The 72,089-nt window shown below is 38.3% G+C and overlaps 3 protein-coding genes across 3 annotated transcripts; all 3 read right to left on the bottom strand.

Annotated features, from left to right (window-relative positions):
* Positions 1 to 37,035: 37,035 nt before the first annotated feature.
* On the bottom strand, positions 37,036 to 39,299 carry LOC104235806 (uncharacterized). Its single transcript, XM_009789630.2, has 4 exons — positions 38,838 to 39,299; positions 38,514 to 38,576; positions 38,309 to 38,383; positions 37,036 to 37,619 (listed from the first exon to the last, which is right to left on the bottom strand). The coding sequence occupies exons 1-4, from the start codon at positions 39,162 to 39,164 to the stop codon at positions 37,218 to 37,220; spliced, it is 867 nt and encodes a 288-aa protein (XP_009787932.1). The 5' UTR covers positions 39,165 to 39,299; the 3' UTR covers positions 37,036 to 37,217.
* A 3,796-nt stretch (positions 39,300 to 43,095) lies between these two features.
* Positions 43,096 to 45,449, bottom strand: LOC104235807 (uncharacterized). Its single transcript, XM_009789631.2, has 3 exons — positions 44,421 to 45,449; positions 43,522 to 43,578; positions 43,096 to 43,377 (listed from the first exon to the last, which is right to left on the bottom strand). Exons 1-3 carry the CDS (start codon positions 44,754 to 44,756, stop codon positions 43,279 to 43,281), a joined length of 492 nt encoding a protein of 163 aa, XP_009787933.1. The 5' UTR covers positions 44,757 to 45,449; the 3' UTR covers positions 43,096 to 43,278.
* A 2,024-nt stretch (positions 45,450 to 47,473) lies between these two features.
* On the bottom strand, positions 47,474 to 51,019 carry LOC104210560 (uncharacterized). Its single transcript, XM_009759487.2, has 4 exons — positions 50,641 to 51,019; positions 49,976 to 50,101; positions 49,810 to 49,880; positions 47,474 to 48,036 (listed from the first exon to the last, which is right to left on the bottom strand). The coding sequence occupies exons 1-4, from the start codon at positions 50,902 to 50,904 to the stop codon at positions 47,718 to 47,720; spliced, it is 780 nt and encodes a 259-aa protein (XP_009757789.1). The 5' UTR covers positions 50,905 to 51,019; the 3' UTR covers positions 47,474 to 47,717.
* Positions 51,020 to 72,089: the final 21,070 nt, after the last annotated feature.

Here is a 72,089-nt window from a genome sequence, read left to right as displayed (position 1 = left end):
CTCAGTAGAGTCTGAGGGATCGGTACAGAGACTTCTATGTTTATCCCCCAGAGGATACAGAGTTAGTAAAAACTTCACATTTATTCTTTCATATTATGCGGTTTTGTTTGTCAATGCTAATTGAACTTCTACTCTATTATTTCGCAGATGGCGAGAACATGCGCTTCCTCATCTACCGCTCAGTAGCCCGAGCCCCCAACAGTAGCTCCCACGAGGGGCAGAGGGCAAAGCCGTGCCAGAGGCCGAGGTAGGGGTAGAGCTCAGTCCCGAGCAGCAGCCCCAGTAGCGGAGCCTCAGGTTGACTTTGATGATGAGGTTCCGGCCCCAGCAACTCCAGTGGGCTCAACTCAGGTCTCAGAGGGGTTTATTGCTACCCCAGTTCTTCAGGATACTCTGGTCCGATTAGTGGGCCTCATGGAGAGTGTCACCCGAGCAGGCTTGCTTTCTATAGCACCAACCGTCTCTTAGGCTGGAGGAGGAGCCCAGACTCCTGCTACTCGCACTCGGGAGCAGGTAGCTCCTCAGATTAGAACTCCAGCGGTTCAGCCAGTTGGAGTAGTACAGCCGGGTGTAGTAGCTTAGACCGGTGATGGAGCGGCTATGTCTGTCGATGCTTTGTGGAGACTGGATAGGTTCACCAAGCTCTTCACTTCTACTTTCAGCGGTGTATCTACTGAGTATCCCTAGGATTATCTAGACAGTTACCACAAGGTTCTCAGGAACATGGGCTTTGTTGAGACCAATGGGGTCGATTTTGCTACATTTCGCTTGTCTGGATCCGCCAAGACTTGGTGGAGGGATTATTGCTTAGCGAGACCAGCCGGATCGCCAGCCTTGACTTGGGAGCAGTTCATACAGCTATTTTTGGAGAAGTTTCTCCCCATTACTCAGTGGGAGGCTTATCGGAGGCAGTGCCTCCAGCAGGGTTCCATGACTGTTACCTAGTATGAGACCACGTTCATCGACTTAGCTCGACATGCTCTTGTCATACTTCCTACCAAGAGAGAGGGGGTGAGGAGGTTTATTGATGGTCTTATTCAGCCGATTCGCCTTTAGATGGCTTGGGAGGCTGGGAGTGAGATCACTTTTCAGGAGGTTCCAATGTGGCCCGTAGAGTGGAGATGGTCCTGTCGTAGGGAGGTGGTCATGGGTCGGATAAGAGGCCCTGTCATTCAGGTAGATTTAGTGGTGCCTTGTCTGGGGCAGAGATTCACATGGTAGAGGCCATCCTCCTAGGCCCTTTCAGTTAGCTCTTCAGGTCTCTCACGGCGCTTCAGGTAGCCATGGTTCGCAGATGTAGTATTCCGATAAGCAGTCCTACAGTGCACTACCAGCTCCTATTAGTGCACCGCCGCTCTAGAGTTTTCGGGGTGGTCATTTGGGTCGCCAGGGTCAGTCTCAATTTCCTCAGCCACAACACTCAGGTGGATGTTTTGAGTGTGGTGAGTATGGTCATATCAGGAGGACTTGTTCGAGATTGGTGGGTACTCAGTCGCAGCAACAAGGTTCCCGTGCTATGGTCCAGGCATCAGGTGTTCCACAAACCGCCCAGACAGCTAGAGGTGGGGGTAGAGGTGCTAGAGGTAGAGCTCAGGCCGCTAGAGGTGGAGGCCAGCCAACTGCAGTCCGTCCCAAAGATAGAGCCCAGGGTGGTAGGGCCCAGCCCCGATGTTATGCTCTTCCAGCCAGGCCCGAGGTTGAGGCTTCAGATGCGGTTATCACAGGTACTATTCTGGTTTGTGATAGAGATGCTTCAGTGTTATTTGGTCCAGGGTCTACCTACTCATATGTGTCATCTTATTTTGCACCATATCTGGTCATGCTTAGTGATTCATTGAGTGTTCCCGTTTATGTGTCTACACCAGTGGGTGATTCTATTGTAGTTGATCGAGTCTATTGTTCTTGTATTGTGGTGATTGGGGGTCTTGAGACTCGTGTGGATTTATTACGTTTAGACATGGTCGATTTCGATGTTATATTGGGGATGGACTGGTTATCACCTTACCACGCTATCTTGGACTGTCATGCCAAGACTGTGACCTTAGCTTTACCGAGTATGCCTCATTTAGAGTGGAGAGGGACTCTTGATCATTCTACCTGTAGTGTTATCTCTTATGCGAAGGCTCGGCGTATGGTCGAGAAGGGGTGTATGGCCTATTTGGCATATGTTCGTGATTCTAGTGCCGAGGTTCCCTCTATTGATTCTGTGCCCATTGTTCGAGAGTTTTCTAATGTTTTCCCTTCAGACTTTCCCGGTATGCCACCCAATAGGGATATTGATTTTTGCATTGATTTGGCTCTAGGCACTCATCCCATTTCTATCCCGCCATATCATATGGCCCCGCTTGAGTTGAAAGAGTTGAAGGAGCAGTTGCAAGACTTGCTTGAGAAGGGTTTCATTAGGCCGAGTGGTTCGCCTTGGGTGCGCTGGTGTTGTTTGTTAATAAGAAGGACAGATCGATGAGAATGTGTATTGATTACCGGCAATTGAACAAGGTTACAATCAAGAATAAGTATCCATTGCCGAGGATCGATGATTTGTTTGATCAGCTTCAGGGTGCCAAGGTATTTTCAAAGATTGATTTGAGATCTAGCTACCATCAGTTGAGGATTAGGGAATCCAATGTCCCTAAGACAGCTTTCCGCACTCGGTACAGGCATTATAAGTTCCTGGTCATGTCATTTGGGTTGACCAATGCCCTACCAGCTTTTATGGACTTGATGAACCGAGTGTTCAGGCCTTATTTGGACTCGTTCGTGATAGTCTTCATTGATGATATTTTGATATATTTCCGCAGTCGAGAGGAGCACGAGCAACATCTTAGAATGGTTCTTCAGACCTTGAGGGATAGTCAGTTATATGCTAAGTTCTTGAAGTGTGAGTTCTGGTTGAGTTCAGTTGCATTTCTGGGTCATGTTGTATTAGCAGAGGGTATTCAAGTTGATCCGAAGAGATTGAGGCATTCAAAAACTTGCCTAGACCAGCATCAGATACAGAGATTCGGAGTTTCTTGGGATTGGTAGGCTACAACCGTTGGTTCGTGGAGGGGTTTTCATCTATCGCAACCCTGATGACCAGGTTGACCTAGAAGGGTGCCTAGTTCAGATGGTCAGACGAGTGTGAGGCGAGCTTTCAGAAGCTCAAGACAGCTCTGACTATGGCACCGGTGTTGGTTTTGCCCACAAGTTCAGGGCCTTATACAGTTTATTGTGATGCATCTTGTATTGGGCTTGGTGTAGTGTTGATGAAGGATGGCAAGGTCATTGCATATGCTTCGCGGCAGTTGAAGATTCATGAGAAGAACTATCTGGTTCATGATTTGGAGTTGGCAGCCATTGTTCATGCATTGAAGATTTGGAGGCATTATTTGTATGGCGTGGTATGTGAGGTGTTCACGGATCACAAGAGTCTTCAGTATTTGTTCAAGCAAAATGAGTTGAATTTGAGACAGAGGAGGTGGTTGGAGTTGTTGAAAGATTATGATATCACTATCTTGTATCATCCGGGAAAGGCCAATGTGGTGGCCGATGCATTGAGTAGTAAGTCAGCCAGTATGGGCAGTCTTGCTTATATTCTGGTCACTGAGAGGCCGCTTGCTTTGGACGTTCAGGCTTTGGCCAATCAATTCGCGAGGTTGGATATTTCTGAGTCTAATTGTGTATTGGCCTGCACGGTCGCTCGTTCTTCTTTATTGGAGTGTATCCATGATCGGAAGTATGATGATCCCCATTTATGTGTCCTTAGAGACACCGTGCAGCGCGGAGGTGCAAAGCAGGTTACCCTAGATGATGATGGAGTTTTGAGATTGCAGGGTTGAGTTTGTGTGCCTAATGTGGATGGGCTCCGAGATTTGATTTTAGTGGAGGCCCATAGCTCCCGGTACTCTATTCATTCGGGCGCCGCAAAGATGTATCAGGATTTGCAGCAGCATTACTGGTGGCGGAGAATGAAGAAGGATATCGTTGCATATCTAGCTCGGTGTTTGAATTGTCAGCAAGTTAAGTATGAGCATCAGAGGCCTGGTGGTTTATTTCAGAGGATAGAGCTTCCCGAGTGGAAGTGGGAGCGGATCACTATGAATTTCGTTGTTGGACTCCCGCAGACTCGGAGGAAGTTCGACGCAGTGTGGGTCATTGTTGATAGGCTGACCAAGTTAGCGCATTTCATTCCTGTGGCAGTCTCCTATTCATTCGAGAGGTTAGCTGAGATCTATATTCGGGAGATTGTTCGCCTTCATGGTGTGCCTGCATCTATCATTTCGGATCGAGGTACGTAGTTTACCTCACATTTCTGGAGAGCAGTTCAGCGAGAGTTGGGCACCCAGGTTGAGTTGAGTACAACATTTCATCCTCAGACGCACGGGCAGTCCGAGTGGACTATCCAGATTTTAGAGGATATGCTCTGAGCTTGTGTCATTCACTTTGGAGGTTCGTGGGATCAGTTCTTGCCTTTAGCAGAGTTTGCCTACAACAATAGCTACCAGTCGAGTATCCAGATGGCTCCTTATGAGGCTTTACAGGGTAGGCGGTGTCGATCTCCGGTTGGATGGTTTGAGCTGGGAGAGGCTCGATTGTTGGGTATGGATCTGGTTCAGGAGGCTTTGGACAAGGTCAGGACTATTCAGGATAGGCTTCGTGCAGCTCAGTCCAGGCAATAGAGTTATGTAGACCGCAAGGTTCGAGATGTGGCTTTTATGGTGGGAGAGCGGGTATTGCTCCGAGTGTCGCCTATGAAGGGTGTGATGAGATTTGGGAAGAAGGGCAAGCTTAGCCCTAGGTTCATTGGCCCGTTTGAGATTCTTGATCGAGTGGGAGAGGTGGCTTATAGACTTACATTGCTTCCGAGCTCATCAGCCGCGCATCCAGTATTTTATGTGTCCATGCTTCGGAAGTATCACGACGATCCATCCCACGTGTTAGATTTCATCACTGTCCAGTTGGACAAGGACTTGTCTTATGAGGAGGAGCCGGCAGCTATTCTAGACCAGCAGGTTCGTCAGTTGAGGTCGAAGAGTTTTTCTTCTGTTCGTGTTCAGTGGAGAGGCCAGCCTCTTGAGGCATCAACCTGGGAGTTTGAGTCCGATATGCGGAGACGTTATCCCCATCTTTTCCCCGACTCAGGTACTTCTTTCTTCTGTCCGTTTGAGGACAAACAGTTGCTTTTAATTGAATTCGGTGTCTCTGAGGCCTTAAAAACCTCATTTAAAATCACCTTGATTTGCATGCGCAGTTCGGCCACGTAGCCGGAAAGCTTAAATATGAAATTTTGTGAAAAATAATAAGTTTTGATTATAAAATGAGTTAATTTGACTTCGGTCAACATTTTAGGTAAACGGACCCGGACTCGTGATTTGACGGTCCCGGAGGGTCCGTAGGAAAATATGGGATTTGGCGGTATGCCCGGAATCGAATTGCGAGGTCCCAAGCCCGAGAAATAAATTTTTAAAAGAAATTATTTTCTGAAACTGTTTAAGGAAAATTGAAATGAAATTTGCTTAGAACATGATGGTATCGGGCCTGTATTTTGGTTTCGCCTCCCGGTACAGGTCTTATATAGGGTTTAAGTCATTTCTGTAAAGTTTGGTTGAAAACGGACGTCGTTTGACGTGATTCGGATCTAAATTGCTAAATTTGATACTTGATGAAGTTTGAGAAAAAGTTCTTTGATTTTGAGGTTTGATTCATTGTTATTGAGGTTATTTTGGTGATTTGATCGCACGGATAAGTTCGTATGATGTTGTTGAGTTAGTAACTGTGCTTGGTTTGGAGTTCTGAGGGCTTGGGTGAGTTTCGGGTAGGTTCCAGGATGTTTTAGGCTTAAAACCAGAAGTTGCAGGTCTCTGAACCCCACCAGTGCGGTCCGCGGTCGACCTTGTGCGGTGCGCGGTGAAGGCTATGCGGCCGCGATCGACTTTGTATGGCCCGCACAGGGCGTTACAGTGCGGTCCGTGGTCATTTTCTTGCGGAGCACGGTGGAGACCTGTGCGGCCGCGGTCCATTTTGTGCGGTCCGCACAGGTGGGTTGAGAGGGGTATAAATAGACGGGATTTTCAGTCATTTTTCATTTTTCAAAACCCCTAAAAAGTATGAGGCGATTTTTCAAACAACCTTCCTTCTCCAAATCAATTGTAAGTCATTTTTAACTAGTTTTCTTCAATCATTAACATCTTTTGACATGATTTCAACTTCAAATCAATGATTTTCATGGGGGAAATTGGGTGTTTTGGGTAGAACCTATATTTTTCAAAAATTAGGGATTTGGACCTCAATTTGAGGTCTGATTTCAAAATAAATCATATATTTGGGTTCGTGGGGGAATGGGTAATCGGGTTTTGGTTCGAACCTCAGGTTTTGACCATGTGGGCCCGGGGGCGATTTTTGACTTTTTGGGTAAAACTTTGGAAAACTCATTTTTCATGCATTGGGGTTGATTCATTTAGTGTTTATTGATGTAATTAAGTAATTTGTGACTAGATACGAGCGAATTGGCGGTGGAATCAAGGGGTAAAGCTATAATTGAAGCTTGAGTTGTGTTCAAGGCATCGAGGTAAGTGTTTGGTCTAACCTTAGCTTGAGGGATTAGGAGTTGTGTCCTATTTGCTATTTGTTTCTTGTTGAGTACGATGTATAGGCATGGTGACTAGTATCTATGCGTTGGTGTCAAGCATGACCGTGAGTCTTATCTTGTGATTTTCATGATCTCGCTGTATTATTCATGCCTTGGTAAAGATTTCTATTTGTTGTGTAAAGTTGTGAAAAGAGTTGTAACTTATGAACATTGAGGAGTGTTGGCTCCAGTTGTATAACTAATTGTGAAAGAATAAGTGATAATCAAAACTCTAGAGCATTGGCTCGAGTTGTGAAGTGAATTGTGAAGTAAAAGTGAGAAAGAGAAGAGATCATTGTGTTGCCCCCTTACCGGGCTATTGTTGAGTTGAGATTCCCTTGCATTGTGTTCTTAATTGATACTACAGACGCTTAGGTTGATGATTCTTCGTGTTAGGTGTTGTAACAAGTTTGGTTATAGTTGGGTAGTTAGGTGTTGTAATAAGTTTAGTTATAGCTGAGGTAGTTAGATGTTGAAACTAGTTGAGTTATAGTTGAGATAGTTAGATGTTAGATGTTGAAACTAGTTGAGTTATAGTTGAGATAGTTAGATGTTGGAACAAGTTTGGTTATGGTTGTTTCTCCCTTGCCGGGACATATATACTTGTACTGTTGAGTTCCCTTTCCGGGACAGTTAACTATGATTATTGATGACCGTATATTTGGAATGGGTTGCGCGCCGCAGCAGTTATATATGTGGATCGGGTTGCATGCCGCAACAGTTATATATGTGGATCGGATTGCACGCCGCAATAGATATTATATTGGATCGGGTTGCACGCCGCAACAGATATTATATTGAATCGGGTTACATGCCACAACAGATATTATATTGGATCGGGTTGCACGCCGCAACAGTTACATATGTGAATCGGGTTGCACGCCGCAACAATGTTAAATGATAAGGGATCGGGTTGTTGCGCCGCAACAGTATTGTCATTGTATTGATTGTAAACATCGAGTGTTCTTTCATACTTTATTAAGTTCTGATAGAATTGATATGTTTCCCCGAAGCATGTTTCCCCCTCCCTTTTAAACTGTTATTACCTGTTTATATTTCCGTTGTATATTATATAACTACACAATTTTATCTGGAGTCTGGTCCTAGCCTCGTCACTACCTCGTCGGGGTTAGGCCAGACACTTACCAGCACATGGGGTCGGTTGTGATGAAACTACACTCTACACTCTGTGCAGATATCGGAGCGGCACTTGATCAATAGCAGTAGGGGAGCCAGCCTTTAGTCCACCGAGACACCGAGGTAGCCTTGCAGGTGTCCACAGGACCGACGTCTCCTCTATCTTATTTATATTCTGTAATCTCAAGTATTCGAGACAAACAGTGTTATATTTCTTTCAAACGGTTGTATTTAGTACTCTTAATAGTCCGTGGATATTGTGACACCAGTTTCTGGGTAGAGACATGTATTGACTTTCGAAACATTCTGGTTTTATATTTATTTAAGAATTCCGCTTAAATCTCATATTCCGCTGTCATGTAGGTGTTTATCACTTGTTAAAATGAGTTGTAAAAAGGATTAACATAGAAGAGTTAAAGATTTCCAAGTTCGTGACTTGCCTAGCTTCTACGAGCAGTCGCCATCACGACTCCCGAGGGTGGAAATTCTGGGTCGTGACAAAAATCAATTTGACTAATAAGAGGAGAGGGGCAAGAAAAAACTGACTCTTAACTATTGGCCATAATATGCTGGAGTTCCAGTATACTATACCGGTCCAGCATAATATGCTGGAATTTCAACACAGGTGCTCCAATCTCCAGTATATTATGCTGGAACTTTCCGCGTATTAGAGTTCCAGCATAATATACTGGAAGTTCATACACAAGTGCACCGATCTCCAGTATATTATGCTGGAACTTTTCGTGTTGCAACAAAATAATGGTTATTTTTCAATGACTTTGCAAACGCTAGCTATTATTTATGACCGGCCCGAAAACTAGCTAGCCCGTGCTATTTTACCATATTGAGTATCCAACTACTCTTTTAGTGTATCTTTTATTTTTAGGTTTCTTATCCGATATTCGATAGTTGCATTGAAATTCGATTAGTTTGGATTCATATTGCGAAAAGGCTCATTCAAGGAGAAAGCACCTCTAGCAAGATTTAATATTCTAAGGCTCAAAATTCGAGATCTATGATAAATTATGCAAGAGGTCCTATTTATTCCACCACAACCCTTGATGATAATATTTGTGAGCACGTGATTTTTGCCCTATATGAATTACTCCCATAAATTCAAAACAAAATAATTTTTCCATTTGTTTGCAATTTCGTAGATTTTTGTTTGAATTTGTCTGTGCATGTTTATTTTATTTAATTAATGAAAAATACAAAAATAGGGCATTTGCATTTAGGATTTAATTTTACATTTTAGGATTAATTGACAAATTAGTTGTTTTATAAAAATGGGAAAAATCACAAAACATAGTTTATTTTTCACTTTTAATTTTAATTTTTTAATTTTGGTAGTCTTTCCTTTAATTTGGTTTTTAATTATTTGTAGTAAGTATTATCTAGAGTTAGTTAATTTAATTTGTTAGGATAATTTGATTGAGAATTAGTTTAGGTTTTATTTTAGTTTTAAAATTGAAAAAAAAATCAAAAAGTGTTTGAAAATAAAAAGGAAATTTCAAGAGAAGTTGAATAAATAGAATTTTTGGGCAAACATTAATGGATTTTGCTCCCAGCCCAATTGTTAATACCCAAAATCCGTTCAAGCAACCCGCCCCAGTCCAGCTGACCCGTCCCGGTCTCCCCATCGTTTTCACCCCCTCCCATCTGAGTCGTTGGATCAATTAGATCTAACGGACCGAAACTGATTACCCAACCCATATATAACTGTCCTAATGAGCCTACCCCCCAAACCCGTCTCGCTCCCTCGTATCTTCAAAGACCCTAACCAAACGCCACCTTGAACCATCGTCCCCCACCCGCCGGAAATCGCCCACGGCGGCGGCCGGCGGCCAATCATCCCCATTTTTACACCACTGCTTCTCCTCAACCTCCTCATCCCAAATCCACGCTCCACTCCTCTCAAATCCCACCAGAAAGCCTCAAACTTTAGAAATCCTAGCGCTGCCATGATGTTCTCCGGTGGCGGCGCCACCCGAAACTGCCCCCAAATAACACCCTGAAACCCCCCATGACCCCCTCTTTCCAAATCTCTAACCCATATCCCTCGAATCCCTCTCAATCCCTTCGAATCTCGAATCAAACTTCGAAGCCCTAAAAACCAAATTGCAATGCTTTTGATTTTGTGGTTTGCATGACCACAGACATCCAGGTGTTCAAGATTTTCGAGTCTAGTTTGGCATAAGCAGTGTTAATCATTTGTTCTTAACAAAGAACAAGTGACTAACACTGATTATGTTAAATCAGGGAGTTCAGCGTTGTGGTCGAGTCTAGTCGGTAAGCTTTCTTTGTCTTTTTTTTCTGTCCACTTTTGATTCACGTCCTACTCCTCTTCTTTTATTCTCATCTTTCTTGAAGTAGATTGAAATTCAAGCAAGTTTCTGAGCTTAGGTCTTTCCTTCTCCCTGAATCCCTTTGTTTTGATTTGTTTTGGGTGCATCGTATTCTGTTGGTTGCGTATTGCACTCTTCTAAGAGCTGAGTTTGGCTTGTACTTAACAGGGGATTCAATTTTCTAGTAAATGTCCCATAGCTGAATGTTGATTTTGACAATTTGAGCTCTTATTATCGTCTTTGACCCTGAATTGTCGCAAGAGTTGGATTAACAACTTGCTTAATCAAATCAATAGCTAGGTTGCAATCATGTTAAATAATGTGATGAGGATTGTATTAGAGTTGTCTTCCTCTATATGATTCATATGATGTGTCATGGCATGTTTGTTATATTTAAACAACATTAGGTTTCATTGGCTAACTAATTGAATGGGTTTTAAGTTATGGTCAGTTTTCTTTTTACAAGTTATTTCTGGACATGTGCTTTAGTAGTATTCGAAGATTCCCGGTGTATTAGCTATTGGGTAACGCTGGCCTAGCTGAAGAATAGTCGAACTCAAATTCAATTACACACCCCCACGAGGTGTTTGTTGTTTCACCAATTCGGGCTCATTTGGCCCAAGCCTGAGGGCGTCTATTAATGGATTGTTTACCCTTTTGCTACTTGGGCCTGTTTTGTCTCGTCAGATGCAGTTTTGCAATTCCCTTTTAGATAATGGGTCTCTTAGTATGATGCCTATTAGTTAACAAGTAGGGTCAAACATTTATTTAAAATAATTTGAATGTTTCAAGCCTCCATGACCAATTAATTAGATTCTTGAAAATAGTTCGAGGTGTGCCATTTTAGCAAAACCCATAATTTATGGCCCTCAAAACTAAGTATAGAAACCCTTTTAATAAAAATGGATCGAGGTGCGCCATGAAAAATAAAGTCTCAAAACTTATGGCCCTCATTTGATTAATTTTAACTCTTTAGAAATTTAGGTGTGCCATTTAGTGAATTTTTCATGGCCCTCGCAAACTTGAAAGTGCGTAGTTGCTTTTGGCGTGTAATTTAAATTAACCTCCTTAAACTCGGGTGTGCATTTCATGTGTCCCAAATCCAAATCCTGACAACGTTAAATAAAATATGTCGCAGACCACGGGTGCATTTTATGTGGCGTGATCCAAACACGTGTTTTGGACAACGTTGAAATCTTCCTAAAAACGAATAAAAGCGATTTTAAAGTTAAAAATGCAAATATGTTCAAAGGTGTTTTAAAATAAGATAATTAGGCCAATAATAATAGTTGAGCGACCGTGTTAGAACCACGGAACTCGGGAATGCCTAACACCTTCTCCCGGGTTAATAGTATTCCTTACTCGGATTTTTGTGTTCGCGGACTGTAATACAGAGTCAATCTTTTCCTCGATTCGGGATTTTAATCGGTGACTTGGGAAACCATAAAATTATCCCAAGTGGTGACTCTGATTTTAATTGAAATAAATCCCGTTTCGATTGTAACTTTAAGTTGGAAAAAACTCCCTTATATACCCTCTTTCGAGGATAGAAAAAAGGAGGTGTGACAGCTCTGGCGACTCTACTGGGGATCGAACCCAGAATCTCTGGTTCAGGGTTCAGAATTCGACCTTAGATGAATTGTTATAGTTGGCTTTATTAATCATCTGATTTTACATGTTTGGGCCTAATGTGCTAAGTGTTGCTTTTACCGCTTTGATATTCTGTGAATTGTATATAAACTGCTACGAAACCCTTCTTCTCTCTGAGTTTTTTAAATTATGGAGGAGTGTGCACTTCGTGTGACTTCTCTTCTGTTAAAGTCATATCCTAAATTTTAGAACGAGGTTCGGACAAGTTTCAAAGCCGGTAAAGCTTCTGTATTCCCGGTACGCTGCCCCCCCCCCCTCCCGGCTCGAGCTGTGAGCTCGGGTAAGCTAGGTCTAGAACAATAAACCGAGGTTTTGAAACCTAGTATAGCAAGACCTCATGCCGGATCCCTAGTAGGAACGTTTGTTTGCATCACGTGCATTTGACTTTGGAGACTCAATACAGGGGTTGGGTCTGTCTAGGACAAGTGTACTAAAAATGAAAAAGACCATCCTGATGCATTTTACTTGATACTTGTGCATTTATTTTGGATTTGCATGCTGACCGACTTTTGAATAATAGGGGAAAGTTGGAAAAAGAGAATAGCAATGTGAGGGTTAAGTGAGTTAAATCACCTATTTTGGAAAAACCAATGTCCAAATGGTACTGAAACTCTGTCGAAATTTTTGAGAAAAATGAAAAAAAGAAAAGGTTTTGTTTTGGAAAATAGTTGGTTTTATTTTATTTGCCCGAACTAGGCCAGTTTGATTCTCACAGGGTGTGAGATACGTAGGCAACCCCCCATCGGGTTCAACTGCTTTTTTGCAATAATAGCCCAAAAAGCACAAAATTTTAATTTTATTGCAAATAAGTAAGGTGATGTCATTCTTGTCTAAAATATCCGAATGTCCCCAAAAGGGCGCCGGAAGGCCGTTTTTGCAAGAATAGTCACCTTTGGTCATTTTTCAAGGTTTTTGCCGGTTACCGAACATAGCCTTAAAATCTTCGTTGTCGGAGTGCTGCAAGGCCGTATTGGTAAAGCCGGACATTTTTGTAAAAATTTTGAAAAAATGGTCATTTTTCTTGAGTCAAAATGAGTCATAGTTTTTTTTAAATTAAAATCACCTTAATAAATGTGCAGGATGAGCACAATTCAAAATGAACATTTCTCAGTCCGTGAAGAGATCCCGTTGGAGATACATATGTGGTGGCATGATTTGGGGGACAATAGCAGAAAAGTTGTGACAAAAGCATTGGGTGGTCTTGTCGGGCTCTTGAAGGTTAAGCCTAGAAAGGACATAATTGAGGCCTTGATACCATTTTGGGACCCAGCACATAATGTATTCCACTTTGCTGATTTCGAGTTAACTCCTACACTAGAAGGGATAGCAGGCTACGTCGGTTTCGAGGGGAATCTTAGAAATCAATACCCGGTAGCACCGAGAACAGTAACCCCTCACAAATTTTTGGACTTGTTAAGCATCAGTCGGGACATCCGAGATGGAAATTTGGCCAAAGGATTCTATACCTTCTACTTTTTATACTGACATTACGGGAATCCCTGTGGCTTCGAGACGCCAGATACCGGTCTTACTCGCGCGGGAAACCAAGACAAGTGGGAAGCTCGGAGAGGATTAGCTTTTATAATGGCGTTCCTGGGTACTTTGATTTTCCCCAGAAAAGATGGGAACATAGAGTTAGGACTCATGGGGATAGTCGACTTTATGATGAAAAAGGCGAATGGGACCATAGTGCCAACGATTTTGGCAGAAATTTACCGAGCTCTAACCCTTTGTCGAGAAGGGGAAAAATTCTTTGAAGGGTGCAATATGCTGTTACAGTTATGGATGGAGGAACACCTTTGCCACCATCCCGGATATTTGAATTGTGGTATGACTGGCCTCGAGTGCATTGATAAACATGAAAAAAGGGTAGAGGGTTATGAGTTCCCAGATGGTACGGAAGCATGGCATGCTCATTTGAGATCTTTGACTGCAAATAAGATCAAATGGGCATTCGGGTGGCTCTCGGTCAGTGAGGTAATTTATATGTAGGCTGAGGTATGCTTTCTGTTGTTAATGGGTCTTCAGAGTATCCAACCTTATGCCCCGCACCTAATTCTACGTCAGTTAGGCCGATACCAGACCATCCCACATGATGAGGATTTGAGTCGGCAGGTTATTGAGTTGGAACCAAAAGTCATTTTTCCAGAAAAAAGAGTGCATCACGGGTTTGGCATCAGTGCAGATTCTTAGAGCTTAGAACTCAAGTACGAGATCTATCCAGAGGCGAAGTGGAGCCTAGTTACACTGCTTGGTATGGTAAAAGATCCTGAGTTTATCATGAGTCCGAAAGGCTCGCAAAAAAAACCATGTCCAACAATTTACCGATGGAGCACATGCGCAATGGGACTGGTAGACCAAAGAAAAGGAGTACCGAGCCACCATAAGTAGGCTGGAAAAGCAAGTCATGGACCTTTAGTTTGAGAATGGGTTGCAAGCCGCCGCAGATGAAAACGAGAAGAAGAAGTTAACTCAGGAAAATGAAGACCTCAAAGCTCAAATCCGGAAGATGAAAATAGCTACTAAAAACCCGGAAAGAAGCCGAGCGGATGAAAGGCTTATAAGCAGTCTGAAAAAGAAAGCCCTTGAGTATCAAGATGACCTAGAAAAGTCTGAGGCCAGTCTAGCGAAGGTTCGAGCTCAATTGGCGGAAAATGCAAAAGGTCGGACACAGTTTGTGCAACAAATGAAAAGAAAGTATGAAGGGACAATCACCAGCCTGAAAAGAAAAGTAACTACTCTTGAGAATGAGGCAGCCAAGCAGGCTAAAGATTTCAAAGCTGATAGAGAACACTGTTATGATTTGATGGCTCGGATGGAGGAAGAAATGCAACAGTTGCAAAATCAACATCTCCATGATACTCAGGTGTTAGAAGCCCGGAATCAATAGGTCGGGCGTCTGCTTCAGGAAAAGGGTAGAATCCCAGAGCAGGTCAGAGCCATTGCAGACTACATTGTCGTGAAATGCCAAGCATGTGAGGATATAACTCGCACTACTTTCTTCGCGGCAGTGATGATGTTTGTCTAACAGATAATGAATGATTTGGAGAAGCTTCAAAGGGATCTTGCATATAGGCCCGTGGTGAGACCGAATGATGTCCCGCGGTCCCCAGGAGCATTTGAGGCATTAATGTATTTATGATTTTCATTAGAGTCTGTTATTCTATTTGCGAGTCTGTATTTTCTTTTATTGGAGTCTGTTAGTTGATTTTCGAGTTTGTTGTCTTCACACTGTCAGAGTCTGTTGGTCTTATTTTAAGTCAGAGTTTATTAATTTCCCTTTTCGAGTCTGTTAATTTTATAATTTGGTAGAATAAGTGGTTGTAATCAAAACTGTTTTATTTTATGGAAAAAATTTGAAAATCCCAAAATGCTTTGTTATTTATTTTATGCACTTATCTCTAAGAACTACGCTTGGTCTGATTCATGCGGGGTCATGATACGTAGGCAATCTCCATAGGATTCGACCGTAACCAAATGAAAAGAAACGAAAAGAAGAAGAGAGGAAAAACAAGAGGGAAAAGAAAAGAAAAGAGAGAGAAAATAAGGAACCGTGAGAAGGAGACAATGGAAAAATAAGATAGAGAAATGAGAGAACAAAAACAAAGCGGCAAGATTGAAAAAGAGAGGAAAAGGGAAGTTGCAAATAAAAATAAGGAAAAGTCGGGATGACGCAAGCAGCCGATCAAAGCCATAATAGAAACGGTTAACTGCTTAGGTGCATTCACTCCTCAAATGTGCGGTTGCTTATCTGTTAAAGCCCTAATCGCTAATAAGTTTGTTATTGATGAATTTATAGTTCAGGCAGGTGGTTAGTTTGATTAGCATTCTAGAAACTCACTCCTACAACACCCGGTCCAAAAACAAGCTGAACATGGCCAACCAGGAACTTGAGGCAAGTATTGTCGACCCGTCAAAAAAGGTAGAAGAATCGGAGGTTAATCTGAAAGATGAGTTGTATAAGCTGAAGCAGCATATGACTGAAATGTACCAAGCATTGGCAAAAAGGCACCCACCGCTAGTTTACCCCGCCAACCCTGCTTTTATCCCCCATTGGCTCAGCCCCAGGAACCTCCCACTGTGAACTCATCTCCGGCCTTTCCCCACTACCAACAATGCTACGACACCACTTCCCATACATCACAAGCTCCACCACCCAAACAAGTCTTGTACCCTCCTCCACTAGTCACTCATGTTTTTGTGGCACCCCCACCTGCTGCATTACACTGATCCTCCAGTGATCCTCTATTCCAAACTCACGAGAACTAGTATTACCCCCTAGAGCCCACTTTCAAGGTTCCCGAACCCTATTCCTACACTCCTCATTTTGACCTCCCTGCAGAAACCGAAAAACTATCTAAAAATCCCGAACAAGAGGAGATGTTTAGGAAAGTCAAAAGCTTAGAAAAATCATTCTGAGACATGCGAGGGTTGGGAGGTCAAGTAAGTGTGGCTTACAAAGATCTATGTCTATTTCCAGATGTGCAATTGCCGGCAGGGTTTAAGATGCCCAAGTTTAATTTGTATGATGGGCACGGTGATCCAGTAGCGTATTTGAGAGATTTCTGTAGCAAAATGAGGGGAGCTGGCGGGAAAGATGAGTTGTTAATGGCATATTTCAGTCAAAGTCTAAGTGGTTCGGTGCTGGAGTGGTACACTCGGAAGGATCACAGAAGATGGTACACATGGGATGATCTAGCCCAGGCATTTGTTTGCCACTTCCAGTACAATTTTGAGATTATTCTGGATCGTCTGTCTTTGACAAAACTTGAGAAAAAGCACAATGAGAGTTTCAGGGAGTATGGTTTTAGGTGCAGAGAATAGGCAGCAAGGGTTGACCCTCCAATGAAAGAAAATGAAATGGTGGATTATTTTCTGCAGGCCTTAGAACCTACGTATTACGGTTATCTGGTATCAGCTATAGGTAAGTCCTTCAATGAAGTGGTAAAGATGGGCGATATGGTAGAAGAAGGGCTCAAGACAAACAAAATCATGAGTTATTCGGCTATTAAGGCAACCACCCAGGCCATTCAAAGCGGAACTAGGGGAGTAATTGGAAAGACGAAGAAAGAGGATGTAGCAACGATTGATTCAGGAGCTTGGTTCGGACCCAGGGGCCCATCACATTACTATAACCAACCTCGACCCCACCACCAAACCTACCCTCATACCCTATATAGCCCGCCACAACTCTACTACCCATCACCAGACCCCCATTTTTCTATCCACCATGCCCAAACATACAGCCAACCTCTGGCCCATGCACAATGGCATGCGCTAACTCCACAAAATACATACCCAGCTCTACAAAATGCCTATCCACCCCTAATAGCCTATCGGAACCCTCCTAGATCAGGTTTCCGGCCCAACCAAGCATTTAAGAACGAGAGGTTGCATAAGAAGAAAACCTTCACTCTATTGGGAGAATTATATTCCAGTTTGTTCTACAGGTTGAGACAATTGGGTATGATGAGTCCGATCGAGCCAAAACTGCCAAACCCTCCCCCGAGGAATCTTGATCACTCTGTAAGTTGCGAATATTGTTCTGGTGCTCCATGGCACGACACAGAGAAGTGCTGGCAATTGAAAACAGCTATTCAAGAGATCATTAATACTAATCGGATTGAGGTCCAAGCTCCGGAGGTGCCTAATATCAACTAGAATCCATTATCGGCCCATCTTGAGACAAATATGATTGAGATAGTGCATAGGGGAGGGAATCCTAAGAAGCCTTCACAGACCGTCATGATGATTCGGTCCAGTGAAGTCAGGCCGGTTGAAAAGCGAACAAGTAAGAAATCGATGATCAGGTTGAGCAGGGCAAACAATGAACCATCTGTAGTAGTCGAGAAAGGGACCCCAAGTGATGTGGCAGTAAAACAAGAAAGAGCAAAAGTGATTGTGCTAGGAGTGGCGAACAAACCTGTTGTAATTGTGGAGGGTGCCCGCACAGATCCTGTCATTATCAAGCCGGTAACTCAATTACCGATAGTTAACAGCAAGGCGGTCCCGTGGAATTATGAATGAGTGACAGCGACTTACAAGGGGAAAGAGGTTAAAGAAGAAGTTTGTGAGACCTATGGTTTGACTCGACTGGGAGATGCTTTGCCCCCAAAGGGTTGAGAAAAGCTAAGATCTCCAAAGACAACCCGGTGCTAGTGAAGTAAGCTGTGACTGAGGAAGAAGCAGAGGAATTCTTGAGAAAGATGAAAGTACAGGACTATTCCATTGTGGAGCAGTTGAGTAAGACACCGGCTCAGATTTCACTATTGTCATTATTGATCCATTCAGACGAGCACCAGAGGGCTTTGATGAAGATCCTGAATGAGGCCCACGTTCCTGACAAAATCTCAGTAAACCACTTGGAAAAGATAGGTAACAAGATATTTGAGGTAAACAAAGTCACTTTTTCTGATGATGAGTTGCCCATGGAGGGTACTGAGCACAATATAGCCCTCTATCTTAAAGGTGGATGACGAAAGAATTTACAAAAATAGTATCTGCGTTCGGGGATTCAACGGTGGAGGAAAAGATTCAGTCGGGGACATAGTGCTTGAGCTTACAATAGGGACAGTTGAATTTACCATGGAGTTTAGGTCGGCCCTGGATTCATGCCGCCAAAGCGGTCCCGTCTACTCTGCATCAAGTGGTCAAATTTGAATGAGAGAGACAGGAAATTGTTGTGCACGGCGAAGACAATTTGTGTGTTCTCAGTGATGCCATTGTTCTGTTCATAGAGTTTGAAGACGACAAGGGGCCATGGGTTTATCAGGTTTTTGACACGGTATCGGTAGAGAAAATTCCATAAGGGAAGTGCGTTCTAACTCCGAGGGTAGCTACTGCATCAGTCATGCTAGCCGTTGAAATGTTGAAAAATGGTTTTGTACCGGGCAAAGATTTGGGTGCATATCTGCAAGGTATCGTACAGCCGATGTCCCTCACTAAAAACTTGGATACATTTGGTTGGGGTTCAAGCCCACAATTGTGGACATAAAAAGAGCCAGAAAGTTGAAACAGAGGGCATGGGTCCTCCCAAATCCCATCCCACGTCTCTCCAGATCATTTCTCAGGCCCGACACCAAGAAACGCCGAGCAACAACAGTTCCCAATTCTGTGGTTGGTCCTGATAATGAGTTGCTTGAAAGATTTGAGAAATTATTCGATGAGGTGAACATAGTGGAAGCTGGAGAGGGTTCTAGCAAGGCGGATGTGCAATTTGTTGGACCCAGTGCAAAGATTAACAATTGGGAAGCTACTCTTCTCCCCGCCAGGAAGGAGTTTTGGTAGTTTGCTTTGATTTTCTTTCAGTTTATCTGGGTTATTCCAGGGTTGTAATTTAGATTCTATGTTCCGTCCGTTTGGATGCATAAACCTTATTATCTTTTAATTTCAATGAAATGCAATTTTCCTTTTTCTTCATTCCTGACAGTTTTATTTTTGTTTTCTTTTCTTCCTTGTACAGTTCTTTTTATACTAGTTTCAATAACATGACATGCATGAGGATTCTTCAGCCCAGTCCTAAAAGCCAATCTAATTCTGAAATAGTAATTCAAGAAATAGAGTGTGATGATGAATCAGAATATGATGAGGCCTTTGAAGAGATTAGTAAAGAACTAAGCCATTTTGAAGAAAAACCCAAGCCTAACCTGAGTGATACAGAAGCAATCAATTTAGGGGACCCAGATAATATCAGAGAGACTAAGATAAGTGTCCATCTTGAACCTCAACTCAGGGAGGAGATAATTAAAGCGTTACTTGAGTACAAAGACATCTTTGCATGGTTGTATGATGACATGCCAGGTTTAAGCACCGACCTTGTAGTTCACAAATTGCCCACGGACCTGGCATTTCCTCCTGTCAAGCAGAAGTTGAGGAAATTTAAAAGTGATATGAGTGTGAAGATCAAAGAAGAGGTCACCAAGTAGTTCGATGCAAAGGTCATTCGGGTCACTCAATATCCCACTTGGTTAGCTAATGTATTATCTGTGTCAAAGAAGGATGGCAAGACCAGGGTGTATGTTGATTACCTTGATCTTAACAAGGCAAGCTCCAAGGACAACTTTCCACTGCCAAATATCCACATTCTGATTAACAATTGCGCTAAACATGAGATTGGGTCCTTTGTGGACTGCTATGCGGGCTATCATCAGATCTTAATGGATGAGAAAGATGCAGAAAAGACAATATTCATCATGCCATGGGGAACATACTGCTACAGGGTCATGCCTTTCAATTTGAAAAATGTTGGGGCAACATACATGAGGGCAATGACAACCATATTCCACGACATGATACACAAGGAGATCGAGGTTTATGTGGATGATGTGATCACAAAGTCTAGAAAGCAGTCTGACCATGTCAAGGATTTGAGAAAGTTCTTCCAAAGGCTTTGCAGGTACAATCTTAAGCTCAATCCTGCAAAATGCGCATTTTATGTGCCATCTGGAAAATTGTTGGGATTCATAGTCAGCCGCCGAGGTATTGAATTGGACCCATCAAAGATTAAAGCTATCCAAGAATTGCCACCTCCAAGGAACAAGACTGAAGTGATGAGTCTATTAGGGAGGTTGAATTACATCAGTAGGTTTATTGCTCAGTTTACGACAACTTGTGAGCCTATCTTCAAACTGTTGAACAAAGATGTTGCGGTCAAGTGGACAGATGAGTGTCAAGAAGCATTTGATAAGAAAAAGGGGTATTTGTCAAACCCACCTGTGTTGGTGCCACCAGAACTGGGGAGACCTTTGATTCTATATTTGGCGGTTTTGGATAATTCGTTTGGTTGCGTGTTGGGTCAGCATGATATCACCGGCAGGAAAGAGCAGGCCATCTATTATCTCAGCAAGAAGTTCACATCTTACGAAGTTAAGTACACTCACTTGGAACGGACATGTTGCGCCCTAACTTAGGTGGCACAGAAGCTGAAGCATTATTTGTCATCTTACACTACTTACCTCATCTCTCGTTTGGATCCATTAAAGTATATCTTTCAGAAGCCTATGCCCACAGGGAGGCTCGCAAAGTGGCAAATTTTGCTCACAGAATTTGACATCGTCTCTGTGACCCAGACTGCGATGAAACCCAGGCATTGGCCGACCATTTGGCTGAGAACCTAGTGGATGAAGAATATGAGCCTTTGAAGACTTACTTCCCTGATGAAGAGGTAATACACATTGATGAGTTGGAACAAGTTAGAGAGCCAAGTTAGAAACTTTTCTTTGATGGATCTGCTAACATGAAAGGCGTCGGGATAGGGGCTGTACTTATTTCTGAAATAGGGCATCACTACCCTGTTACGGCTCAGCTTCGTTTCTATTGAACTAACAATATGGCTGAGTACGAGGCATGTATCTTGGGTTTGAGGTTGGCTGCAGACATGGGCATCCAGGAAGTCTTGGTCTTGGGAGACTCGGACCTTCTGGTGCACCAAATCCAAGGGGAATGGGAAACACGGGATTTAAAACTCATACCGTACAGGCAATATTTGCATGATCTTTGTCAACAGTTTCAATCAGTAGAATTCAGGCATATTCCAAGGATCCATAATGAGGTTGTCGATGCTTTGGCTACCTTAGCATCAATGTTACATCATCCAGATAAGGCTTATGTGGACACTTTGCATATTCATGTCCATGATCAGCATGCTTACTATAATGTGGTGGAAGAAGAACTTGATGGTGAGCCTTGGTTTCATGATATCAAGGAATATATCAGGATGGGGGGTGTATCCAGTACAAGCCACAGGTGATCAAAAGAGAACAATTCGTCGGTTGGCAAGCGGATTTTTCTTCAGCGGAGGGGTTTTGTACAAAAGGACTCCGGATCTTGGATTGTTGAGATGCATAGATGCTAGACAGGCCACATCTATCATGACCAGAGTACATTCTAGAGTCTGTGGACCGCATATGAGTGGGTACGTGCTTGCAAAAAATATTCTCCGATCAGGTGATTATTGGCTCACCATGGAGCGAGATTGTATCAGTTTCATGCGCAAGTGTCATCAGTGCCAAGTGCACGGAGATTTGATTCATTCTCCACCATCTAAATTGCATACAATGTCTGCACCATGGCCTTTTGTTGTGTGGGGCATGGATGTCATTGGGCCAATTGAGCCATCAGCATCAAATGGGCACAGGTTCATTCTAGTAGCCATCTACTATTTCACTAAGTGGGTCGAAGCTAAAACTTTCAAGTCTGTAACCAAGAAAGCGGTGGTTGATTTTGTGCACTCAAATATCATTTGTCGGTTTGGGATACCAAAGGTGATCATTAAAGACAATGGGGCTAATCTCAATAGTCATCTGATGAAAGTGGTATGTCAGCAGTTCAAGATTACACATTGCAATTCCAACCCTTACCGCCCCAAGGCAAACGGAGCAGTTGAGGCGGCCAACAAGAATATAAAGAAGATACTTCGGAAAATAGTGGAAGATTCCAGGCAATGGCATGAGAAGCTGCCTTTTGCATTGTTGGGTTATCGCATTATTGTTCGTACTTCAGTAAGGGAAACTCCTTATTTATTAGTATATGGCACTGAAGCAGTAATACCCGCGGAAGTTGAAATCTCGTCCCTTCGGATTGTCGCTGAGGGCGGAATTGATGATGATGAATGGGTCAAAACCCGCCTGGAGCAATTGAGCTTGATTGATGAGAAAAGATTGGCGGCAGTGTGTTATGGCCAGTTGTACCAACAGAGAATGGCTAGAGCATATAACAAGAAGATGCGTCCACGGAAGTTTGAAGTGGGTCAGTTAGTATTGAAGCGTATCCTTCCTCATCAGGCTGAAGCAAAAGGCAAGTTCACCCCAAATTGGCAGGGGCCGTTCATCGTGACGAGAGTGTTGTCCAATGGTGCTTTGTATTTAACAGACATAGTACGCAAATGTGTAGAAATGGTCATCAATTCCGATGCGATCAAGAGATATTATGTATGATTTCTTTGTTTAAATCGTATTTGTTTGTATTTGGCATGTTGTGAAGATTGGAATGACGAAGGGATTTTGTTTTGCTATCTAAACACTTTGTCCTTTGTTATCCCCTTGAGCCTTATTTATTTTCTTTCACACCCCTCTTTTGGAATCAGTAGCAAAGATCAGAAACACAAGCGTGAAAGATAAATAAAGGAAAAGAGAGAAAAGAGAAGAATGAAAAGAGAAAGAAAAAGAAGAAAAGAAAAAAAAAGAAAAAAAAAAAAAGAAAAAAAAAGAAAAACAAGAAGAAAAGAAGATAACAAAACAACAAGAAGAGAAAAAGAAAGCAAAAAGAGAAAGAAAAGAAAGAGAAAATCACAACAGCAAAGCAACGTCTATGTCATGAACTACGTTCGACCTGATTCCTTTTAAGGATACGTAGGCAGCCTCACGGTTCGGTCCCATCAAAATAAAATCTTAAAAGTCCACAAGCAAAGAAACTGGGGCAGAAGTTGTGGTTGTTGCAAGAAATCTGATTCCAAAAGTTGTAATTTTGAACCCATTTAATTTGTTTTGAGCCTTTGATACCCTTTCTTTCTAACCCTATCCAAAAGCCCACGTTACGGTCCAAAGAAAGACCTTCTGATCAGTCTTCGAGAAATGCCAAGTCGAGCAAGTAGAAGTGATTCATATCAGGGGCAACTCTGGTCCAAGCAGGAAAATGAAAAATGAGAGTCTTATTAGTGAAAACCCTCACGGGCACCGTAAGGTGATGAGAGCTGAGAGAAATAAAATATGAGAGAGTCTTATTGGTGAAAACCTTCACGGGTACCTTGAGGCGAAAGTGAGTTGAGAGATGAACAAATGAGAGAGGTATGTCGGTGAAAAACCTTCAGGGCACAGCAGGTCAAACAAGGTCAAGGTTTTGGCAAAGAAATTGGGTTTTGAAGATCTCAGAACAAAGTATGGCAACTGAAAGTTGATTGGTGGGACAGATTGGGCGGATTAATCTGAAATGCATGTCATGATCATTGGTGTCAGCCGCTCCACTCAGATAAGTCTATTTTCTTATTCCTCTTCAAATAGTCTTCCAGTTTTGGATTTTTCTTATCCTTAACTCTGAAAGTCATTGCATTTCATTTCTTTTGGGTTTATTTCGCTAAGATGTTCCCAATCTCAGCTTTGTTTAAGCAAATAAGAAGGAATTTCAAAGCTTGCTCCCAACTTCCAAAGTGGCACAAGGCATAGGGCGGCCAAGGCATTGCTAGAGATAGTATGATGTGAAATGAGGTATAAAAGGTCAGAGGAAGTTCCATCGGTGAAATGGTTTGGTAATTTCGTGGGGAATGCTGAGGTTCAAACAGATGGGGCAGAGATGTAACACAACGGTTTGGGTATAGAACACTCGGGCCATCCAATGTCATGGGGTTTGAAAGTCAGTCGGGAAGTCAAGCGGTTCTTGGCCAGTTCAGGAGAAGTTAGTCAAAACAAAGCACGACAGCGGGGAGATCATTTTCAGCAAGAATGCCACAAACTAACCACCACATTTTAAACTGACAAGATTTTTTTTATTGAAATAGGGGCAGGAAATTTTGATTGTTTCGGAGAAACCTACCGTAAGGAAAGGCAAGCATCATACAGGTTTGACTGCAAATTTTCAGGACCCTCCTAGAAAATAGGACCTAATTTAAAATTCAAAACAATCATGAGTAGAATAATCTAACATAAATGTAACCCTAAGGAATATAAGTTGGTTTCAAAGTTTGCATGTTTAAGATAGGATTTAATTAAGAATTGTCAGGACCCTCCTGAATAATGGGACCTAACTTTAAAATTTTCATTGGATAACAAAATTTAGCGTAAGTTCTTGTGTAGGGTAATATAATTTAGCCGTAAATAGTCATTCTTAAGATAAAACTTGACTTTTGATTTGCAGGACCCTCCTGGATAATGGGATGTAGTTTTAAGACCTTCTTAGATAACAAGATTTAGCAGAAGTCATACCTCTAGAAAACATAATTCAGCTAGGAGCTTTCAGGACCCTCCTGGATAATGGGATGTAGCTTTAATACTTTCTTACCTTCAGAAGATATAACTTAGATTTAAAATTGTCGTTTAATTAAGAGTTGTCAGGATCCTCCTGGATAATAGGGTGTAGTCTAAAGATCGGCTTAAATAACAAGATGTAGCGAAAGTAATACCTTTAGGAGATATAATTTAGATTTAAAACTGTCGTTTAATTAGGAGTTGTCAGGACCCTCTTGGATAACGAGACCTAGTTTTCAAATTCTTAGTAATATTTGGTAATATGAGTCAGTTTAACACTCATATAGGTGCCCAGCTACCAAACTGGGTCAGGAAATTTTCTTTGTTTTGTCTATTTTTGTTGAAATCAGGTACCCACTTGGAGAACAGGGAGAAGCAGTTCAAAGTTCAGCAATCAGGCGCCCACCCAGAGAGCACGGGAATATAGTTCAAGTTTGGTAATCAGGCGCCCACCTGGAGAGCACGGGAATACAGTTCAAGTTCGGCAATTAGGCACCCACCTGGAGAGCACGGGAATACAGTTAAAGTTTTGGCAATCAGGCGCCCACCTGGAGAGCACGGGAATACAGTTCAAGTTCAGCAATCAGGCGCCCACCTGGAGAGCACGGGAATACAGTTAAAGTTTTGGCAATCAGGCGCCCACCTGGAGAGCACTGGAATACAGTTCAAGTTCAGCAATCAGGCGCCCACCTGGAGAGCACGGGAATATAGTTCAAGTTTGGTAATCAGGCGCCCACCTGGAGAGCATGGGAATACAATTCAAGTTCAACAGTCAGGCGCCCACCTGGAGAGCACATGAATACAATTCAAGTTCAGCAGTCAGGCGCCCACCTGGAGAGCACGGGAATACAATTCAAGTTCAGCAGTCAGGCGCCCACCTGGAGAGCGCGTGAATACAATTCAAGTCCAACAGTCAGGAGCCCACCTGGAGAGCACGGGAATACAATTAAAGTTCAGCAGTCAAGAGCCCACCTGGAGAGCACGGGAATACAGTTCAAGTTCAGCAGTCAGGCGTCCACCTGGAGAAAGGGAAAGCATCTCAGAGTACAATTCGAGTTCAGCAATCAGGCGTCCACCTGTAGAAAAGGGAAAACATCTCATATTATAATTCACGTCGGCAACAAAGGGAATTCATTGGGAGAATATAAGTCAACAAGGCAACAAGGATCACAAGATCAAGTTTGAAGATATAGATAGGGCTTTTGTAATTCATAATCATATTTTAGTCTAGCTTCTTTTTATTTTGTCATGGTGTAATAAGGGATTCAGTAAGCAGTAGTAGCAGCAACAGTGAAATCACAGTTTTATGGTAGACCCAGCTACCGAAACTTCCCGAACTATACTGACCTAATTCCTTTATAGCCAAGGATATGTAGGCAACCTCAGAAGCATGATGCGATCAAATCTTTCGAAAATGCTTCCCACGGTGTATTCAAACGGGCAAAAATCGCTCGTATCTGCTCACTTTGTCTTTGCACGAAAACTCCGAGCAAAGAGGGGCAGTTGTGAGCACGTGATATTTGCCCTATATGAATTACTCCCATAAATTCAAAACAAAATAATTTTTCCATTTGTTTGCAATTTCGTACATTTTTGTTTGTTATTGTTTGCATTTGTCTGTGCATGTTTATTTTATTTAAATTATGAAAAATACAAAAATATGTTGCATTTGCTTTTAGGATTTAATTTGACATTTTAAGATTAATTTACAAATTAGTTGTTTTATAAAAATGGGAAAAATCACAAAAAAGAGTTTATTTTGCACTTTTAATTTTAATTTTTGAATTTTGGTAGTCTTTTCTTTAATTGGTTTTTAATTATTTGTAGTAAGTATTATTTAGAGTTAGTTAATTTAATTTGTTAGAATAATTTGATTGGAAATTAGTTTAGGTTTTATTTTAGTTTTAAATTTGAAAAAAAAAACAAAAAGTGTTGGAAAATAAAAAGGAAATTTCAAGAGAAGTTGAATAAATAGAATTTTTGGGCCAAAATTAATGGATTTTGCTCCCAGCCCAATTGTTAATACCCAAAATCCGTTCAAGCAACCCGCCCCAGTCTAGTTGACCCGGTCCCATCTCCCCACTAAACCAAACGACCCCGTTTTCCCCCTCCCATCTTAGCCGTTGGATCAATTAGATCTAACAGACCGAAACTAATTACCCAACCCATATATAACTGTCATAATGAGCCTACCCCCAAACCCGTCTCTCTCCTTCGTATCTTCAGAGACCCCAACCAAACGCCACCTTGAACTACCGTCTGTCGCCCGCCGGAAATCGCCCACCGCGGCGGCCGGCGGCCAATCATCCCCATTTTTACACCACTGTTTCTCTTCCACCTCCTCCCAAATCCACGCTCCACTCCTCTCAAATCCCACCAGAAAGCCTCAAACTTTAGAAACCCTAGCGTCTCCATGATGTTCTCCGATGGCAGCGTCACCCCAAACCGCCCCCAAACTAACACCCTGAAACCCCCATGACCCCTCTTTCCAAATCGCTAATCCACATCCCTCGAATCTCTCTCAATCCCTTCGAATCTCGAATCAAACTTCGAAGCCCTAAAAATCAAATTGCTCTGCCTTTGATTTTGTGGTTTGCATGACCACAGGCATCTAGGTGTTCAAGATTTTTGAGTTTAATTCGGCATAAGCAGTGTTGATCGTTTGTTCTTAACAAAGAAAAAGTGACTAACACTGATTGTGTTAAATCAGGGAGTCCAACATTGTGGTCGAGTCTAGTCGGTAAGCTTTCTTTATCCTTTTCTTCTGTCCACTTTTGATTCACGTCATACTCCTCTTCTTTTCTTCTCATCTTTCTTGAAGTAGACTGAAATTCGAGCAAGTTTCTGAGCTTAGGTCTTTCCCTTAGTTTAATGTTTTGTGTTCGTTTTTTTCGTTCAGCTTTCTGGTCTCTGATTTTGTTAATAACATGCTTGAACCTTTGATTTTGCTTTAGTCTCATAAGTTAATTAAGTTGTCTCAATTTAATAACCTAATTCACTCTTTGCTTGTTTATGTAATTAATCAGTCGTGTAGTTAAACTTTAATTTTCAAACAAGTGTTTACTTTCTGCTCTTGGTAGACTCAGAATCTAGTTGGTTCTGATTGTATTTGGGCTTGGGGTTTCATGGGCTCATGGTCTGGTTTGGGTTTTGAGTTAATTCAACCCAGGGTCATCTTGACACATACCCGTTTGGTCTATCTGGTTAATTAACAGGGGTCCAGGGGTAATGTGGGCAGTATAGGTAGGGGAATCTTATGTAACAACCTTAGGAAGTTTTTAGGAAATGGGATGGGGGTTATGTTTGAAATTCTGATAGTTGATTAGGGGTATTTGAGCTAAAATGAAAATTGCAAAAGGGTTTAGGTGCAAATCTGATCCTCATCTAGCTGCCCTAAATGCCTTGCCTATAAAGGCTCTCTAACTTGGCATTCAAGGCAGAGATTTTGGAGAGATAAAAAATCCAAAAATTGAAATGACTGAAACTTGGAAAATATCCCTGAATTCCTTGCATCTCCTTGCTGAAAATTGCTCAAAATTTGCTTGGTCTTTGGCTTCTAATCTTCATTACTTAGTTAAAACTACTGAAAATGATAAGATCTTACACCTGTGTTGAAGTGAAGTGAATTCTGGATCTGCAAAGGTTTTGGTTTGAGTTTTTTTGCTATTTGGTTTACTGTTCCATTGCTGGGTTGGAGTTGATTTCTGCTGATGCTTCTCATTGTTGATCTACTGCTGTTGTTCGTTTATTCCTGATCTCAAAACTGAGTTTCTGGTTTTGTCTTGCTATATTCAGGTACATGTCCTTGAATCCCTATTGATATGAGGCTCAAATTGAGGAATGAAATGGAAACAATATTTTTGAAGCATAGCATCAAACCATTTGCTTATAGTTTAGTCTTATTTTTCTTTCCTTCTCCCTGAATCCCTTTGTTTTGATTTGTTTTGGGTGCATCGTATTCTGTTGGCTGTGTACTGCACTCTTCTAAGGGCTAAGTTTGGCTTGTACTTAGCAGAGGATTCAATTTTCTAGTAAATGTCCCATAGTTGAATGTTGATTTTTACAATTTGAGCTCTTATTATCGTCTTTGACCCTGAATTGTCGCGAGAGTTGGATTAACAACTTGCTTAATCAAATCAATAGCTAGGTTTGCATGCAATCATATTAAATAATGTGATGAGGATTGTATTAGAGTTGTCTTCTTGCTATATGATTCATATGATGTGTCATGGCATGTTTGTTATGTTTAAACAACATTAGGTTTCACTGGCTAACTAATTGAATGGGTTTTAAGTTATGGTCAGTTTTCTTTTTACAAGTTATTTCTGGACATGTGTTTTAGTAGTATTCGAAGTTTCCTGGTGTATTAGCTATTGGGTAGCGATGAAATTTATCAGTTTGTGTTGAGTATAAAGGATTGCTTTGCTTCAGTATGGGCTCGATGTTGAGTCTAAGACCATCAGCGTAGTCCTTTACAGGTTTTGGGCTCATTGAGCCTTGGATTCAGAGGTCATTTGCAAGGGAAGATGTCCTGCTATTGTTATTTGGGCTCATTTTCTTGAGCCCAGTAGCTCATTCGTTTGGTTGCTGGACTATTTTAGTAGCAGATTTGACCCAAAGATGCATGAAAGATAAAATTAGAAATCTAATTTAGTTAATTTGTATTGATTGTTTAAAAATCAGAGTTGAAGTTTGTTAACTCCATTTCTTGCTCAATGTTGGTATCAGTTGATTCACATTATTTGATTTGGGTATGGATCATAAGAACTGGGCCTAACGCTGGCCCAGCTGAAGACCAGTCAAACTCAAATTCAATTACAAACCCCCACGAGGTGTTCGTTGTTTCACCAATTCGGGCTCATTTGGCCCAAGCCTGAGGGCGTCTATTAATGGATTGTTTACCCTTTTGCTACTTGGGCCTATGGGCGTCAGATGCAGTTTTGCAATTCCCTTTTAGATAATGGGTCCCTTAGTACGATGCCTATTAGTTAACAAGTAGGGTCAAACCTTTATTTAAAATAATTAGAATGTTTCAAGCCTCCATGACCAATTAATTAGATTCTTGAAAATAGTTCGAGGTGTGCCATATTAGCCAAACCCATAATTTATGGCCCTCAAAACTAAGTATAGAAACCCTTTTAATAAAAATGGATCGAGGTGCGCCATGCCAAATAAAGTCTCAAAACTTATGGCCCTTATTTAATTAATTTTAACTCTTTAGAAATTGAGGCGTGTCATTTAGTGAATTTTTCATGGCCCTCGCAAACTTGAAAGTGCGTAGTTGCTTTAGGCGCGTAATTTAAATTAACCTCCTTAAACTCGGGTATGCATTTCATGTGACCTAAATCCAAATTCTGACAACGTTAAATAAAATATGTCGCGGACCGCGGGTGCATTTCATGTGGCGTGATCCAAAGACGTATTTTGGACAACGTTGAAATCTTCCTAAAAACGAATAAAAGCGGTTTTAAAGTTAAAAATGCACATAGGTTCAAAGTTATTTTAAAATCAGATAATTAGGCCAATAATAACGGTTGAGCGACCGTGCTAGAACCACGAAACTCGGGAATGCCTAACACCTTCTCCGGATTAACAGAATTCCTTACCTGGATTTCTGTATTCACCGACTGTAATACAGTCAATCTTTTCCTCGATTCAGGATTTGAACTGATGACTTGGGACACCATAAAATTATTCCAAGTGGCGACTCTGATTTTAATTGAAATAAATTTCGTTTCGATTGTCACTTTAAGTTGGAAAAAACTCCCTTTGTATACCCTCTTCCAAGAGTAGAAAAAAGGGGTGTGACAATATCCAATTACTTAAGACGGAAGAAAATAAATCAAAGTGACACCATCTCAACCCAAAGACACGACGAGTGAAATGACTTTTCTCTTCATTGATCTCAAGGTTTTTGGTTTAGAAAAAAGTTGCACATTTTAAGCATAAAAATTTACCAAAAGTCATGTAAAAATAATCCAATCTATAATTATAGGGTTTTAAATGTGAAAGAGTTTTATAGTTATATGGAATAAGTTTTTTTTTTTACCACAAGCGCAGTAGTATTTAAATAAAAGATAATAAAAGTTCCTAGCATGATTGCATTGTGACAATATATATATATATTAAAGCAAGAAAGTTACCATATATAATTGCATTGTGTTTAAGCCAAGTGGCAAGCTAATAAATGTAAATAGTATATGGTAACTTTATTCTATATTTGAATATATATATATATATATATATATATATATATATATATGTCACACCTCCTTTTTGCGCGCCTACCCTAAAGGATATATGCGTGAGGGAGTTTTTCCAATTTAAGTGACAATATTCGAAATGGGATTATTTATTTAATTCAGAGTCGCCACTTGGGAAAGGTTTGGCTTTTGGTATCCCAAGTCACCGGTTTATCTTGAATCCCAATTCGAGGAAAATATTCGACTTTTCAAATGAAGTCTGCGAACTAGAAATTCTAAGTAAGGAATTCTGTTGACCCGAGGGAAGGTGTTAGGCACCCCCGAATCCCGTGGTTCTAGCACGGGCTCTTAAATTGTTGTAATGACTAAATATCTGATTTTTATACATGTTATAACTTGTGTGCTTTTATTAAGTTTAAACCGCTTTTATTATTATTTTTTAATAGAATTGCAACGTCGTGAAAATGCATCTCGAACCACGTCACAATCAATGCACCCGTGGTTGTTAATACGTTCCGACTCCGTTGAGATTTGGATTTGGGTCACATAAATGCGCACCCGAATTTAAGCATGTAATTTAATTGAAATCGCGTCTAAAGAGTCTAACGCATTATTATCTTTGGGGAAAGCCGTGAAGTTCGCTAAATGGCCACTCCCGAAATCTAAGTAATTATTAACATCTATTGAGGGCCCCGCCGTTTATGCGTCTTTTTTTGGCGAGGCTCGCCTCATTTATTTTAAGGATATCCTAAAGTGACTACATTTCTATTAAATTCGTTTCTAAAATAAAAGAGAAAAAATCTTAATTAGTTACATGCTAAAAAAAAGGCGTAACATATTAAATGCTAGATTAAGATAAATGTTAACTGAAAGGAATATTACTAAAATTGAAATTATAAATAAACTTCGGAATCGACAAATAATATGTTCAAAAGAAACTAATTATCCTATAACTATATTAAACTCGCATTGTTAGATGACTTGAACCGTTGGAATTAATTATTTACGACTATTTGAAACTAGAATCAATCTTAATTACTAATGCATATTCGAAAGTTTATTAAATTCAAACGTTAATTCGTCTTGTTTGAACTCAAATCATGCCATAATGCCTAATTCACGAAATTTTTTTAAAATCATGCTTTAACTAAATTTAGCTACATGTTCACGATTAATCTATTGTTGACAATATTAAAACCTTCAAGCTAGTGAACTAACCAGTTTCACCAAGCCGATTCACTAAAGACCAACTTATGTTATTTTCCTCTTACTCCAATTGTTAAACAGTTTGACAGTAATGAGCATGCTTAAACATATACTACCTAATAACCAAACTAAAATAGAGTATTATTTAATACATCACTACAAGATGCCTAGTTATGCAAAGCAACCGAAATTTACAGAATAATAATACATGAGATAACCTAAATACAATCAGTAAAAGAGACAAAGGGAGAAAAAAAAGCTAAATTAAAACTTCAAAGTTCCATTCTTCATATGTATTCATGCTTTCACATTTAAGCTTACAATATCGATAAGGTTACGGCCATGTACCTGGTATTGGAAGTAAAAGAAGAGGAAGATCAGTAGAAGTAGCAGTAGCGTAAATACACAGCAACAACAGGTTCAGCAACAACAAAACCAGTAACGACCAGTAGAATAACCCAGTAACAAATTGAAAACCAGCAGTACCAGAATGCAATCGCAGTCAAAGCAGAAGAGAGACGGATACAAGACGCAGTAGTTTACTGATTTTTGAATAACACTCAAAGAAAAGCAACCTGAAATTATTCAAGTAAAAGTTCAGCTTGTTTTTCTCTTTTTGCTCTCAAATTCTGATTTCTCAAAATTCAGTCAATTCTCTCAACTTTCTCCTCTATCCTCCTCTTACGCTGTGTAAAAATGACTCTATTTATAACCAAGACTCTTGTCTTGAACCACTAACCCGAAATATTCCCATAATTGCATGCCTTGCCCCCACTACTTAATGTTTTTCTTATTTAATTCCCTTGTTCCCCATGCCTACATGTTTTGTCCCCCACTATATTAAACAAATACATTATTCCCACTCCATTATGTCTTATCCCCCACTATATTAAACAAATGCATTATTCCTACTCCATTATGTCTTGTCCCCACCATATTAAATAATGTATTAACCCCCCACTACCCCATGTCTTGCCCCCCCACCATGTACTATTGTAATATTATTAAAGCCTAGTGGACGGAGCACTCAAAATTAAGGCTCGTTTCCCATTTTACCCCTGAAATAATTTGAAATTACCATAACACCCTCATCAGCTATATCCAAATCCTAATCAATTAACTGATTACGACAGCTATAACCAATTCCTAATCAAATTTCATCAACAAATTTAAGCTAGAAACTCAGATTATGTCAAATATCATCAAAACAAAGACTAAGGATTCTATAACAGTAACAAATTGAACAACATTTTTAACAACAAACATACTTTTAGATTCAATAACAGTAACAAATTGAAACACAACAAATAAGTAGATTCAAATCACTAGACCCAATAATCAATTGAACTTCAAATTAAATCTAACAACATTACAATCAAGATGAAGGATTCAAGTGATTAAACTAACACACTTCTATATTTAAAACTAAACAAGAAAAATGAATAAAAACAAACTGAAGAAATAATCAAGAAATGACCAAAAAACGAACAAGAAAAGAATCAAACATATACTGATTTCAGATCCGAGAATATCAAACAAAATACGGACAGAACTGAAACTTAAACCAACTAACCGGATCAGAACAACGACGAACTCGAACGGAAACAAATCTGCCTGGAAACTTTGAAAACAAAATAACTCGAATCTGCCCGAAAAGTAACTCAACGAGTAGGAACGCAGCAGTGGCGGCCCTGGTTCGTTTGTTTTGACAAGAAGAAGAACGAAGCAGCAGCAGCAACGCTGCTCAACTGGATGGGCGATGGAGGCGACGATGCTCATTTGGATGTGACGATCGAGTTGTGGTCGTTCGTGGCTGGAGGCGAAGGACAACTGTGAAAACTGTGGGCTGTTTGAGGCGATGTGGCTGGAGCTCGAAGCAGTGGCATCCATGGTCGTCGAGCAAGCAGTGGCAGCCATGGCGATGAGGCGAAGACGAAGCAGAAGATGAAGCAGCAGGGATGGCTGCTGGAGCTCGACGAAGCTGGTTGTGTTAGAGAGGTCAGGGGTCGTTTGGTCGTTCATAGCTTGAGCTTCGCGGCGAGGGGTCGTTTGGTCATTTGGACGAAGCTGGACGAAGCAGCAGCAGCAACGCTGCGTTGTGGTCGAAGACGAGGGTGGCTGTATTGTGTATGTGTTGTTGTGTGTGTGTGTGTATGCGTGAGGATGAGGAGGCAGCCATGGTTGCTGCTCGTGTTAGGGTCGTTTGGGACGACGGAGAAGAAGATAGAGGGGGGGCGGGTAGATGGTTTTTTAGGGTTTGGGTTTTTTTTTTTGTTTTGGGAAAATGAAAATGAAAATGAAGAGGGGGAGTTGGATCTTTGGGGTTATGGGGCAGACCGGGTCGGGTTGACCCGGTATGGGTTTGTTTCTTTTAGGCTTGTGGTTTAAATTTGAAGAAAAGGCCCAATCCGGTTTTCTTCTATTTTTTGTTCTTTTCTATTTATTCAATTTCCTAATTAATAAAGCTAAAAATGCTAAGATTAAATTATAAAACCCAAAATTATCTCAAAATACTAATTAACTCCTAATAACAATTATCGCACATTTAAGTAGCAATTAACGATAAAATCATACAATTTGGACGTTAAATGCTAAAATGCAACGTACATTATTTTTTATGATTTTTTCGTTTTGTAAAAAAAACTTAAATAAATATCAAATGCAAATGCGACATATTTTATATTTTTTATTAATTTAACACATTAACATGCACAGGCAAAAATACAAATAATTATCAAAAATGCCACGAAAATTCAAAAATTGCACACAAAGGAAAATTGTTTTATTTTGAATTTTTGGGAGTAATTCTCATATAAGGAAAAAATCACGTGCTCACAGTTGCCCCTCTTTGTCCGAAAACACGAAGAGTTTTCGTGCAAAGATAAAGTGAGCGAATACGAGCGATTTTTGCCCGTTGAAATACTCCGTGTGAAGCATTTTTTTTGAAAGATTTGACCGAACCTTTGCTTCAAAGGTTTCCTACATATCCTGGGCTAAACAAGAATCAGGTCAATGTAGTTCGGGAAGTTTTGGTAGTTGGGACTACCATGGAACTGCGATGCTGCTGTTACTGCGGTTGCATGCTGTTACTACTGCTTTACCGACCTCCTTATTACACCAAAGGAGAATTAAAACTAAGCTAGCTATGCCTATCAGCTACTAGTTACAAGATTCCTATCTATAATTCTTTCGCAAATTGATCTTGAGTCTTAGCTGATTCTGCTTGTAGACTTCGATCTGAATCTTGATGCTCGCAAGTTGTAGGCGCTTGTTTATTTCTGCAGCATTGAGTGAAGCGGGATTGGCGGAGCTCGTGACTTCAATCATATTTTGAGCGATACGCACTTTGTTTGTTCCAGTATTTGGGCTCATCTTCTTTTGCTCTTTTCTTCCTTTCTTTTATTCTGGATTGAGACTCACTCTATAGGTCATCTCGATCCCTGTGCCTCGAGGTCAAACCTGCTCAGACAACGAAACAAACGAACGAACGAAATTTTTCTGCCCCAGTTTCACTAGGAAAATTTCGTGAGTTAATTGCCATAAAAATCTACAGAATTGATGAGGGGATTGGAAACCTCAAGTCTAAAAGACGCAACTCAGAGATTGGAGCCCTAATGTCGGCTAAAGAAAAATCGCTCAACTCAGGGATTGGAGCCCTAATGTCGGCTAAAAGAAAACTTGCTCAACTCAGGGATTGGAGCCCTAATGTCGGCCAAAGAATCATTTAAATTTTTAGATAGCCGATTAAAATGAATTTTAAATTGAGGATAATATATTCACTTGCTACATTATAAAGATAAGCATTATTATAATATATATAAAGTTTTAGAAATTGAAATTTCAAAATAGAAATATTTTTTGAAAGATAAAATCATACCAAATAAGAGTTTAAGTCTTAGTATAAGAGTCACGTCGTAATCAAAAAATCATTTATATCGTGTCAACATTCGTGTTTTGCTATAAATATGAGTTATTATTAACTTTGTGGCTATTTTTAGGTTCCAATGACACCTATGAGAATAGTGCAAAAATAAAATTATCACTACAAGAATTGAGAAAATGTTAAGTCTTTTTTCATGTAGTGTTTCTTAATTAATATCTGACGATTATCTATAATTATTTAGAAAGTTTAAATGTTAAGGTTATTTACATATAATTCAAATAACTCAGATATTTAACATGGTTAATGTCAAATATCAAAATGGAGTAAAAAAATTCACTAGCTAAATTTTTTTATATTTTTTTAAATAGCCAACTAAAATGAGTTTTGAATTAAGAATAATATTTTCAATTACATTATTATAAAAATAATATTTTAGAAACTAAAATTTTAAGAAAGAAATATTTTTTAAGAGATATCAACATACCAAATAAGATTTCAAATAGTAGTAAAATAGTTAAGTCTTATGCAAAGAGTCATTCATTGTCTCAATATTTGATTGTTTTGCCATAAATATGAGTTATTATTTTGCTTCCCGACTATTTTTAGGATCCAATGACACCGGCAAGAATGGTAGCAAAAAAAAATAAATAGAAGAAATGGTTAATTTTTTTTCATGTAGTTAATATCCAATGATTATCTATATTTACCGAGAAAGTATAAATTTTAAAATTATTTACATACAATCCAAAAAACTTAAATATTTGACATGATTAGTGTCCGCGAATCTGTCCTAACACTAGTTGCTAAAAAATCACAATCCAAACCATATTATCACAAATTATCTTGATCCTTGCTATCCAATTAGATCGTTCCTCTCCAGTCTAGCCTACCAAATATTAAAGATTTGTCCACTTAGGACTTAATCTACTCTCATATGCACTTTGTATAAAGTAAGACTTTGCAATGTACATTTACATATTTTCCTGCTAACCCCACCTAAATTAAGGTAAATATTTTGCTTATATATTACTCATTTGAGATTTGAATATAGATGAAAAGTATATAAATCATATTAGCTCACCAACTTCTTTAACTAATATACGATACAGTTTCACTTAGCAACATGGCCAATAAAAAAAGAGCTTTGCTCAATTGGCCATTTTACCACTTGACAAAAAAAATCATATAACTCTATAGTTAAAAAGGAATTTAAGAAAGACAATATTACCACTATCTTCTTCTTTGTGGTCTAATAAAACCAGAGGCATTCTTAATTTCTATTCTTTTATTTATCCTCCTCCTCCTAGCTGCAGCAAATTGGGCCTTTCTTTCAACATTCATTCTCTCAAGATCAAAAGGTGTGGGTTCGTCCACAGTAACATTTAGATCCGGAATACCTATTGGGCCTAGGCCCACATGATTCACACAGCCCAATCCATTATTAGATGAGAATATAGGCTGGGCCTGCTGGATTTGGCCCAATGAGTACTGAAATCTATGGAAAGTTTCTGATCCTCCAAAAGCAATCTGATCCAAAATGAACGGCTGTTGATGATTGAGCTCCATTTCAGGTTTGTTGCAAATTTGACCTAAATTAACACCTGGCCCTTGGATATTCAACATTCTTGTTACCTATAATTAGCAAAATAATCAACTTTTTTTAGTGAACGAATAAATGACACTAGTTGCTCTCAAATAATAGCCGAATATATATATATATATATACATTCGGTATGTTATATATAAATTTTATACACTTTTTCAACTACCAAATATAAATAGTTTTTGGCGCAACCTAAAAGTAATAATACCTAGATTTTGACAAATTAATAAGAGCAAAGGAGTATACATGACCACAAACTTGCAAAAGTTAAACAGTAAATTTCTTATTCACACCTGATGCTTATACAACAAATGCTAATTTGCACTCGTCATTTTTGTCAAACCAAGTAATTTAACTTTAACATTTATGAATTAACGTGTTAATGCATCACTTAACCATGAAAAAAATATGTCTGAAAGACATATATTGCAGTGATTAACTTAGTATAATACTGAGTGCGAATAAGTTTTTATCATATTCAGAGCAAACTACATGTATTTCACGTCACAATTAATTAATACTATTTTTATCTTAATTAATTAATCATAACACATTGAGCAGATAAAGTTTTAGGCTACTTGAGGGAACTGGAAATGATCAACTTGTGAATAAAATTATGTGGGCCCACCTCTGAAATAAGTGAGAGGAAAACATTCTTACCAAAAATAGATATGGATTTTTATGGTGAAGCCAAAAAATAAAGATGGGAGATTTTTACCTGTTCTTTCATTGCTTTCAACTTCAGATTATAAGCTTTTTGGCTGTTATAGTAATTCCGAACATTCTCCACTTCCTGTCCAAATTCCGATATAAAAAATAAAGAATAAATAAAACAGTTTGAGAAAACTGGAAAAATAAAATACAGAAGATAATTTAGAAAAGAAAAAAAAACTCAATTTTTGTTAACGAAATTACAAACTTACCCCTTTAAGCGATTCTCTGCATTGAGATAATTGTTTTATCATGTCCATTAACTCCTCCCTTGTCTACAAACCAAGCAACAACAATTTAAAACAAAATCATTGACAATTTTTTTTTTTTCTAGAAATTCAGTTGCAACATGGTTTAAATTTTATTTAAAAAATAACCCACCCTCCATTAATTAATTTATTTTTTAAAAGATTATCCGAAACAGGGGAGACGGCATCAAAACAAGTCAATAGACATAAATCAAATTTCAAAAAATTCAATGAATAACATAAACTCAGAAAAATAGTTCTGAAAAACAATTAAAAATAATACAGTACCTTTCGTTTGGAGATTTTGCGAGAAGAATGTTTGGATTTATCATCAGATTCACTAGGGGAAAAAGAAAGAGGAGTAGCAGGGCTAGTAACTTCAGCCTTAATTTTGGTGGTTTCAATTTCGTTTGAACTTCCCTGTAGAGAAGATGAAAAATCGGTGGCGCCTCTATTAGATCTCCTCTTTTTTGTACCCCAAGTAAATGAATAAGAAAATTGAGAAGGAAATTGTTTTTGTGTGAAAAGATTGGGAAGATCGAGTAGAATATTGGCTACTTGTATTTCATCTTCGTTATATGTATTGAGCAAAACACACTGTTTGTTTTGTTTCATTTTTGCTCTGTAAATTTTGTGAGCGTTTAGAGAGGAAGACAGAGAGATAGAGAGTGAAGAAGAAGATGGAGGAATGGGGTTCGGTAATAAGGGGAAATCTATGGAGTTTGTGGCTGATGACACGTGGCAAATAAATAGAGATGGGAGGCTTGTCTAGGGTTTATGCTTTTTGCGTCTCCTTTTTTTTTCCCTCTTCGTTGTTTTTTCTTTTTCCTTTTTCTCGCATCTTTCCTTAGGTGAGAATAAACCCACGATAACTAAGAAAAAAAAAAACAATCATTTAGGATGTAATTAGTTTACTTGACGCTTAGCTAACGTTTGAACACAGATTTTATTGAAATTTCAAAAAAAAAAAAAAATTAAAGATGAGATGAAAAATAATTTTGAAAGTTAAAATTATGTTTGGACATGTATTTTACTTTAAAAGAATTTAAAGTTTTGTTGGGAGAAAACTTTAAAAATTATAAAACTACTCTAGAGCTGTTTTTGGGATTTAAAGATTTTAATTTCAAATATGGCAAAAAATATTAAAATCAACAAACAAATATTTGAAAAGAAAAACTCCCATATTTTATGGCAAAACGGGATTCGGAGACGAAAACTCCTTTGATATGAAGCATTTTCTTCTTAAATGATTGCGGTTGAATAAGTGAGTTCCGAATATTAGATAGTTTATTAGAAAAAAAAATTAAACTAAAAAAATAGAAGAGGAAGAGGTCATCAATTTTTTTCTGAACAAGAAGGGAATGTATTAAGATTAGATTGAAGCTTTGTATCTAATGGATGTTATGATGTAGGTAATTAAAAATATATTGTATGCATCAAATCATTAATTGCATAAACATGTGATTTTTATATAAGGTTTATAACATACTCATGCTTAATTCACTACTACTATTTTTCGATCCATGCTATATTTGTTTTATTAAAAGTTTTGTGTATTAATAAAAAGACATTAGATTTACTTTCCATAAGTATTTTTTAATTAATAAAATTCTTTTTTTCCCCTTAAAAATCAAATATTTTAAAATAAATTTATTTTACCACAACCGCTTATTTTTGGTACCGAAAGCAAATATATATTCGATCTATATAGGTAATTAGTATGTATAATTATGTCACTTAATCTGATATTGAACATGCATCGAATCTAAACAAAATTTTCCATATATAGAGTGGTGTTGCAACATTAGGCGATTACACCAAATACTTCTTTTTTTTTACTTCACTTTTTTCTTCATTTTTACTTCTTCTCTCTTTCTTCGCTTATTATTTATTTTTTACTTTTTTCCTTTTCTGGTTTGTGTCGGAAGATTTGGGGGTGGGGGTGAAAGGTGGGGGGGTGGGTAAGGTCAAAGACTCAAAGACTACAGCCTGTTTCCAATCTCATCCAATAGAATGCAGAGAGAGAGAAGTGTTGGGTTTTCACGTGCTACCACAATTCCTTTGCGGTAAATTTAGAAATACTAGTAGTAACATTTTCTTTTACTGTCTTGGATAAACTTAAAAAGGTAAAATTGTAGAAGGTGCTTGGTGAACAAGCAACTATAGCGGAAAGTTCGACCCACAAAAAAAAAAAAAAAAAAAAAAATAGGAATCTGAAAGCATGGAACTATAAACATAAACGGTAAATAAGTTGGGTGATACTTGTTCAAAATTTTACAAGATATTTTACGTTCTAATCATTGGGAAAAGCTCATCCACAAATGCCTCAAAATTTTGTCCTGTTTCGCTGATAGTTTTATTGTCTCATCTCAATTAAATTTACAGATTTACTCAAAAAAAAAAAAAAAAAAAATTACAGGACCCAAGTTTTTGGTTCACCAACCTAATTCCTTTCTTAAACCTTCTCTCTGATGCAAATTATATTAACCAAATTCTGAAATAAATAAGTCAATGATGCATCGTTGCAGTGACAGGATTGCGGTCAACAAGATAAAATAAGAAGAAGAAGAAGAAAACAATTGTAGTGATCTAGAGTTCTAATGTCTGTTAGAGCAAAATAATATTAAATATGTAATTATTTAATTTGATTTATATCAATCTTAATAGAATGAATTCTCATGATCACTAAAGAGTATAGTGATATGATCGGAATCTCTTCATCCTTGGTCAACAATCTCGGATTTAGCTTCTAAGAATGAAGAACTTTTCAATGACCTTAGGGGGTCTACTACGTACCAGATAGTTAAAATAAAATTAATAATAAAAATAGAATCCTCATACATGCATCTTTACTAGGAAAGTTTGAAAATGAATGACTTTTTCAGCTCCAAAAACAGAAATGTGATAAATATCTTAGTAAGATTGCGCTACATATGAATAACTAGGTTCGTTTAATTTAATTTTACCTGTAAAATCTTATTCATGAGGAATCATTTTTTTTTCTTTCTTTAATTAAAATTATTTGGAACGTAGATAATTATCGCTTTGGAACAAGGTGATTCATAATTTAGATTTATTGGATTCAACATTAGTTCTTTGAAATATATCATGCGCTCACAATTCCAATATTTATGATTTTTCACATATATATAAATAGTACAAGCTAAAACATAACTGAAATTGAAATTATATTCAAAACTATAGGTCCGGCCCTGAATCTTACTACAAAGGAAGATCTAGTTGGCGGCGGATATGGTGAAAATGAGTCATGAACCTCCATAGACTAAAGAACAAGGGCAACACTCGCCTCCTCTGATGCCTTAGCCAAAAATACATCACAATTTTCCTGTAGGCCAAATGTGGTAATCTACCAATTGCAAACATGACATAGAGGAAATACAAAAAAGGCTAGCTAGCTGAGTCTGGTAGAAAAAGAGATGCCAAAGATGCCACGGACAATGAGCCAAACAATAACATAGTATGATGAACAACAACATAGGCATTATTGCTCCTAAGACGACGTCGTACACCATTTGAAACACACCCCAAATCAATATATGTGCCATAACTAGCTTTGGTACTTCCATAGGAGAAAGTTGAGAAGCAATGGAGTTAGTAAGGAAAAGATTGAATGGATTGAAATGGTAATTCCTTTTGCTGGAAAGAAATAGGAATTGTAGCATATCATATTGAACAAGGAAATTGTTATGTTATATGGCATATTTCTGGATCAAAAGCTAGAGCTAGAATTAGAAGAAATTGAGACTAGAAGGGAAAGACAGTTTATATTTATAAGCATATGGAGTTCACATTCTCCTTTCCCCTTTTATTTTAATCAAAACGTAGATAATTTCTACTCGTATTTTATTTTTGTAGAGGATACGTAATAGTGTACATCTTTTACATCTGTGAATTTCATAAAGTATAACGATACCAAACCGGCTAACAACACTAAGATACATAGTAAGATTGTGGTAAATTGATGAGCATTGTTTTGACAACTCGTGTTATATTTGTAATCGTGAAGAACTTCTTTGTTGAGCTTTATTTGTTCGCAAAACAAAAATGACTATAAAAAATCTTCATTTTTGTCAATAACATACTTTAAAAAAGCTTCTCTTTTTGGATAAAGCTACAGTATAAATTCAAGAATTTAATTAGTTAGTGTAAATACATTCAACTCGCTTGTTCTTTAGGCATTAGTATAAATATACATGAGGCCGATTGAGAGCTTTCAATGAATCAATATACATCAATCCTTGGATAATTGACACAAATTAATTCCTTGAATTAGCCATGCACTGCAACATCAAATACACCGTAAATAACTTTAGAACTTGGAATATTGATCATCACTGCATCAAAATTATGACTAGTCCAAGGGGCGGAGCTAGAGTGTGAGATACGGGTCCTGTCGAACCCAGTAGTTTTGTTCCAATTCTGTATATTTTTTTTAAGAAATTCATTAAATATACACAAATTATTAATTTAGAACTCAGTAACTTAAAAGGATTACAATTCTGAATCCGCAAGCTTCAAATCCTGGCTAGTGGCTCCGCCTCTATGTCCAAACTAACTTATATATGCAGAATAGTTTATCGCTAATTAAGACAAATGCTTTATATTGCCTGTTTCATATATCAAATCAACACAATCTCGGGATTACAATGATAATAAGTTAGAGAAATATATTAAGTATATGTAATACTCTGATGATTAGAAGAGAAAACTAATCTCTATATGCCAAAGTTGTTGCCCCATTTAACTGTTTCAAGGTGGTATTGAATTGTATTTGCCTCTCTAGGTGACTCTGGACCTTGAGCAACTCCTGTTTCAATATTGATATGAATATATTAATATAATACTTAACAAATAGGTGTAGTATAATATTGAGCTGTTGCATCAAATATAAGAAAATTGAAAGCAATATAGAAAGAAAGCATAAATTGAGAATAGGAAAATTAACCGCAACCTGTTGATAAACCTTTTTCCGCTGTGTTAACTCATTAATTTGCTGCAGCAACTGCTCCTACATAAAATAACACAAACTAATCAAGTCAGATAAAAAGACTAATCATCCAGTAAATAAATATAAATATCCGAGAATTAACTCGTAGTAGAAAAAAGATACTAAGAGTCTGTTTGGATGGGCTTATTTTAAATGACTTTTAAGTTAAAATAGCTTTTAAGCCATAAGTTAGGAATTCTAGCTTTTGGCTTTTGGTTTGTTTTTGTCATTTTAGCTTAAAAGCATTCTATTCAAACACTATAAAATGACTTAAAAATTATTTTGGCTTAAAAGCTCTTAAAATAAGTCAATCCAAACGGGCACTAAGAATAAACCTCAAATTCGGACACCGAAAAAGTAGGAAATATACCTCCCCATGTCTATGGAGGAATTTAACCACCGCCAAAACTATTCTATTGAGTTGTTGGATATACAAAGTGATTAGTTTAAGGGAAAATCCTTACTACAAGAAATAATATTTAAAATTTTACTTTCTTTTGTATTTTGAGGTTATTCATATCCTTCATTAGCAAATTTATTTGCCCCTGACCTTTACGGAGCTCCAACATAAAGTATAACGGATGAAAAGAATGATAAATCTGGAATTTTAATTTTTTCAAAGTATTTTAACATGTGGAATTCATCTAATTCACGTTGGAATTTCGTGAAAGGCAATGATACATATGAAACAATTTGCTAAGAGTAACAGAAAATAAAATTAACAAATTTAGTAGGGTAAAAGAGTAAATTTAGACCTTTTTTCCTAATTTTAGTTGGACATAAAATAATTCCACAAGAGCATTATTAGCATGGCCATCAACTAAGCTAGCATGGAGAAGTAAGTTGAGTTTAACGGCGTTAACCTTAGTGTTGGCAACTCTAGGCTTGAATCTCTGCGGTTCTGGAGGTGACGAGGATGATGGTGACGTTGACGGTGACGGAGACGGAGACGGAGACGGAGACGGATAGAAGTCAGCTGCCGGTGGTGATTGTTGAAGTTCTGGGGACGGTAATGGAGTTAAAGGATAATTAACGGCGGATCTTCGTTTTTTCCAGCCCCAAGGAAGAAGTTGTTCTTTACCATAAAGACTTAATTTTGCTATAAGCTCCGGTAAGTTTAACAGAATTTCTGCAACTTCTCTTTCTTTTTCTGTGATCATACATTGTGCTGCTTCTGGTAATTCCTGATTATCAACCATTAGTAATGTTTAGGCTGTTGATCAGAATTCATCAAAAAGTCATAATTCTTCTGAAGAAAAAAAATTAATTTTTTTTTTGTTGAATTTTCTTCTCAAAATTTGAGGAAGAGAAAAAAGAGTAGTGAATTTAGGAACAGTAAATAAAGAAGGGCTGAAGCACCTGTGATTTAATTAGGATTGAGAATGTAGGAAGACCTAATAGGCCCATATAATATGACCCGTTAATTAGTTAATTAGAAGAAGGCTGGGCTTCTCTTGTGGTCGCTATATAGTTGGTGATTGGGCCCGAGTCCAATTTATAATAGGGATTTTGCATACCTATACACTATTGAAAACTTTATTACCCTCCCTACTCAAGTTTCAATTTAATTACCTTCTATATACAAATTTAACAATTATATACACTTTAGAAATTAAATGAGTATTCCTTTATATTACGAATCAATTATTTTTCATCCTTATTCTCTCTCCCTCATGTGCTCCCTCTCTCCTGCGCTCTTTCTCTCTCTACGTCTCTCTATATCTCAATCCCGTTGACAAGAGAGCAACAATTCCACCATTGACAACCATTAAAAGGCTTTGAAGCTTTAAATTCGAATTTGAGTTTTCAAAAAATATTATTTGTTTGAATTGGGTGTTGTTGCAAAGAATTTGGAATTCTTTCTACGTCTCTCTTTATCTCTCAATCCCTAATTTCAGTAATGTAAAGCAAAGGAAAAGAGGGCAGCAATTCCACCTTTGACAGCCATTAAAATTTTTTGAAGTTTTTGAATTCGAATTTGGGCTTTTAAAAACTATTATTTGTTTGGATTGGATGTTGTTGCAAACAATTAGAAATATGGTTTGGAGTTTATATCTCAATTTTGAGGGTGTTTTGGTGAAGCTTAAACTTGTTTTTGGCTTAATTTCATATCGAAACTTGCAGAAGTATATTTACGTAATCGTAGTAAAATTGTAGAAAAATTATATTTTGTTTATATATGTTGTTTATATATATATATATATATATATATTATTTAACTATTGTATGAAAGTTGAACAATATTGTATAAAAATTATATTTAAGTTGTATGATATTGTAGTTGTATATAACTAAGCAGAAATAATGTATGTAAATTGTAGATAAGTTGTATAATATATAGTAATTAGTTGTATGAAATTTGTTTTTATTATGTATAAATCAGTTACAAAATATACAAAACACATTGTATAAAAATTGTATTTAAGTGGTGTGATATTGTAGTTGTATATAATTTGATAGAAATAATGTACGAAAGTGTAGATAAGTTGTAGATAAGTTATATAATATATAATTAGTTGTATGAAATTTATTTTTACTATGTGTAAATTAGATACAAAAAATACAAAAGACTTATTGTATAAAATTTGTATTTAAGTTGTATGATATTGTAACTGTATTTAACGGTGTCGAAATAATGTATGAAAGTTGTATGAATTCTCTATTCCGTCGATGGAATAGAGTGAAACAATGAAGTTAGCATCTCAATTTACTTGAGATTTCCCCCCAAATTCCTAACTGCAAAATTTATAGGATTTCAGTTATTCGCAATTCACAAAACCAGCCATGGCGCGTAATGAAGAGAAAGCCCAGTCAAGGTTAAATCGATTCATCACAATGAAAGAAGAAGAAAAGAAAAAGTCCAAAGAACAGAATTTGTGATAAACGGAGGCAGCAAATCATGCGAGAAATATCATTAGTGAGAATACTTATTGTGAAAAAATCCCATTTTGTGATAATCTAGGAAGCCGCGCTTAAGGAAATGAAGTTTTTTCACTTTGGTGATTCAAGCTGCGCTTAAGAAAATCCCATCATCGTCGAAAATAATGTGAGTATTTTATCAGTGAAATAGTTTAAAATAATGGAAGATCCCGAGAGAAAGAGGAGATCGAGGAGAAAAAAAAAAAAAGGGTGTAACTAAATCACTTGATTGAAGGTACAAATAATAAATTTAGAAGTCTTTTAAGGTGGATTGTATATATTTTGTAAACAAAATTTGTTTATACTGGGTAATTAGCTAAACATGAACATTAAGGATAATAAAGTTTAGTGTATAGGAATAAAAATTTCTTTATAATATCTGTCCAAATATAACAACAATAATTGTGTTTCAATCCTAAACAAATTAGAATTGCTTATATGATTAATAAATAAATATAGAACTTTTGTATCCGTTTGAAACTATACATAGATTCCAAAGACGAAAAGGATTGATAAAATATAGATTGATTCCTGAGGGGTGGCCGGTGGGGCCAAATCTCAATTGAAAAGGTCACAACTATGTAGGCGTTTGGACATAAAAATTGTAAAATTTCAGGAAAAAGTGAAAGTAGTATTTGAGAGAAAAATTGTGTTAACACGTAAATACAATTTGGGGCTATTTTTAAATTCTTGTGAGTGATTTGAAGTAAATTTTGAAAACAATTTTTTAGAATTTTTAGAATTTTCGAAAAATTCCGAAATTCTACTTCAAGTGAAATTTGAAATTTTCATGATCAAACATTGATTCCGGAAAAAATAAAAAATTTCCTGGAAAAAAAGTGCAGAAAAAAAAATTGTGGCCAAACGGGCCCTTAAAGTGCTTGCCCAAATGATACTAATGAAGATTTAAGGTTATTTTTGCAATCACTAAAATTAAATAGGAAGCTAATATAATTATAGCTGTAACCAAATCTAAGTAGAGCCTGAAAAAACTGGGGAAAAGAAAGAACAAATGGTTAAATAGATCAACGATTTTGGAATGGTTTTCTCCAAATCTCACATCTGAAATAGATCATACAAGTAGCTGGAAATTGAGAAGCATGTAACAGAGAATCACATCTCAGCAAATGAAATGTTTTACAAAGATTTAGCATAGCAAACTCTGCTATATGATGGTGCCTAGTTGGTAATTTCTCTTCTATAATCAGAAATAACATGTCATTAGTCAATAATACAAGAAATCAAGCTGCTCTCTGTTTTTTAGCACTTTTCAGAGAGGAAACAAAGTCATCATCTGAGTCTTCATCTTCAGAAGAATCATCCTTCTTCCGCTTCTTTGACTGCTGCTTCGATTTAGCTCCAGAATCTGGTGTTTTCTTTGTCTGTGTTGATAGAGGGGTTGACGATGTCTTTTTCGTAACAGTAATAGATTCTGTGTTCTTTTTCACAGTCACAACAGTTTTCATAGACGAACCAAGCTTTTGTTGTTGAGCCTTCTTTTGTTTCTTCTCCAAAACTTTCTTTGCCAAGTCTTTTGGGAGCAAACCAGACTCCATCATCCTGCAAAAACATCATTAAAAATATATCATTACTTAAATCAAACAGCAATGCATGGTTGATGAGTTTGACTTTGATTGTTAATAGTTGCAAGTACACATTTTGAGGAATGAGATTCAACAAAATCATCTTATGGTATCACCAATGGTCAAAAGAAATTGTTGAGGAACTACTCATGGATAGATGTTGCTTGTCTGGTTCTATTTTCTCACAACATTTAGAGACTGGGATCAACAGGAAAAAAAACATTAGTTTAATTTATGTTACCTGGAAAGCTTTTTTTAAGGATCGGGGTGGTTGGGGAGACAGAAAGGAATGGTGACATTTCGTATCAGGACATAGATGAGCAACGGCAAAGCATCATACCACAGTGGACTCGAGAAATTCAGGCGAGAAACTCAAAATGGTAACCGGACAATGGCCTATATAGTGATTTAGCATGTTTTTCAACAAAACATACATAAGTAAACCTTAAAATTTGGGGATGTGTCATAGAAGTAAATAATTGCAACCATATAGAACAGCAAAATCTTGACAGATGCAACAACTAAAGTCACATGACTTCATATCATCGATTTGTGAAATGAAGAAACAAATGCTATCTATCTTCCTTAATATCATTTATGCATGCAGAAGCCATACAACTTGGACATAACAAAATCGTGAACATTAACCAACAAACTTCCAGCGAAAGCATTTCTTAAGTTCGATGCTTCAATTTACAGGATGGACATAATTGTTTGCATTATAACTACTACCAACAACCATGACTACACCATATTGAGCTCATCATCTAGAGTCAACAAGTTGAAACTATCCATTTTCTTACTGTAGATGAAATCCTCATACAAGTTTTTATTCCACATCTTAATTATACTTGGTTTCTTTTTCTTTTCTATGTTCAAATCAGTACTTGAAAGATGAGTTCTGAGTGTCCACACTAAAGGTGAGAATTAGACCCATCAGAAACGAGCTCAGCCTTATAGATAAGTAATGTGGCCAAATTTGTTATTGTATTACACTAGCCAAAATGGCCAAGTGGAAATGCATATTCCTTGTCCAATGGATACTAAGTCAATTAGAAACATCACCAAGCGTCTCCACCAGTAACCCACAACTCATATCAAGCCAATTTCTTTGTTTAAGAAACAAAAAACTAACAATAAAAAGGCGACTCATAAGTGTCATAAGTGTGAGGGCTATTCTTTTGACATAGTTCTGCTTATTTCAAATGTTCTCCTTGGTTGCTTCCAGCCTACTTACACTTTCATACACGTGACCACTCAAGCACACCTCCCCAGTTTCTACCATCCGTTGTATGGTATAGCAAAGATATTAATCATGCATTCATCCAAGCTGCATCCTTATAAACCATTGGGACTCGGGAGGAATATTCAAGCAAATAACAGAATTTTCTTACCCCTACTCTTGTTTTTGCCTGGTAATGAACAGTTCTAACCACTGTTTATCACCCCAATTTAGACAAAGAATAGTTAATCATTGGACGACGACCATATTCCAGATCCTCCTACTCTAAACCATAATCAGTGTATGAATTGAACAAATGAGCTAAATGCTAATGCAGAAGTATCAACCAGGTAAATGCCATATACTTTGTTACAGGCCTTTAGGGCATCATAACATGCAATGTTGGTCTTTTTCACACATTCAGTAACTAAAAGAAGATATAGACAGCTTCGTACCCGATAATACACAATGCAATAAAACTTCAGATGAAAAACTTATCCAAAAAAGTTAGAATGGAAAGTTGTATACCAGATAGCTGCTAGCTCACTGTTGGGCACTTGCTGGTACAAGGATTCATAGAAAATCCTTATCGGGTCTCTCTGAAAAATCCAAAATATAACCATACATCAATTTGAAAACCAGAAAAAAATGTTCTTACCCAATGCACTCACAACTATAAGTTAAAGAAACATACTTCCTCAGGAGGATCTCTTTTCTGACCAGGCAAATCATAAACTTTCTTTTCCCTTTTCTTCACATTACTGTCAGCATTTTTTGTTCCTTTCTTCTTATCCTCCACCTCCTCTTTCTTCACAACTTTCTGCACATTAAAACCATAAAATAAATAGGGCAAAGACCACTTTTAGCCCGCGACCAAAACTATTTACATCCGGTAGCTGCAAAAGTGTACAAAATTTGTTTATTTTTTGTATATAACATACATAAATGCATATATATATAATATATATATATATATATACAAAAAGCAAACATTTTTCGGCTATTATTTTGAGAGCGGCTATACAATGACATTTCCCTAAAAACTCCCTCTGCCTCGTTTTAGGTGGTACTCTTTTCTTTTTAGCTGGTCCAAACAAATGACACATTTCTATATTTAGGAATAATCTAACTGTAATCTCCTCATTTTAACCTTAATGAGATGACTTATAACCACACGAATGTCTACAACTTGTAGTTATTATCAATAAAAACTCACATTAAACCACAAGTTTCGAAAATCTTTCTTTTGTTCTTATACTCTGTGACAAGTCAAACAACATCACATAAATTGATACAGGGGAGTGACAACTTAAACAGAAAAGAGAACAAACACAATAAAAAGTGCATACAGAAACTAACTTTATCAGTTTTACTGGAGCTTTTCTTGGACATGGATGAGGATTCTTCTTCTTTTTTGGGCTTGAGGTTTTTAGGGGTCTTTTTGGAAATGGGTTCTTCAAAGTCATCATCTTTTTCTTCTTTCTTCACCTTAGAACTTTTGGGAGGCTGAGATTTTGAAGCTGCATTGTTGTTAGGTTTCTTTTTGTTGTTTAAGAGAGAACCAATGCTTTCTTCATCATCAAATTCCTCTTTTTTCACTGGCTTTGAGTCTTCAGAAGGCATTTTTAATGATTTTTCAATTGGAAGAATGAATGTTGAGAGTTGGAAAAATTGGTGAAATTGAGGTGGAAGAAGGGGAGGGTTTCTCAACGAAGAAGAAGCTCTTCACCTGGTTAACGGGTTTAGAAGTTCGACCATACTGGGTATTTTATTTGGGCCTGAGACAGTATTCGGGTTCTGAAGTTTCAAGCCCAATAACTACAAGGCCCAATTACAAACCCATCAACAGTAGAAGGATGCAATTAAATTCTAACTTTACTTTTATCAAACTATTTTTCTCAATTTTATTTTATTTGGGATTTTTACCTAGCTATACTGTAATAAAAGCCTATTTACCACATTTATTTAGGTTCCTTATTAATTACTTTATATATCTATATTTACTAGTTATATACAAAACTATTAAAAAAAAATTCAAGATCCCTTAAATCTAGCCTATTAGTAGTTACATGACACTCAACCTCCATTTCTAATAATCTCCCCTATATTTAAGATTTTTTTCCTTTCCAAAAGATTACAAAAATATCTTCTCTCTTTCTTAACAATTACCCAAAATTGTTCTTACGCACAACAAGAAATTTTGCTTACCCATTGTTATCCAAAATCTTACTTACCAAAAAACTCGCTTACCCACCGTTATCCCCCCAAAATTGCATATTCTTTTCTTCTTCCAGGGCTTTTGAAATTTAATTCCTCTCATTCTTATTAATCACACAAAATCTCTATTTTCTTTTTGATACAATGCAGACGAAATCCGAAATGCTGCTCTAGAATCAAGTTGTGGGTAAATTTTTAATCTTATTTTCTTTCTTCTAAAATCTTTATTGTATTTGACTTGTATATGATACGTCAATACCCAAAATAATACTCGATACAATATTAATACAGTTAGAATAGGATTATATTAAATTTTTAGTGTAGAAATGTGATTAAAACTTGAAGAAGATGAAGATCATAATTGTATCACAAATTTTCAGAAATGTATTACGATTGTATTATAATTGTATATGTATCACAATTGTTGCAGGAATTGTATTATAAATGTATGATACTTGTATATTCGTTGTATATTGTTACGTGCAGTTGTGAGTTCATAATAAATTTTACAGTTTGTATCATAAATATGATAATTGTATATTAATTTATTAGTATTATATCAGGTATTATTTTGGGTATTAAAGTACCGGATAGAAGTTAGATAAAATCGTGATACAAGTATGATATATGTTTTAGGTATTGATGTATCCGATACAATTCAAATACAATTATGAATACAATTATCATATAATTTTTGAATATTTTTTAATAATATAAAGCTGTCGGAAATGGTGGGAAGAGAGAAGATGGAGATTATGGGCGTAGGTTAAGGGATTTTGATGTAAAAAAAAAAAAGAGAGAAGAGGAGAGGAAAAAAAGGAAAGGATGTAATTGAACCCCTTAATTGAAGGCACTAATTATAGGGCGAACACATTTTAATAAGCAATATATAATTTTTTTTAAAAAAACTAGATACTTATTAAAAACTGCAAAACATCTAGAATATAGGTAAATAAGTTTCTAATATAGCATAGTTAGATAAAAATACCATTTTATTTGGTATCACAGAAAGTTACAAAATAATTTTTAATAATCAAAACTTTCAATTTTTTAAAATAATTTTTAAGTCTTTTTATTTTTTTTAAATTGATTGATAAGAGACAAAATTATAGAATAATGCACTCCATAAGTTGACATTGCACTATTTTAGCTCAGTTACAAGTTTACAAATATGTAGCCAAATATCAATAAGATCCCTTCTTTTCCCATTTCCTCTAATTATAACAACATCATTTATTCCTATCTATCCCTATTGTAGCTCGCTCCTCATTTTTCACCCATAAATATTTAATTTAATTAATAAAAAAGAATCATATGCAATCAAAACTGAAAACAAAAATCAGTTCCCCATTCAGTCAACACTCATTTGTGCCTTCTTCCATACCCAATCATTCGTGCCTTCTTCCATAACCAGTACTTTATGAGTTGTTGTTTTTTTTTACTTTGTATATCTTCAAGTTTATGCATACCTATCACAACTACAAAACGTAAAAACATACGCGAGAAACCTAAAATCTCATCTCCTTAATGTTAATCTTGTTAAATTTTGTTTATGCTTTTGTGAGAAATTTAGAGTGGGTATTGTTTGAACTTATTAGATATGGTCTAAGTAGGTTGTATACAAAGTTTGAAGTTATTTGCTGGAGATTTGGACTAGTTTTATACAAGAATTGCAAGTGAAAATCGTACAAAAATTTCGTTAGAGATGCTTATACACTTTTATACAATGTTATACACTTTTATACAAAGAGGTACATTATGTATATAATTGTATAAAACTGTATAAAGATATATAATCACAGAGTAAAAATATTCTTGATACACTATGTATATAGGTGTATAAGAAGAATGAGAAGAAGAAGAGAACGAAAAGAAGAAAAAGAAGAAAATGAAAGCAATTCACCAAATACTTATAAATAATATGTCAACCTTGTATAATTAGTGTATAAGTGGTGTTTATGCACTATTATACACTATTTATACAATATTATACATTATTATACAAATGGATCCTATCAATGGAGCTTCACGTGTTCTTCTTCCTTGGGCATCCTGTGAAATTTAACTCAAATATAGCCTAAATCTACTCCAAATCATTTGAAATTTAAGTTTTGAACTCATCTTGATGATTCCAATCAATTGGGACAACACCCATTCCAAACAACTAACAAATCGGAAAACTCAATTTCGAAATCGAATCTTCGAACCACCTGTAATGGTGACTTTTATTTTTCAAATCCTTAGTTATCCATTGGAATCCGGAAAAGAATTGAAAGAGAATAACAATAGTAGAGAAATTTTGTAGTGCAAAGGCTGACATGGAAAGAAAAAGAAAAACGAAGACAAAAGGGGAACGAAGAAAAAAGGGGTGGGCTACATGATGATTTCATATAACTGTGCAGGGGGAGCTACCGGAATCCTACATCCATAGTCCCAAAATAAACAGACAAGGGGGAGCTACCGGAATCCCACATCCGTAGTCCCAAAATAATTACACAGAAGCATCCGTAGTCCCACCACATTTGCCTTGCCCGGGTGATACAAAATAGTGATGTCATAGTCCTTCAGCAACTCTAGCCACCTCTTCTGGGTCAAATTTAGATCCTTTTGCTTGAACAAGTGTTGCAAGCTCCAATGGTCAGTATAAATCTTACATGGAACCCCATATAAATAATGGCATTAAATCTTTAGGGCGTGAACAATGGCAGCTAACTCAAGATCGTAAACAAGGTAGTTCTTCTCATGTAATTCAGGTTATGTACTGTAAGCACGTGATTTTTGCCAAAATGAGAATTACTCCCAAAAATTCAAAAATAAAATGATTTTTCTTTGGTGTGCAATTTTGTGATATTTTGAATAATTATTTGTAGTTGTCTGTGCGTGTTTATTTGCTAAATTAATAAAAAATACAAAAATATGTCGCATTTTGCATGTAGGATTTAATTCTATAATTGATAATAATTAAATTTGTTTTACAAAAATAAAAAAATTACAAAAATAGGCATCGTTTGCATTTTTAGCATTTAATGTCCAAATATACAATTTTATGCTTAATTAATACTTAATTGTGCGTTAATTGTTATTGGGAGTTAATTTGCGCTTTTATAACTTAATTTAGTTCTTAATAATAGTTTAAGTATTTTTATAATTTAGTTTTAGATAAATAAAAGAAGAAAAAAGAGCGAAAATATAAAGAAAGTCGGAATTGGGCCTTTTCTTCAATTTCAAGCCACAGGCCCAAAAAATGGTCCAATCTTCCCTACGACCCAGTCCATTTCGAACTGGGTCAACCCGGTCCATAACCCAACACCCTATTATCTTGCATTTCAAAAAAAAAAAAAACAAAGAAAAACAAAAATAAAAAAAAAATTTAGAAAACCCTAAGAAATGCCTAACTCACCCGCCCCCCCTCCTTTCTATCTTTCTTCTTCTTCTTATTCCTTAAGCAAAGCTCCATCAATGGCTACTTCACCATCTCCACTACAACCACCCCTTCACCACATAACCATGGCTGCCTTCAAGCTTCACCATTGTCGTTTTTGTTTTTGCGCCATGGCTGCCCGCGTTTGCTTTCATCTTCTTCGTCGAGCTCAAGCTTGAGTTCGACATCCATGGACGACCACTGTTTCTCTAGCAGCCATGGCTGCGTTCCTCGTCATCGAACCCCAGCCAGCGCGACCATAGTCACGAGCTCCGACCACAGTCGCGAGCACCAACGGCGAACAAACAACCTGCCTGCGCCACGCCGCTACTATCGCGGCTTCTTCTTCAACTCCTTTTGCTCGCCGCAGCTGCTTCCTCATCGAGCCACTGCTGCCCGTTTCCACCACTGCTGCTGCGTTCCGGCTTGTTATTGTTTCTCGCCGCGTCCAGTTCCCCAACGTTGCTGTTTCACGGCAGCTTTCTCCATTTGAATCAACGTGAGCAGCTCCGCGTCCAGCTTCTTCAGGAACAAACATTGAATCAATGGTTGTCGTAGCTGCTGCTCCATTTGTTGTTGCTGCGTTGTTCTTCTTCGTCTCCGTCGCGGCCAAGATCACGCAGCAACTGCTGCTGCTCACGTTTCCGCCATGGACGAGCAAGCTTTGATGCTGCCATGGCCATCTGCGGACTACTGCTCCTTCCTCTCCATCTTCTTCGTTTATTCGTCGTTGTTTCGAATCGGTTAGTTGGTTTATGTTTTCAAAATTCGCCCATATTTTTTGTTGTTCGTTGTTTTTCGGATTCAAAATCGATAAATGATTCAATGTTTGTTTTGTTTGTCCGTAGTTGAAATAATTTTAGTTTATTCATATGTTTCGTTAAATTAATTTTCAGATTTAAAAATAGAAGTTTAATTAGTTGCTTTCATGTTTATTTCATGTTTGTATTATTGTTTAAGTAAGTATTTGTTAGTTTGATGTTTGTTAGATTCAAATTAAAATTTAATCAACTATTTCTTCAATTTGTTTCATGCGTTTATGTATTGTTAGAAATTGTTAATATTGTTAAGTTCAAGTTTAAGTTCATAATTGTTTCTTCGTCAATCTTGTTATTTGTTTAAAGAATTTAGTTGTATTAAAGGAATATATTGTTTTAATCGTTTAATCCGTCATGTTTGTTGTTTAAAATAGTTCATCCATGTTCATACTTTGTTTGATTGTTCTTGAATCCGAATTTTGTATAGTTTGATTTCTTGTTTACCATTTATGATTATTGTTTGAATTGTTCTCATAATCTTGTTTAAAGTTTAATATAAGAATTGTTTGTTGTAATGTTGTTAGAGTTGATTTTAAGTTCAATATGATTGAATTTAGAAATCTTCATACTTTGTTTGTTGTTGGTGTTGAATCCGAAAATGGGATTGTTTGTTGCTAAAATATTGTTCAATCAAATTTTAATTGTTCTTTGTTGTTCAATTTGTGTTCATGTGATTTGTTGTTGAAATGTTGTTAAAATCATGTTCATGTGATATTATTGTTATGATGTTCATTCGTGTTCATATTGTTGTTTGAACATTGTTGGAAATTGATCATATTGTCTATATTTTGGTTAAGTTTGATTAATTGATGTGTTATAGCTGATGGGTAGTTTGGTAAATTTGTAATACGTTCAGGGGTAGTTTGATAATTTCAGTAAGGTCGGAAGGGGTAGTTTAGGAATTGTACATTTTGTAATTGTTTATTTGAAGCATGGGGGACAAAATGAAATGGGGTGGTTTGTGATATTATTATTTAATATAAAGGGGGGACAAGATTTAATTTAAAGGGGAATCTTGCATTATTTTAAAAGAAGCATGGGGGACAAAATGAAATGGGGTGGTGTGATATGTTTATTTAATGTAATGGGGATGAGTGGGAAGATAATGGGTTTGGTAGAGAAAGGGATTGATTTTAATTGATTAAAGGGTGGGGATTATATATAGAGGTCTGAAAAATGATAGAAGGGGGAAGAAATACAGACAGAAAAAAAAAGAGATTGAAAAAAAAGCTGAACATTTATTCCGAAAAAAAAACATTGAAACTCTCAAGAAAAGAAAAACATACAAAGAAAAAAAAGTTGAAAATTAGAAGAGAAAGTAGTACACACCTGATAAATATTCTGGTATACAGGTGTAGAAATTAAGGGTTGAAGATTAACTAGCCTTTCAAAAATCTGAAAATTTCCCTTGGTTTCTGTCCATTATTTTCGGCATTCCTGGATTTTATTTTGAATTTTTCAAAGCTGTCACTGGGATTTTCGTTGACTGGTTATTGCTGGTTATTGTTGCTGTTGCTGTGTTACGTATTACGTTGCTGACTTTCTTCTTCTTATATTGACAATATCAGGTACACAACTGTAATTTTGGCATTTTGTAAGCTGAAATGAAGAATGGAGTGTTAAATTTTTAATTTAGTTTAATTTAATTTTTGTATTGTATTTAGGTTATTCATGTATTATTATTCTGTAAATCACTGTCATCGGCATAACTAGGCATATTATAGCGACATATTAAATAACGCCTTTACCAGATTATTAGGAAATATATTTAAGCCTGATTATTAATTAAAATTGTTTAAATAAAAAAAAATAGAAGAAATAACGTAAAAATGGCGTTATTGAATCAGTTTGGCAAAAATTAACTAAGTTCCTTATTCATAAGGTTTTTCGTCAACGATAAGTTAATCCGAATCATGTAGTCAATTTCAGTTATAACATGAATTAGTCTGCGAACAAGTATTAGGACATGATGAATTAAAACAAAGTTAGTTAATGTTAAATTGTTTAAATTTTTAGAAATATGATTTAGTACTCAAGTTTTTATTTTTATTTCTTTCAATTTTCAGTATTTGTAAATAATTAGTTTCAATAAGCTTAAGTCTTACTAACAATTTGAATTTTAATCCAACTATGGGATAATTAGTTTTTTTTTTATTTTTATTTTTTTTACTTTTCGATAATTCCATGTTGTATTTATGATTATAATTTTATTACTTTCTGTTAATATTTGTTTTTCTCTTCTATTTAATATGTCATTTTCAAGAATGTAGATATTGATTTTATATTTATAAAAAAACTTAGTAATAATAAAAAGGTAGTCATTAAAGGATATTCTTAAAGGATTTCGCTAAAAATAAATAGATAGTCTTACTAACAATTTGAATTTTAATCCAACTATGGGATAATTAGTTTTTTTTTATTTTTTTACTTTTCGATAATTCCATGTTGTATTTATGATTATAATTTTATTACTTTCTGTTAATATTTGTTTTTCTCTTCTATTTAATATGTCATTTTCAAGAATGTAGATATTGATTTTATATTTATAAAAAACTTAGTAATAATAAAAAGGTAGTCATTAAAGGATATTCTTAAAGGATTTCGCTAAAAATAAATAGATGTAAATAATACAAATTTACAGGATTCTCCAATCTCATTTATTCATTTATTATTTAAAAAAAATTACTTAGAATTTGGGATGGATTGTTTAGTGAATTTCACTTCCTTCCCCAAAGATAATGACGCGCTAGACTCTTTAGGCGCGATTTAATTAATTTTACCTTCTTAAACTCGGATGCGCATTTCATGCGACCCAAATCTAAATCCTAAAACATCAAATAAAATATGTTTCGTATTGTGGGTGCATTTCATGTGACACAATCCAAAGATATGTTTTAAGCGATGTTCACATTCCTAAAAAATAATAATTATAATAATAAAGCGGTAAAAGATAAAATTTGCACATGGTTCATAATTGTATTAAAAATCAGATAAATAAGCCGAATATAACAGTTGAGCGACCGTGCTAGAACCACGGAACTCGGGAATGCCTAACACCTTCTCCCGGGTTAACAGAATTCCTTATCCGGATTTCTGGTACGCAGACTGTAATATAGAGTCATTCTTTTCCTCGATTCGGGATTAAAATTGGTGACTTGGGACACCCTAAATCTCCCAAGTGGCGACTCTGAAATAATTAAACCAATCCCGTTTCGACTGTCCTTTAATTGGAAAAAACTCCCTACGCACCTCGCGGTGCCGGAAAAAGGAGGTGTGACAGCTCTGGCGACTCTGCTGGGGACTTAACCCAGAATCTCTGGTTCAGGGTTAGAAATTCGAGCTCATATAAATTGTTATATTTGGTTTTATCTGATTTTTACATGTTTGAGCCTAATGTGCTAAATGCTGCTTTTACCGCTTTGATATTACATGAACTGTGTATAAACTGTGCCGAAACCCATCTCCTCTCTGAGTCTTCTAAATCATGAAGAAGGGTGTACTTCGTACGACTTCTTTTCTGTATAGTGTAAAATCCCAATTTAGAACGAGGTTCGGACAAGTTGCTAAGCCGGTGAAGCTTCTGTATTCCCGGTACGCTACCCCCCTCGGCTCGAGCTGTCCGCTCGGGTAAGCCAGGTCTAGAACAAACACCCAGGTTCTGAACCTAGTATAACAAAGCCACATGCCGGATCCCTAGTAGGAACGTTTGTTTGCATCACGTGCATCTGACTTTGGAGGCTCAACACAGGGGTTGGGTCTGTCTAGGACAGGTGCGCCAAAAATGAAAATGACCATTCTGATGCATCTTATTTGTTTTATATGCATTTATTTGCTCGGTCTTGCATGTTGACCGGCTTCTGAGTCTCGGGAGTGTAAAAAATAAAATAAAATAAAAATAGCAAGTGGAAAGTTATTTGATTAATTTAGAAAAAATCAGTGTCCAAGTACTGTCGAAATGCTGCCGAATTTTTTTTTTAAAAAAAACATATATATTTTTACTTTTAGAATTGTTGGTTTGCCTAGAAAGCAGAAAGTGTGTAGGAATAAGTCTTTTATTTTAATTTACTTTCTTTAAAAAAAAATGAAAAATGAAAATAGTTTTTTTTGATATAAAAGAAAAAGGAAAAATTTGTTTGTTTTCAAAAAAAATTAGTTAGTTTATAGCCTGAACTACGCGGGTATGATTCTCACCGGATGTGAAATCAGAGGCAAACCTCTTTGGTTTCGGCTCACCATATTAAAAATAAAATCCAAAAATATTTAACATTACTCACTTCTATAGAAAGTTTTTCTTTTAGACCTCAAATTTTTTTTAAAAAAAAATATATATTTCCTTTTAATCTCAAAATCCCAATTATTTGTTTAAAAGATATTCAAAATAAAATTCAAAAATATTTTTCTGTAGTATTTCTTTCATAAATTCAGAATATTGGTTCAAAAATATTTCCTTTCTCCTTAAAAGTTTTTTTTTCAAGAAAAAAAAATTAAAATCCAAAAAATATTTCTTTAGAATATAGATAGTTTTTAAGTCAAATAAAAGTTTTTCCTTCTTTAATCACTATAATAAATGTGCAGGATGAGCACAAGTCAAAATGAACCATTCTCAGTGTGTAGCGAGGTCCCTTCGCAACTCCACATGTGGTGGAATGATATGGGAAAGGATAGTATAAAGATAGTGGAAAGAGTTTTGGGAGGTTTTGTCGATCTGTTGAATATCAAGCCAAGGACAGATATCATCGAGGCTCTAATACCGTTCTGGGACCCAACACGCAACGTGTTTCGTTTTGCTGACTTTGAACTTTCACCTACACTAGAGGAAGTCGCCGGATATGCGGGGTTGAATGGGAAACTAAGAGGGCAGTATTTACTTTCACCAAGACCAGTATCTCCGCACGCGTTCTTGGATTTGCTAAGCATTAGTCGGAAGGTACAGAATGATGATTTGTCGAAGGGATGTTGTACTCTCCAATTCTTGTATCAACGGTACGGAATTCCTCAGGGTTTGGAAGAACCAAACCTCGGATTAATTCACACTGGGAACAGAATCAAGTGGGAAGCAAGACGTACTTTGGCATTTATCACAGCATTTCTGGGAGTTGTGGTCTGTCCCCGCAAAGATAAAAAAATAGAGATAGGCCTTGTAGGGATGGCCGATGTTGCAATCAAAAGAACCGACAGTACTGTGGTTCCTTTGATTTTGTCCGAAATCTACCGAGCTTTAACTATATGCCGAGAAGGAGGCAAGTTCTTTCAGGGATGCAATCTGTTACTCCAGCTGTGGATGCAAGAACACCTCCATCACCGAGTGGGATACATGAACCACGGGTTGACTGAGAGAAACTGCATTAGCGGCTTTGAGAAACGAATGACAGGCGTCATATTTCCCGAAGGCGTCGAAGCATGGCTTGCACAATTGAGGTCAACAACAGCCGACCAAGTTGAATGGGCATTTGGGTGGTTGAATGATACTGAGGTAATATACATGGCGGCCGAGGAATGTCATGTTCTTTTGATGGGACTTCGTAGCATCCAACCATATGCTCCTCATCGGGTACTGCGCCAACTAGGAAGATTTCAGGTAATTCCCACTGATGAGGATCTAAGCAAGCACGCCATTGAGTTGAGTCCAGGAGTCGTGTTCCCCGAAGGAAAAATTAGAAAGCTGTGGCACGAATGTAGATTCCTTGAACCCAAGACTATGGTTCGAGAGCTGGCTAAGGGTGAGGTAGACCCAAAATACGATGTTTGGTTCGGGAAAAGGTTCCAGATTCGTCAGAGGCCTGCCAAAAGAGCTCACGTCCAACAATTTACGGATGATTCGCAGGAACAGTGGGGCTGGTTAGTGAGAGAGGAAGGCTACCGGGTTGAAATCGGGAAGCTGAAGCGACAAATTGAAAGGCTTATGTTTGAAAACAACGTTCAAGTAGCCTCAGAGCAGGGTGAGAAGAACAAATTAGCCAAAGAAAACCAGGCACTGAAAGCCCGAATTCGCCAAGTCAGTAAGAGTGATAGCGACCGACAGAAACGTCGCTCTGATGAAAGGTTGATAGCGGAATTGAGAAATCAAGTCAGCCAAAGCCGAGAAGACTTGGAGAGATCCCAGGCTTGTATAACAAGAATGCGGGTCAGGTGGGCTACAGTTACAACATCACGGAGAGAGCACCTATGGCAAGTAAAAAGGGACTACGAAATGAGTGTTGCGACATTGAGAGAGATAAACTCCATTCTCAATAATCGGGTCCTCAAACAAGCCCAGGATGCTAGAACATATAGAGAACACTGCCATGAGTCGATAGCCCGGATGGAAGAACAAATGGAGAGGTTCCAAGAGCAGCTCATTGACAATACTCGAATATTGGGACTAAAGAATCAACGGATAGAACAGCTGTGCATAGAGAGGGATAGAATCAGGGGTAGGATCAATGATATAGGGCGCTATATCACCACAAAGTGCCTAACATGTGAAGAGATGCCTCGTGATGTCCTATTTGCCTCAATCATGGGTTATGTCCATCAGATCATGGAGGAACTAAAAAGCTTGCAAAGAAGCCTGGCCCCCAAGCCCGCGGAAAGGCTGAATGATGCCTCGCGGGCACCAAAATTCAAAGCTTTAATGTATCCCTAGTTCAATCTTGCACTTGTTTGTTTTTCGAGTCTGTTGTCTACCCATATGTTTTTTTTCTTCTTCAAACATTCTCAAAAAATATATATATATATATATATATATATATATATATATATATAAAGTCTGTATTTTTTGTTTTTTTTTGTGATGGCTTGTAATAGCATTATTTTGAGTAATAAAAAAAATATTTGGTCTTATGGCACGAACTACGCTTGGTCTGATTCGTGCGGGGTCACGATACGTAGGCAATCTCTATAGGATTCGACCGTAATTAAGAGGAAGAATATATATTTGTCAGAGCAAAAATAAGCCGGGATGATGCATGCGGTCAGAGCAAAAGCATGTTAGAAATGATTAACTGCCTAGGAGCATTGCATCCCCCTAACGTGCAATTACAATATCTGTTAAGACTCTAACACTGACAAGTTTGTTGTTTTTCCAATCAATATCAGTTAGTTGTTAGAGCGTACTGGCACCGTACCATTATCAGACAAGATCAAAAGGTCCTATACCAGAAAGCATGACTGGGTCAGACAACAGCGTTGAGTCAGAAAAAACGGCCAATCAGATGCTGAAGGAAGCCCTGGAGAAAATGGAAAAAATGAGGCTAGAAATGAATGAAATGCAGATAGCCTTAGCTAGAGCCCAGAAGGGGCAAGAACTACCCGTTACTCCTACCCTCCAACCAACACACACGCCGGAATACCCCTCTCCCGGTCCTTCAACAAGTTTCCCAAGCCATCACTATTATCAGGGAAGAGAGGCTTATGATTCCCAAGCTCCACCACCCACTCAAAACCCTCCTCCACCAAATGTTCCCGTCTTTGTGGCACCTCCCCCAGCCCCATTGCACAGATCATCTAGTGAGCCACTGTTTCAGGCTCACGATACACAATACTACCCCCCTGAACTCACATTCAAAGCACCCGAGCCACATACCTATAATCCCCACTTTGAGGTCCCGGCGGAGATTGAAAAGCCGGCTAAGAGCCCAGAGCAGGACGAGGTGATGCGGAAATTTAAAAGCCTGGAGCAATCCTTCAGGAACATACACGGGTTAGGTAACCAGGTCAGCGTGGCTTACAAGGATCTATGCCCTTTCCCTGACGTTCAATTACCAGCAGGGTTCAAAATGCCCAAGTTCGATTTATACGAAGGGCATGGTGATCCTATGGCACATCTACGAGGTTTTTGTAGCAAAATGAGGGGAGCAGGGGGCAAAGATGAGCTATTAATAGCTTACTTTGGCCAGAGTTTGAGCGGGTCGGCGTTAGAGTGGTATACAAGACAAGATCCGAGCAGGTGGTACACCTGGGATGACTTGGCACAGGCTTTCGCAGGACATTTCCAATACAACCTTGAGATAGTCCCAGACCGTCTCACATTGCTAAAGCTCGAGAAGAAACCCGGAGAGAGCTTCCGGGAATTTGGGTTCCGATGGAGAGAACAGGCAGCCAGAGTTGATCCCCCAATGAGAGAAGGAGAAATGGTGGATTACTTCTTACAAACTCTCGAGCCAACTTACTTTGGTCACTTGGTGACGTCAGTTGGCAAATCATTTAATGAAGTTGTGAAAATGGGAGGTATGATAGAAGAGGGACTTAAGTCCAATAAGATCCTGAGTTATTCGGCAATTAAGGCAACAACTCAGGCCATTCAGAGCGGCACGGGAGGTGCGCTAGGGAAGAAAAGGAGAGAGGAGGTCACGACATTAGAGGCCGACAATTGGTCCAGATCTAGAGGTCCTTCCCCTCATTACCAACCCAGACCCCATCGTCTAAACTACCCACACATTCCAAATTACCCTCCACAACCCTACTACCAACCACAAGAACAACATTTCACCGTCCATCAAGCCCAGACATACACCCAACCTCCGGTTCGCCCACAATGGCGCGCGCCGGTTCCCCACAATACATACCCACCTCCACATAACACATACCCACCACCACAAAACACCTATCCACCACCAAGAGCCTACAGGAACCCTCCAGGGATGGGTTTCAGGGGAAATCCGGCCGCCAGAAATGAAAGATTGCAGAGGCAAAGAACTTTTACTGAGTTGGGGGAAACTTATATTGCCTTGTTCCACAAATTGAGGCAGTTGGGTTTATTAAATCCTGTTGAGCCTAGATTACCAAATCCCTTACCCCAAAATATGGATCACTCGGTAAGATGTGAATATTGTTCGGGAGCTCCCGGACATGATACCGAGAAATGTTGGAGGCTGAAACATGCAATACAAGATCTTATTGATACCAACAAGATCGAGGTACAGGCACCGGAGGCACCCAACATTAACCAGAACCCATTGCCAAAGCACCCTGAAGCCCACATGATCGAGCTTGTGCACGAAGGAGGGGAGCCGAAGAAACCCCCACAGACAGTGATGATGATCCGTGCCACTCCAAAAGAAAAATCGATCAATGAGGAAGCAGGGGTACAGTTGAAGGGGGAAGATGTCAAGCCAGTGGTGATATTGGGGAAGAATCCATCTGCCGCTACAAGGAAACCAGAACCAGCCAAGTTGGTAATAACGGGAGCATCATCTGCACCCGTGGTTGTTGTGAAAGGGGTCTGCAGGGAACCGGTCATCATAAAACCAGTAGTCCAAACACCAATGATTGATAGCAAGGCTGTGCCTTGGAAGTATGAGAAGGCAGTGGTGATGTACAAGGGACAACAAGTGGAGGAGAATAGTTGTGAGGCGCAGGGACTGACTCGATCAGGACGGTGTTTTGCTCCGGCGGAGTTGAGAAGACCCAATCCAGCTGCAATAAAGAAACCTGTGTCAGAAGAAGAAGCTGAGGATTTCTTAAAGAAGATGAAAGTGCAGGATTACTCCGTGGTCGAACAGTTGAAGAAAACACCGGCCCAGATCTCACTGCTATCATTATTAATCCATTCGGATGAACATCGTCGGGCCCTGATGAAGATACTGAATGAAGCTCATGTGCCCAATGAGATTTCTGTAAATCACCTGGAAACGATTGCCAACAAAATTTTTCGAGGTGAACAGGGTAACATTTTCAGATGATGATCTGCCAGTGGAGGGCACGGAGCATAATAAAGCTCTCTACCTAACTGTCAAATGTGAAGATTCGGCAGTTACTCGGGCATTAGTGGATAACGGCTCAAGTGCCAATATTTGTCCATTATCCACCCTGAACCAATTGAAGATCGACCACGGAAGAATCCAAAAGAATAGCATTTGCGTCCGAGGATTTGACGGAAATGGAACAGCCACCGTGGGGGATATTGTACTTGAGTTGACCATCGGTCCAGTCCAGTTTACCATGGAATTCCAGGTATTAGATGCTACGGTATCTTATAACTTTCTGTTGGGACGACCGTGGATCCATGCAGCCAAAGCAGTGCCATCCACCTTGCATCAGATGGTCAAGTTCGAGTGGGATAGACAAGAGGTCGTGTTGCACGGCGAGGACACTGCGTGCACCGTAGGAGGCGCCATTGTACCCTTCATAGAGACCAATGATGACAAAGGTCCCTGGGTCTACCAGATTTTTGATGCAGTGTCGGCAAACAAGATCCCCGAGGGTGAAATCATTCAGCATCCTAGGATAGCTTCCGCAACGGTTATGATGGTTTCAGAAATGCTGGGTAATGGGTTTATGCCAGGAAAAGGCTTGGGAGCTGAACTTCAGGGAATTGTTCAACCTGTTTCCTTGCCCAAGAATTTGGAGACCTTTGGGTTGGGGTTCAAACCGACTGCGGCAGATGTAAAACGAGCTCGGAAAATGAAGAAGAAAGTTTGGTTTCTTCCCAAACCTGTGCCACGTCTCTCAAGATCTTTTGTTAGAGCAAGCGCCAAGGGGTCACCGGTCCCGAAAGTTCTCGGGCCATTGATTGGGATTGACGGGGATCTGAATCAGAGCTTCGAAAGATTGTTCACTGATGTCAATATGGTAAAAGTCGGAGAGGGTTCCAGCAGAACAGACATACAGTTTATGGGGCCTGAGGCCAAAACCAACAATTGGACGGTTACTCCTCTTCCTACTCGGGGAGAGTCCTGGTAGTAGGCTTTGATTTTTGCTTTCTTATTTTTCGGATTATTCAGGGTGTAATCCAAATCTTATTTTATCTTGTAAAAGTGTGAACCCTGTTATCCCGCATTTTAATAAAATTCTTTTCTTGTCTCATTTTAATTTTGTTTTATTCTTTTCTCTTTCTGAACAGTTCTCTTTTTACTGGTTCTAATGACATGGCATGCACGACGGATCTTCGACCTAGTCTAATAAATCAATCTGACTCTGATTTAATGATACAAGAGATCGATTATGAGTCTGAATATGATGAGGATAAAGCCTTCGAAGAAATAAACCGAGAACTATGCCAATTTGAAGAGAAACCCAAGCCTAATCTGAATGACACCGAGGCTGTAAATCTAGGGGATGCGGATAATGTCCGAGAAACCAAAATCAGCATCCACATTGAGCCTGGCATCAGGGAAGAATTAATCAAAGCACTCATTGAGTTTAAAGATATTTTTGCATGGTCATATGACGACATGCCGGGTTTAAGCACCAAGCTAGTGGTTCACAAATTGCCCATTGACCCGGCCTGTCTTCCTGTCAAGCAGAAACTGAGGAAGTTCAAGACAGATATGAGTGTGAAGATTAAAGAAGAAGTAACCAAGCAGCTGCAAGCAAAGGTTATTCGGGTCTCTCGATATCCTGATTGGTTGGCTAATGTAGTGCCAGTACCAAAGAAAGATGGGAAGATCAGGGTATGCGTCGACTACCGTAATCTGAACAGGGCAAGCCCAAAGGATAACTTTCCATTGCCCAATATCCATATCTTGATCGACAATTGCGCCGGGCGAGAAATCGGCTCCTTTGTGGATTGCTACGCTGGGTATCATCAGATTTTGATGGATGAAGAAGATGCAGAGAAAACAGCTTTCATTACGCCATGGGGGACTTATTGTTATCGGGTAATGCCATTCGGTTTGAAGAACGCTGGGGCAACGTACATGAGAGCAATGACTACTGTGTTCCATGATATGATACACAAAGAGATCGAAGTGTACGTAGATGATGTGATCATCAAATCCAAGCGTCAGGAAGACCACGTAGCAGACCTTAGGAAGTTTTTCCAAAGACTTCGAAGGTACGACATTAAGCTCAACCCAGCCAAATGTGCATTTGGTGTTCCATCTGGAAAGCTGTTAGGATTTATCGTCAGTCGGCGAGGCATTGAGTTGGATCCGTCAAAGATCAAATCCATCCAGGAATTGCCGCCACCAAGGAACAAAACAGAAGTAATGAGTCTGTTGGGAAGATTGAACTATATCAGCAGATTCATCGCTCAGCTCACAACAACTTGTGAACCCATCTTTCGATTGCTGAGGAAAGATGCCGCGATAGAATGGACGGCAGAATGTCAGGAGGCATTTGACCAGATCAAAGGTTATTTATCCAATCCACCTGTATTGGTTCCACCTGAGTCGGGGAGGCCATTAATCCTTTATCTAACGGTCCTGGATCATTCGTTTGGTTGCGTGTTGGGTCAACACGACATCACAGGAAGAAAAGAGCAAGCCATCTATTATCTCAGCAAGAAGTTTACAGTCTATGAGAATAAGTACACTCAACTTGAGAAGACATGTTGTGCTCTAACTTGGGTAGCACAGAAGTTTAAGCATTATCTGTCGTCACATACTACATACCTTATTTCACGTCTGGATCCATTAAAGTATATTTTCCAGAAGCCTATGCCCACAGGAAGATTGGCAAAATGGCAGATATTACTCACAGAGTTCGACATTGTCTATGTGACGAGGACGGCCATGAAAGCCCAAGCATTGGCCGATCACTTGGCTGAGAATCCTATTGATGAAGAATACGAGCCTTTGAGGACGTATTTTCCAGATGAAGAAGTGATACATATAGAGGAGTTAGAACTGAATGAGGAACCAGGGTGGAAGCTTTTCTTTGACGGGGCTGCTAATGCAAAAGGAGTTGGAGTAGGAGCAGTACTTATTTCAGAAACAGGACATCACTATCCTGTTACAGCTCAGCTACGTTTCTATTGTACCAACAACATGGCTGAATATGAGGCATGTATTTTGGGCCTACGATTGGCTGCAGACATGGATGTTCAGGACGTCTTGGTCTTGGGAGACTCGGACCTCCTAGTACATCAGATCCAGGGTGAATGGGAAACACGGGATTTGAAGCTTATACCATACCGACAATGTTTGCACGATTTGAGCAAGCGATTTCGATCAGTGGAGTTCAGACACATCCCGAGAGTTCACAATGAGGTTGCCGATGCTTTGGCCACTTTAGCATCGATGTTGCACCATCCAGACAAAATCCATGTTGACCCATTGTATATTCAGGTTCGTAATCAGCATGCCTACTGCAACATAATAGAAGAAGAAATGGATGGCGAGCCATGGTTTTATGATATCAAGGAATACCTCAGGATGGGAATATACCCGGAGCAGGCAACCGGAGATCAAAAGAGAGCCATTCGACGACTGGCAAATGGATTTTTCCTCAGTGGAGGAATGTTGTACAAAAGAACCCCAGATCTGGGATTGCTGAGATGTATTGATGCAGGTCAAGCCACGATAGTGATGACAGAGGTACATGCTGGAGTCTGTGGGCCCCATATGAGCGGATATGTGTTGGCAAAGAAGATTCTGCGAGCGGGATATTATTGGCTCACTATGGAGCATGATTGTATCAGTTTCGTACGAAAATGCCATCAGTGTCAGATACACGGAGATCTGATTCATTCTCCACCAACGGAATTGCACACAATGTCCGCACCATGGCCATTTGTAGCATGGGGCATGGATGTCATTGGGCCTATCGAGCCGGCAGCTTCGAACGGTCACAGGTTCATTCTGGTAGCCATCGATTATTTCACTAAGTGGGTTGAAGCCAAAACTTTTAAGTCTGTAACCAAGAAGGCAGTGGTGGATTTCGTCCATTCCCATATCATTTGTAGATTTGGGATCCCAAACATAATAATCACGGACAATGGTGCTAATCTTAACAGCAACTTGATGAGAGAAGTATGTGAACAGTTTAAGATTACACACCGTAATTCCACCCCGTATCGGCCCAAGGCGAATGGAGCAGTTGAGGCAGCCAACAAAAATATAAAGAAGATATTGAGGAAAATGATTGAAGGATCCAGACAATGGCATGAAAAGCTACCATTTGCGTTGTTAGGATACCGCACTACTGTTCGTACTTCAATAGGTGCGACTCCTTATTTGTTGGTATACGGAACCGAAGCAGTAATACCAGCGGAAGTTGAAATTCCTTCCCTTCGAATTATCGCTGAGGCCGGGATTGACGATGATGAATGGGTCAAAACCCGACTAGAGCAGCTGAGTTTAATGGATGAAAAAAGATTGGCAGCAGTATGTCATGGCCAGTTGTATCAAAAGAGAATGGCAAGAGCATACAATAAGAAGGTGCGCCCCAGAAAATTTGAAGTAGGGCAACAAGTATTGAAACGGATCCTCCCACATCAGATTGAGGCAAAAGGCAAGTTCGCCCCGAATTGGCAAGGGCCGTATATTGTGACCAGAGTATTATCCAATGGCGCTTTACGTCTGACGGATGTTGAAGGAAGATGCGTCGACATGGCTATCAATTCTGATGCAGTCAAAAGATATTATGTGTAATTTCTTTTGTTGTTTATTTGTTTGTTTGTACTTAGTGCTTATCGGATAATGAAATGACGGAGGCAATTCTTTCTTCTATCCAAACACTTTTAACCTTTGCTTTACCCCTTTGAGCCATACTTATCTTTTTATACCCCTCTCTTGGAATCATTAATGAAAAAATGTATGAAAAAAAAAACTTTTTGAAGGTCGCAAGAAAACAAAGGAGTTAGTGAACTACGTTCGACCTGATTCCTCAAAGAGGATACGTAGGCGCCTCACGGCTCGGTCATAAGGTAATAAAAAAAAGAAAAAAAAATCAAAAGAAAAATCCCCAAGTAAGAAAACTGGGGCAGAAATTATGTTTCTAAATTTTGAAAAAAAAGGAGTTTGATTCCAAGAGTTGTAATACTTTACCCATCAAAGTTATTTTGAATTTTATATCCTTTTCTTCTAAAACCTATATTGATATCCAAAAAAGACCTCCCGATCAGTATCCGAGAGGTGTTAAGATAGGCAAATGAAAACCAAGAATAAAACGTCGGTCCCTGACTGAATGAGGATCATGAATTGAAAGAATTTATAGCCAAAAGAATTCCCGGCAGAGATAAATCTTATCGGCAACACTCCAATCCCAAGCTGAGAAAATAAGATGAGAGAGTCTTATCGGCGAAAACCTTCACAGGCGCCATAAGGCGACGTAAGCTGAGAAATACAAAATGAGAGAGTCTTATCGGTGAAAACCTTCACAGGCACCATAAGGCGACGGGAGTTGTGAGAAATGAGAGAGCCTTGTTAGTGAAAACCCCGCGAAGGGCACTATGAGGCGACAAGATAGATTGACGGAAAAGATCCGCATTTTGCGAATAATTGGGCACCTATTTATCCCCAGCAAGTGAAGACATCAGAAAGTTTGATCGACACAAATAGACTGGGTTGATTAATCCGGAATGCACAACATGATCGTTGGAATCGGTTATATCACCCAGATAAGTTCATTTTTTTCCATCATTTGTTCAGAAAGATTTTCTCATTTTTCTATCTTTTCATTTCTTTGTTTAAAAGAATTTTTCTAGAAATTTATGTTTTAAGGAAGGTCTTTCAGAGCTTACTACCAGTTGCCAAAATGGTACAACATAAAAAGTGAAAAGGGCAGGCAAGAGACAAGGCAATAAGGCAAAAGACGTTGGTTGCTAGGCCGAATAATACTGTCCTAAAATGGCAAGGAAAGTACGGGGAAGAGCCGGAAAAAAAAAACATGTTGAGGAAATTGTAAGCCAAGTTCCAAGACGATCCCCAGAGTACTCCGACCGAATATCGACCAAGCTACGAGGTGGTCGGACAACACAGAAGGGGAAGGGAAGAAAGGAAAATTCATCTTCGGCAAAATAACCTCCAGAAATTTTTGAGATACAAAATGGTGAAGGGATAAATGGAAAAACCATCCCCAGCAGAATGTTATCCCCAGCAAATAACATCATCCCCAACAAGTTTTGAGAACGCCGAACAAGAATAAGGGAAAGGGAACAATCATCCCCATCAGGAGTGACATGACCACTCGCCATATTTCAAAAAAAAAAAAAAAAAAACTAAATTTTCTTTGATTTGAACAGGAAAATAAAGTGTCGATGATGGCCTAAAGATACGCCATAAGAAAGATCGCCAGAATTGGGGCAGAAAATTTTCTGCCACAAGTGGAAATTTTCTCGGAGAATCGAGGAAACAAATTCAAATTATTCTTTACCAATTAGGCGCCCACCAGTATAATGCGGGAATACATTTCTGTCTTTTCATTTCATGTTCTAGGTCACCCACCAGTATAATGCGGGTATGCATTTATGTTTTCATTTCATGCTCTAGGTCGCCCACCAGTATAATGCGGGTATGCATTTATGTTTTCATTTCATGCTCTAGGTCGCCCACCAGTAAAATGCGGGAATACATTTAAGTTCTAGGTCGCCCACCAGTAAAATGCGGGAATACATTTAAGTTCTAGGTCGCCCACCAGTAAAATGCGGGAATACATTTAAGTTCTAGGTAGCCCACCAGTAAAATGCGGGAATACATTTAAGTTCTAGG

Source organism: Nicotiana sylvestris, chromosome 4 (assembly GCF_000393655.2).
Source record: "Nicotiana sylvestris chromosome 4, ASM39365v2, whole genome shotgun sequence".
Classification (NCBI taxonomy): Eukaryota; Viridiplantae; Streptophyta; class Magnoliopsida; order Solanales; family Solanaceae; genus Nicotiana; species Nicotiana sylvestris.
The sequence above is the reverse complement of the archived record's forward strand: the minus strand, read 5'-3'. Positions and strand labels throughout refer to the sequence as shown.

What these genes read in the sequence shown, in the direction of transcription:
- LOC104235807 (XM_009789631.2), bottom strand. Translation starts at nt 44,756, where the DNA reads ATGGTTGATAATCAGGAATTACCAGAAGCAGCACAATGTATGATCACA. An exon ending in CTAGAGTTGCCAACACTAAG is followed by an intron (nt 43,579 to 44,420) that starts GTTAACGCCGTT and finishes TATTTTATGTAG; the next exon opens with GAGCAGTTGCTGCAGCAAAT. An exon ending in GGAAAAAGGTTTATCAACAG is followed by an intron (nt 43,378 to 43,521) that starts GTTGCGGTTAAT and finishes ATATTGAAACAG; the next exon opens with GAGTTGCTCAAGGTCCAGAG.
- LOC104210560 (XM_009759487.2), bottom strand. Translation starts at nt 50,904, where the DNA reads ATGCCTTCTGAAGACTCAAAGCCAGTGAAAAAAGAGGAATTTGATGAT. An exon ending in GCTCCAGTAAAACTGATAAA is followed by an intron (nt 50,102 to 50,640) that starts GTTAGTTTCTGT and finishes TTTAATGTGCAG; the next exon opens with AAAGTTGTGAAGAAAGAGGA. An exon ending in AAAGAGATCCTCCTGAGGAA is followed by an intron (nt 49,881 to 49,975) that starts GTATGTTTCTTT and finishes TGGATTTTTCAG; the next exon opens with AGAGACCCGATAAGGATTTT.
- LOC104235806 (XM_009789630.2), bottom strand. Translation starts at nt 39,164, where the DNA reads ATGAAACAAAACAAACAGTGTGTTTTGCTCAATACATATAACGAAGAT. An exon ending in GCAAAATCTCCAAACGAAAG is followed by an intron (nt 38,577 to 38,837) that starts GTACTGTATTAT and finishes CTTGGTTTGTAG; the next exon opens with ACAAGGGAGGAGTTAATGGA. An exon ending in TGAAAGCAATGAAAGAACAG is followed by an intron (nt 37,620 to 38,308) that starts GTAAAAATCTCC and finishes TGCTAATTATAG; the next exon opens with GTAACAAGAATGTTGAATAT.